Source organism: Gossypium hirsutum, chromosome A03 (genome assembly GCF_007990345.1).
Source record: "Gossypium hirsutum isolate 1008001.06 chromosome A03, Gossypium_hirsutum_v2.1, whole genome shotgun sequence".
Lineage (NCBI taxonomy): Eukaryota > Viridiplantae > Streptophyta > Magnoliopsida > Malvales > Malvaceae > Gossypium > Gossypium hirsutum.
Window position 1 is genome coordinate 3,134,269 of NC_053426.1, and position 72,089 is coordinate 3,206,357.

General features: G+C 30.4%; 4 protein-coding genes, 1 long non-coding RNA gene and 1 pseudogene across 8 annotated transcripts; 5 read left to right on the plus strand and 1 right to left on the minus strand.

Moving 5' to 3' along the window:
• The first annotated feature begins 9,341 nt into the window (after positions 1–9,341).
• Positions 9,342–17,485, plus strand: LOC107887504 (putative disease resistance protein RGA3). The gene is made up of 3 exons (XM_041104113.1): positions 9,342–9,443; positions 12,218–12,271; positions 16,314–17,485. Exons 1-3 carry the CDS (start codon positions 9,342–9,344, stop codon positions 17,481–17,483), a joined length of 1,326 nt encoding a protein of 441 aa, XP_040960047.1. The 3' UTR covers positions 17,484–17,485.
• A 64-nt stretch (positions 17,486–17,549) lies between these two features.
• LOC107887503 (putative disease resistance protein RGA1) lies at positions 17,550–18,571 on the plus strand. The gene is made up of 2 exons (XM_016811763.1): positions 17,550–17,565; positions 17,640–18,571. The coding sequence occupies exons 1-2, from the start codon at positions 17,550–17,552 to the stop codon at positions 18,569–18,571; spliced, it is 948 nt and encodes a 315-aa protein (XP_016667252.1).
• Positions 18,572–29,485: 10,914 nt separating this feature from the next.
• LOC121223678 (uncharacterized) lies at positions 29,486–30,582 on the plus strand. The gene is made up of 2 exons (XR_005920994.1): positions 29,486–29,876; positions 30,248–30,582. It is a non-coding gene; the product is annotated as an uncharacterized lncRNA (long non-coding RNA).
• A 793-nt stretch (positions 30,583–31,375) lies between these two features.
• LOC107963767 (putative disease resistance protein RGA3) lies at positions 31,376–33,920 on the plus strand. Its single transcript, XM_041104131.1, has 2 exons — positions 31,376–32,881; positions 32,973–33,920. Exons 1-2 carry the CDS (start codon positions 31,376–31,378, stop codon positions 33,918–33,920), a joined length of 2,454 nt encoding a protein of 817 aa, XP_040960065.1.
• Positions 33,921–44,897: 10,977 nt separating this feature from the next.
• On the plus strand, positions 44,898–50,646 carry LOC107963766 (putative disease resistance protein RGA3). Of its 4 annotated transcripts, XR_001702035.2 has the most exons (3): positions 44,898–47,684; positions 49,633–49,704; positions 50,379–50,646. XR_001702035.2 is itself a non-coding variant. In XM_016900234.2 (2 exons), the coding sequence occupies exon 1, from the start codon at positions 45,123–45,125 to the stop codon at positions 47,649–47,651; it is 2,529 nt and encodes an 842-aa protein (XP_016755723.2). In that variant the 5' UTR covers positions 44,898–45,122; the 3' UTR covers positions 47,652–47,684; positions 48,113–48,499. The 4 variants fall into 4 exon arrangements, 3 of the variants coding, with proteins under 3 accessions (XP_016755723.2, XP_016755722.2, XP_040961663.1); XM_016900234.2 differs by lacking the exons at positions 49,633–49,704; positions 50,379–50,646 and adding an exon at positions 48,113–48,499; XM_016900233.2 differs by lacking the exon at positions 49,633–49,704 and having other exon boundaries at positions 44,899–47,684.
• Positions 50,647–69,422: 18,776 nt separating this feature from the next.
• On the minus strand, positions 69,423–72,066 carry LOC107916828 (tubulin alpha chain-like; annotated as a pseudogene).
• Positions 72,067–72,089: the final 23 nt, after the last annotated feature.

Consider the following 72,089-nt stretch of genomic DNA (forward strand, 5'->3'; position numbering starts at 1 on the left):
TATCAACTTTCAACTTCTTTCATAAAATCAAAAACTAATGGATTTAACAAGTGGGCCTAGTTGTAAAAGTCATAAAAATACAAAAATTTCAAGAAATAGTCAAGAATTGAACTTACTTGTAATAAAAATATGAAGAACCAGCTTGAAGAAGCCCTTCCATGGTGTTTTAGCTGATGAGAATTCAGAAAAATGAAGAGAAATCTGGATAATTCCACTTGGGTCCTAACTTTATTAAGCAAATTTTGCAATTTTCCAATTTTGCCCTTAATTCTCCTTACTTTCTTGCTGATTTCATGCCTCTGCCGTCCAGCCCAAATAGACCTTGGGTCTATTTGCCTTTAAAGCCCTCTTCCTTTTATCATTTAAGCTATTTAATCATTTCCCAAAATTTTGCATTTGTTACAATTTAGTCCTTTTTGTTCAATTAATTATCGGAACTTTAAAATTTCTTAACGAAACTTTAATACTAACTTTTTAACACTCCATGAATATTTATAAAAATATTTATGGCTCAGTTTAAAATCCCCGAGGTCTTGATACCTCATTTCGATTCTAATTATTTTAATATTTATTTCTAGTGCACTATTCACTATTTCAAAAATTTTCCTAACTTCATATTTAACTTATACTTACTAAATTAATAATATTTTCTACCCATTTGTCGAATTTAGTGATCTCGAATCACCGTTCCGACACCTCTGAAAATTCAAGCCATTACATTTTTTTTTCGTCGGATTTGTGGTCCCGAAACCACTGTTCCGACTAAGCCTAAAATCGGGCTATTACAACTCTCCCCCCTTTAGGGATTTTCGTCCCCGAAAATCTTACCAGATGGTAGGTTAATGATTTACTTCCACAGTATATTTCAAATTCACATATGATTTTGGATTTTCATATCTTTTACAGATAATCACATAGATTCATAAGAAAATCAGGATAGCGATATTTCAGCATCTGAAGCTACACAAAGTATCGAAAAATTACAATCCATATAGAATGATATCCATTTTGATAACCTGAGTAGTTTTCAGAACTATCAAATATTTCTCTCTTTTTATATTGTCCTCATTTTCTAATTCATTCACTTTTCCGACCACATTATTATTCTCCCGTACACGAACTTCTGTAACACTACACTCGTAAGCTTATTCAACCAAAATCTCACAAATTTCATTGTAACATTTTACTAATATGGGGGTGAGTGTAGTAAAGCCTCAAATTTATCTTACACATAAATGCGCATAACACATACCATCACAAATAGCCAATTCATTACTAAGTTCACATTCTCAAAGCATTTAATAAACATTTGCTTTTAATCACTTTTGTTCTCAACACAAAATTCTAACTCAAATCACTAATTCACAATCAAAATTTCTATATAGCATCATAATCCAAATATCATAACTCATATGCTTGTATAATTATAACATTCATCAATAAAAAAAATGTTTTATTCTTTGATCCATACCTTTATGAGTTTCAACTCATAATCAATACATTTTCACTCAAACATTTTAGTATTTATTTCTATACTATTAGAATTAACTCAGTTGAAAAACATATCTGTCTCATCAAGATTATTTTCGTCATAGAACAATACTGATAAGGGGGTGATGGTGAAGTCATAAATCTTTCAACTTGCTCTCATAGATACATATATATATATGATTTTGTATTCATCATCAATGTAATACCATCATAACCACGTAATTCATTCCAAGCAAATTAACACATCTATTTATTACAAATGTTTTCTGTCACTCACAATTTCACACAACGAATTTACTTACTCAAGCTCAACGTTAATATCTAATTAAATTCCAATACTTGGCTTCTATTTTACTTACCGACATTTGCCAAATTAGAGAACGTCTTACGGAATTGAGTACTTCGTTTTCTCGATGCCATAGTCCAACTATGGTCTTACACGTAATCACAAATCACATACCGATGCCATAGCCCAACTATGGTCTTACACGAAATCACATATCACTTACCGATGCCATAGCCCAGCTATGGTCTTACACGGAATCACATATCACACATATCACTTACCGATGCCATAGCCCAGCTATGGTCTTACACGGAATCACATAATCACATGTTCACATGTTGCCATGGTCAAACCATGGTCTTTTCCGTCAATTCATCACATATCACTGAACGAAAGTACTCATTCCTGCGTTCTACTCAATTTGACTTCCAATTCAATTTTTCATACTATTATAATATTCATGGTTTAGACATAAAACAAAATATCTTATTATCTTTAATTTAACAATTAAACATAAGATTCTATCATATGAACATACTAATTTCACTTATTCAAGCAGATGTACATACACACGTTCCATCTATTTAAGTAAATTTGCTTATCATATTCACTTAATCAAATATGTTGAGCACATAGCATTATATAATCACTAACATACTTGGATGAGCTTGTCACAACATAAACCTTTTTTTTTTTAACTTATAGTCATCTCTTTTCATACATGAACACATCCATATCACAAATTTTTATACTTACCTTTCCAAATTCCAACATAACGTGAGCATATTTCATTTATCTCAATATCATTTTTAGCATTATCGAAAATAGCTCGATCGAAAATCATCTCTGTCTTAACAAAGCAATTTCGTTAGAGCCCGGAGATATCACATCATCAAGAGTAATAACGTGGCATGTATAGCTAGGCTCACATATGCTATGTTTGGTCCGAGAACCGACTAAACCGTAGCTCTGATACCACTAAATGTAACACCCCTTACCCGTATCCAACACCGGAATAGGGTACGAGGCATTACCAAAACACATACACTTGTAAACGTATTTAACCGAGTTATAAAATTTCATCAAAATTAAAACTTTCAAAATAATTAACATGTTTCTATAACTTTTCCCAATATATCCTCAAAATATTATAATCATAATAATTAGGGCCCGCGAGACCCGATACATACTCATGCAATTTAATGCTTCATTTCCATTTCATTCAATTCGCAATTTCTCATGCTCATAATTTAAATCATATCACTAGCAATTTCCATTTAATTCACGTGCAATTCAATGACATCAAATTCAAAACTAATACGTATTTACCATTTAACTCAATGTTTATTGATTATACCATTCAATAACACATTTAGGAAATTCTCAATTTAGCAATGAAAATGTCACTTTAGTTTGAATAACAACATCGTCCTGATATAAATACACTACCACTTATCCATTTACTTTAATTCTTTTGGGCCCATTTGTCACTTACCATCCTTAATCAAATTAGGGAACGGTTACGGAAAATTGAGTACTTCACTTTCACTTTGCCATAGTATAACTATGGTCTTACGTATGATCACTTATCACTTGTCCCTGATCAGATAAGTGTAGCCACCTATCACTTTGTTTCTTGATCAGATAAGTGTAGCCACTTATCACTTTGTTTCTTGATCAGATAAGTGTAGCCACCTATCACTTTGTTTCTTGATCAGATAAGTGTAGCCACTTATCACTTTGTTTCTTGATCAGATAAGTGTAGCCACTTATCACTCTGTCTCTTGATCAGATAAGTGTAGCTAAAGCTATCACTTATCACTTTTCACTTGTCACTTGATCAGATAAGTGTAGCCGAAGCTATCACTTATCACTTTGTCACTTGATCAGATAAGTATAGCCGAAGCTATTACTTATCACTTTCCACTTGTCACTTGATCAGATAAGTGTAGCTAAAGCTACCACTTATCACTTTGTCACTTGATCAGATAAGTATAGCCGAAGCTATTACTTATCACTTATCACTTGTCACTTGATCAGATAAGTGTAGCTAAAGCTACCACTTATCACTTTGTCACTTGATCAGATAAGTATAGCCGAAGCTATTACTTATCACTTTCCACTTGTCACTTGATCAGATAAGTATAGCCGAAGCTATTACTTATCACTTTCCACTTGTCACTTGATCAGATAAGTGTAGCTAAAGCTACCACTTATCACTTTGTCACTTGATCAGAAGTACTCAAATCCGGCGTTCCGCTCAATTTGATCATTTATTCATATATCATGCTTACCAACATGTGTTAATTCATAAACCATTCATGGTATTATTTCATGCCAAATCATATACTGAATATACCATACACACATACTATGAAACTTTATTTTCACACATGAGCTTAAACCATGACCAATAATGCACAAAAATAAGCATCATTCATATTTCATCGTTTATGAGTTATAATCAAACATATGACCATTTATACACGAATCATTCATATATTTCCCAATTTTCCTCCTCCTCCTCTCCATTCCACATCCTTAATGTGTATAACACACTTAAACAACATTAACCATAATTTCAATATTCACTAACATGTATATTCAAAGCAGTTTATCCGAGTCAGAGTCACTAAATTATTTTTATCCGGAGCTACAGAGCTCCAAATTAAGATCCGTTAATTTTCCCTGAAACTAGACTCACATATCTTCATACCATAAAATTTTCATAATTTTTGGTTCAGCCAAATAGTACAGTTTATTCTTTAAAGTTTCCCCTGTTTCGCTGTCTGACAGTTCCGACCACTCTTCACTAAAAATTAATTATCTCATTGTACAGAATTCGGATGATGTTTTAGCTTGTTTTTATAAAAATAGACTCATTAAGGATTCTAACCATATAAACTATAACTCATAATCATTTTTGTACAATTTTTAATGATTTTCCAAAGTCAGAACAGGGGAACCCGAATTCATTCTGACCTTGTCTCACAAAATCTATTATATCTCATGATTTACAATTCCATTGCTCACATCATTTCTTTTATAAGAAACTAGACTCAATAAGCTTTAGTTTCATATTTTATTCATCCTCTAATTCAATCTCTACAATTTTTGGTGATTTTTCAAAGTTACACTACTGCTGCTGTCCAAAACTGCTTTAGTGCAACATGTTGATTTCCATTTTGCCCCAAATTTCACAGTTTATACAATTCGGTCCTTTCTCAATTAACCCCTCAATTAATCTAATTTTCTCAATTAGTACTTTACTAGACATTATAAGTTGTTACACAACTATTGAAATTCAGAATTTCCACATATAACTCTATCTTCAAACTCTTTTACTATTAGGTCCCAAACATTCACTTTCTATTCAATTCTTTCAATAAAATCAGCATATGAACAATTTAAAGCTCTAATTTCATGCTAAATCATCATATACTTCCAGCACATATTCATATCAACTTTCAACTTCTTTCATAAAATCAAAAACTAATGGATTTAACAAGTGGGCCTAGTTGTAAAAGTCATAAAAATACAAAAATTTCAAGAAATAGTCAAGAATTGAACTTACTTGTAATAAAAATATGAAGAACCAGCTTGAAGAAGCCCTTCCATGGTGTTTTAGCTGATGAGAATTCAGAAAAATGAAGAGAAATCTGGATAATTCCACTTGGGTCCTAACTTTATTAAGCAAATTTTGCAATTTTCCAATTTTGCCCTTAATTCTCCTTACTTTCTTGCTGATTTCATGCCTCTGCCGTCCAGCCCAAATAGACCTTGGGTCTATTTGCCTTTAAAGCCCTCTTCCTTTTATCATTTAAGCTATTTAATCATTTCCCAAAATTTTGCATTTGTTACAATTTAGTCCTTTTTGTTCAATTAATTATCGGAACTTTAAAATTTCTTAACGAAACTTTAATACTAACTTTTTAACACTCCATGAATATTTATAAAAATATTTATGGCTCAGTTTAAAATCCCCGAGGTCTTGATACCTCATTTCGATTCTAATTATTTTAATATTTATTTCTAGTGCACTATTCACTATTTCAAAAATTTTCCTAACTTCATATTTAACTTATACTTACTAAATTAATAATATTTTCTACCCATTTGTCGAATTTAGTGATCTCGAATCACCGTTCCGACACCTCTGAAAATTCAAGCCATTACATTTTTTTTTCGTCGGATTTGTGGTCCCGAAACCACTGTTCCGACTAAGCCTAAAATCGGGCTATTACAACTTCTCTCCATCACTGGGCGTACTGCCTAAAGCTCTCATTATGCTTCTTCTCCATATTCTGTAAAGTGATTCTATCAGGGGCTATGTCTGCCACATGACCGTACTGCTTCATGAAGGCTTGTGCTAAATCTTTCCATGAACTGATCTGGGCGCGACTCAGCTGGTTGTACCATCTAGAAGCAGCTCCAACCAGACTTTCTTAGAAGCAGTGAATTAATAGTTGGTCATTATTGACATGGCCTGCCATTCGTCTGCAGAACATAGTGATGTGAGCTTCGAGACAGCTAGTCCCGTTGTATTTCTCAAATTCTGGAGTTTTGAACTTGGGAGGGAGTATCAGGTCCGAAACCAAACTTAATTCCTTAGCATCGATTCCACCACGATAGTCGGCGCTTTCCATTTCTTTAAATTTTTCTTCCAACCAGCTACACCTTTCTTCCAGCTCTCTCGGGAGTTCTACCATTGTCTTTTCTGCTTCCGTTACTTCATCGAGATTGAGGACCACAGGGTTGGTTGAGTTGTCCCCTGGATTAGAGCCCGAGCCGGCCTGATAATTCGTTGGTGCCGAAACACCGGCCTAAAATGGTTGGGGCCTAATTGTGACCGATGGCCTTCTTGGGTACACGTCAGGTTGTATTTGAACGTCCGCTGGGGCAAAACCCGGAGGGTAGGTAGGATCTTCATTATCTTCTCCCACATTGATCAAAGGGCTTTTTTCTTTTTCTAATTCCACCAGCCAATAGACGAGTTAATGGGTCCATCATGCTTTTCTGGGACTCCAACATATGGTCCCTCATATCTTGCTGGATTTTGGCAAGCTGTTCTTGCATATGTGTTTGTAATTTGATCCTGCATCTCTTTTTGCATTTGTTCCAATCTTTCTAACATTTGGTCCATTGCTCTTGTTTTTCCCATTGTACCGTAACGATGTTCCAGGGTAACTGCCATGATTTATAGGGTTTCTTGTGAGTTTTAGTGCGTATGATGCAATTCTGATGCATGAACGCAATGAATGCGATGAATGCAAAAAAAGCGTTGATTCCAATTCGATTTCATTAGAGTAACTTTTCTAGAAAACAAGTTTCTTTACATAGAATAGATTACATGTAAGGCTTGGCCCTGATACTTAAGGCCTTGACCTGTCTAAGAAGCCAAGCTAGCTTTTTTCCTCGGTCCGATTCTGACTCGTATTTTAAACTCAGCACATCAGCTTGTACTGCTAATTTTTGCAAGTGATCAGCCACTTCTCGCACTTGAGTCAAAGCTTCGCCCATGACGTAATCCCTGCTCCTGACTTGATCTTGAGATTGATGAAGTTGCTCATTCTATCGCTCGTTATTTACTTCGAGGAGTTCTATCTGAAGTTCACGATTTTGCAGCGCTGTTTTGAGTTCTTCTATATTCTCTTTTAATTCTTCGATTCTGTTCTGACTAGCTTTCAACTCGATTGCAGAGTTACGCGAGCGATACTGATACAATGACCTCTCTAACTCTGATACCCAGATCTTTAACCCTTCTTTCTCATTCTGGCTTTCCACCAAACTTCTTTTCAGAGCACATTCTCGAGCTTGAGCATTGCAAAATTTTTTCTCCCACTGGTTGGCTTTGCTTTGTTCTTCTTTAACTTCATGTCGCCAATTTTCGGATGTTTTTCCTAACCCAGCGGTTCTCATTGATCTGCGCAGCTTCTTACAGTCCGTTTTCAAACTGTCAAAATCCTATTCAGCCTTGTTTTTCCCTTTTCTGAGCTTTTCAGCTTCTAGTTTCTGGACATCGACATCTAACCCTAACTGCATCTTTTCTTTTTCCAACTACTCGATCCTTTTTTCTAGCTCCAGACTCTTTCTCTCGAAATCTTGCCTGATGATTTCTAGCTCAGATGGGATTACTTTCAAGCGCTCTTCTATCGACTGAGGATTCCCTTGATCTGATGTAAGGATGTTGTCGTTAATCCTCTGATTCCACCATCGGTCGTACTCAGGAGTAGTCATGGGATTGGCAGCAAGCTTCTTCATTCTACGAGTCTGGTTCCAAGCATTTGATATCTCGCGAACTTTCTTTTTGTAATTATTTCCTGCGAACACGAACTCGCAATGGGCTAACCCGTATGTTGGTGGTGTAAACTATCTAGATCTGTATTGTCGCAATGCAAGCAGAGGAGCATACCCGACGGCCCCCCATACTCCTAACAAGGGAACCCAATCGAAGTCTCCGCATCGGTATAATATTTCATCAGGAACCATCCACGGGGCTCTCCATTTAACATCTTCTTCTTGCAGATTTTAGAGCACCGTCATCCAATTTTCTTCTGTCACATCATCTCGCCTCGGTGTAGCCACTAACTCTTTCAGCGGAGAGTAATTTTCAGAGAAGATACGATACGTGACCTTTTCCACTTTCCAAAAATGGCTATGGAACCAGGATAGCAAGAGCTGTGCACATCCAATAAATCTCCCTTCACCCGCTCTTCTACAGGCATTTAATGATCTGAAAGTTTCAGCCAAGATTGCGGGTACAGGTGTGGTTCCTTTACCAAGCCTGTCAAAAAGATCAGCAACAGCCTCGTCTACATGCCCCAAAGCTTTGGGGAAGATGACCAGTCCATAAATGCTCAAGGCGAAGACATCTACCCTTTTCTTCAAGTCGGGGTGCGCTAAGACTAGATCCCTCAAGTTCCTCCAAGGAATGCATTTACAATCTCCCTTTTGTTTGATCCGGGCTGTCACCCACTGTTCGCTCATCCCTGTGATGTTCATCAGCTTTTTTGAAAATGCTGGGACGTTAGCAGGTCTGGCATAAATTCTGTCAACCTGAATCTTTGGGCAATGGAGCAAGGTCGTGTATTCTTCTATAGTAGGTACCAAATCTACTTTCTCGAAGGTAAAGCAACTGTAAGCAGAATTCCAATATTGGGCAAGGGCTCGAAACAGGTGTTCATCTATCTTGACATCGAGCAGATAAGGTAAATCACCGTAATGACAATAGAATAGCTGCTTGACCTCATCATCCCACTGACCCCAAATTTCTTTTATCTCTTGGAGATTATTCTGAGTTACGTTGATCCGAGTAAAATTCCATAACTCTAACATGTACCCCTTGGTAAGACTGTCGCCTTTCTCTTGTTGTGTTGTCTCGGCCCATATCCGGACAGCCGCGTTGTCTTCTACTTTATCAAAAACCCCTTTTCCATGATAAGCTATCTATTTAGGAACCGAATGCGAATCAACACATTTTACAATGAAAATGCCATGCAAATACAATCAAAGTAAAACAAAGCAAGTCAGTAATTTATACACAGTTCGAAGTAAACAAAGAATAATGAATATAGCACTTGCTCAGGTGACCACTAGGGTTTCGGAGTGGCTCTACCTAGGGCAGGTTCTTAAGGCTCGCTACATGGGGTTTAATTCTAGAGTAAGGGTACCTGAACCAGCAGATTCATCGATCTTCACCCATTATAGGCTCATACAGACCGAGTTCAGTTCAGGGGAATACATTTCCCTATGACTGCACGGAGATGAAAATCCCACGAAGACATAGGTACGGATGTATCCCGAAAGTGATCCACTATCCTGCACGGAGGTGAAAACCTCACGAAGGATTAGTTTCTCACTCCCACTTAAAAGGGTGGGACCACAGCGGTCATGCAATGCAATATGCAAAACTATTTAAAGACTCGAAACAACGCAGCAGGTATTGTACCACAAAAATAGCTGATGAAATGTAATGAAAGGATCGTATTTCAAAACCAAATTTTCAATTTTCGATAAAAAGACAAAAGTTAATCAACTTGTGTCTTGACTCTCTCATTCGTGTCCCCAGCGGAGTCGCCAAGCTGTCGTAACCATTTTTTTGAAAAAAATGGGAATCGACTTGGATTTTGAAAATGAACAAAAAAAAACGAGAGTCGCCACCGATCCTTTTTGACTAGGTGTGATCGGGTCACCTCGTTACAGTGGTTTTTTTTAATAAATAACTTGATTTATTTAAATAAACAACTTTGGTCTACGCAAATCAAGAAAACAGGTTCGGGAGTCGGTTACGCACGAGGAAGGATTAGCACCCTCGATACGCCCAAAATTGGTACCTAGTTGATTAATTAGTGTCTTAGTGTCGAAGATTGAAAACTTGGAAGACTTTTGAAATATGATCCCTCTTTGTAAAGAAAATGCTTAAATATTAAAGACCTTCTCGTCTCAAAATATGAAATGTCATATCCAGTGAGTTAGGACACAACATCTTGAATCTTCGAGAGCGAGCTTGCCTTTTATAAAATATGTGTATTTTATTAAAAGGGTATTCGATTATTTAGAGTAAACGAGAGAAATCGAAACCCAATAAGTTAGGGCACGTTTTCTCGAATTCCCAAACACCGAATATTGCCTTTATTCCAAAACAAATTCTTATTTCGAGATGACAAAATGTCATACCCGGTAAGTTAGGGCACAACACTTCACATCTTCGAGAATAAGTATTTTTCAAAACTCGTATAGTGATTTAAAAAGAATATATTCCGTTATTTAGGTTAAATGAGAAAAGTCGAAACCCAGTAAGTTAGGGCACGATTATCTCGAATTACCTAATACAGGATATTGCTTTTATGAAAGAATTGTTTGAATATATTGAGTGACAAAATATAACGTGATTTATAAAAGTAAATTTTGGTATTAATAATAATGTATAATAATGAGTGTGACGATATCAAAAATAATAATGTGAGCAATTATATAAAAATGAAATAATAGCAGGCCTAGTAATGTGTAAATAAACAAATGCATGAAGAGAATAAAACCATCGAATACATGAATAAATAAAGATGCATAAAACATGACAAAAGAAAAATGACAATGATGACGAAAACAATAATAATAGCAATAGTATAAAACGATAATAATACATATGGTATTAAAATATATATAATAATAGAGACAAAAAAATATATATGATATAAAAAATATACGAGATATATATGAAATGAGTACATAATAGTTATAAAAATATACATAATAGAATGTACAAACAATATGATATTTACAATATATATGTACATAATATATATGATATGCATGACATAATATTAATATACGTGTGCATAATATGGAGTATTATATAAATATATATTAAAAGGATGCATATATACAAATGCATTAACAAAACAATAATACCAAAAAATAATATATAAATGTAGACGTATATGTATAGGTTAAAGATATATACACATGTAATAATACATACACTAATATTATTATCAAATATAATGGGAGCAAAAATAGATATAACATATCTGTGTTTAGTATTTAAGTGCGTATACATGAAATATACATTGGGAATAATAATAATATATAAAAACTATAAACATATACATAAAATATATATATATAAGTGTTAAATGGAAAATAAAAAGATTACTAAATAATATTATAAACATGCTAATAGTAACAATAAGAATAATAACTAAAATGATAAATAATATTAAAAATAAAAAGAAGAGAAAAATAATAAAAAAATCGTATTAAATATGAAAAAGGGACTGAATTCGAAACAAAACGAAGTTTTGGGGCCGATTTAAAAAATAATAAAGGAGAAATGGACTAATTTGAAAATGCGCACGACTGCGGCGGGCCAAAAGGGAAATTTTCCCGAGTCCTTAAAACGACGTCGCAGAAGGGAGGACTGAATCACAAATGCTATAAATTCCAGGGCCAATTTAAAAGAAATTAAAACCTGATTGCAAAACATATAAAAATCGGAAGGACCGGGCATGCAATTAGCCCTTAAGAGCAAAAACACTCGGATCCCAGGGTAAGACGGGTCGGGCCTTCGGGTCGCGCCTAAACGGCGCCGTTTCTGGTTTTTAAAATGGCCGGGCAAAACGGTGCGTTTTGCATGTTGTTTTAATAAACATAAATAATATGTGCTAATAATGTTCAAAGAAAGAGTAAAAGAAAGGGCAAAATAATAATAAAAAAAATAGTAGATAGACCTTTAGATCGGTCTTCAAAATTCTGTGCTGCAAGTTCGTGTTTGTGTTACAAAGCCTTTTTGATTGTTAATCTCCTTGATATATTTCGAATAGAATGAAAATTAAGAGCCTAAAAATCCAACCCTTACACCCGATCCCCATTGTGGCTTTTATAGCCTATTTTTTCAGATCTTCTTCTCTGCGCATTGCTCTTTCCCTTTTAATGCTGCAGGTACAAGTGGGCGGTGGCACAGTGGCGGTGCTTGCAGGAGATGTGACTGGGGCGGTGGGATGGGACCGATGGCAGAGGCAGCAGCAGTTTGGGGGGCTAGGGTTTATTATTTTTTTGTGTTAAGGTTTTTTTGGGCTGTAATTGTTTTGGGTTGGGCTAGGCTATTTGTTTAGTTTGGGTTTGGGGATTTTGGGCCCAAAATTGGGCTTGTACAGTAAGAAGGTTTAAATAAAAATATAAGTTTAAAAAATAAGTTTGAATAAAAAATTAATGCTCATTTAGAAAATGAGTCAAGCCTCGAGTAAGCTTTTTTTGGCCCGGGTCCAACCTGGCCCTGTCTGAATTTGAAAAAAAAAATTCATGTTGTTTTTTTATTGTTTCATCATTGTTTTGTCATCATTTCGTTATTATATTACTACTATTTTGTTTTTATTATTTGGATATTGTATAATTCTTATTTTATTATTAATATTACTACTATTTTAAATGTATTTGTTTGCGAAGTTGCACTTATCTTAATATTATATAAGTATATTTTTAAACATTTTTCATTTATTGTGAAACATTTATTTTAATGTTTTTAATGAATTATAACTTTAAATTTATTTTTATATAAAAATAATATAACAACTTTTAATACAGGCGAGCCAAGCTCAAATTTTAACATGTTTATATGAGTTTAGCTTAAGTAAAATTATAAGCCCATTTTTCGAATTGGGTTAAACCTGGACATAAAAAATGGGCCCAAATTTTGAACTTACTCTGACCCGATCTATATACAACTCTAATATTAACCTTATTGGTATGAATTCAATTTTTTTTATTATTCTTTTATTTCTTTTTTACAGTTATATTTTAATTATTTTTCATTAAAACCTTCTAAATACTGACAAATAATTACTTTTACATAAATATAATACTAACAAATTTATCTAAATGTTATTATATAACTAAATTAAATATAAATTTAATATACTTCATTACAATTGAAGTCTAAATATAATTTTTTTATAAAATAAGTCAAATATATACTAAATTATGGCAGTAAAACAATTTTGGTAACAAACATATTTATAAAACAATAATGTAAAAACCTTAAATCATAAAATTAAAGTATTAAAGATTATGGTGAAGTTCATATATAATCATATGCTTACATAAAATATAAAAGGTTTAATGTAAATTTTAGGCATTGAAGTATATCGTTCTTCTCACTCTAGTCCTTAAAGTTTTTTTCAGCCCACTTCAGTCCCTAATGTTATCAAACGCACCCGATTCAGTTCCTAATGTTATCAAACGTTCCTAGTTCAGTCCTTTAGATGTTGAATATCCATCAAATTATAAATTGTCACATGACACATGTTGACGTCATGATAGTGTCATCATCTAAAAAAAACCCTAAAATAAATTAAAATATAAATATATAGTTGTTTAAAAAAATTAAAAATATGTTAGAATTTTTTTAAAATTGTAAAAAATAATAATAATATTTAGAAACTATCAAAAAATTATAATTATTATTAGAAGTTGTCAAATATTGTAAAATTTTTATAAGATTTATTAGAAATCACAAAAGATTGTAAAAAAAATTATTAAAAAATAGTAAAAAGATATTGTACCTTGGAATAAAGTACACATTCACTAATCATATTTAAAATATTAAAAATTTGATATAAAATTGTATATTGTAAGACAATCAAATTTTATAAAAAAATTATTTAAAAAATATTGAATAAATTTTTATATCAATTTTTAATATTTTTATCAGAGGCATCGACAATATGTTTATTTGACTCGGCTCTCTATTTAATGTCTGGAGTAAGCTTCTTTCAACCATTATCGTGCACATGCTTTTTTTATTTTGTACCAAAGTTCTTTAGAATTGTCAAACATTCAACAACCGTTCTTTAAGATATTGGTATAAAGACAAATAATTTGTCTTGAAATAGTAAAAAAAATATTTGGAATACTTTAAAATATTATTTAATTGAAATAAAATTATTTTTTTTATTATTTAAATAATTTGAAAAAAAATTATCTAAATTTTTCACTTAAAAATATCTCCTAATTATAAATTCTTATTGATTGAATTATAAAACAATCATCTTAGGTGGTATCCTTCCGAGAGACAAATATTAATGTTTAAACTCTAGTAAATTTGATTTAGAAAATTTTAAAATGTTAAAATTTCTAATATTTTTAAAATTTTTAATAAAATTTATTACTTTTTTATATTTATATATATTTTTATAATTTTATAACTTTTTTAAGTTTTTGATAATTTTAATAAATTTAAAATTTTTAAAGAATTTAAAGTTTTTTTTTCGAATAACGATATCATTGTGACATCATTGTATGACACTTAGCAACGTACAATTGACTGGATATTCTACCCATTAGTTTTTAAGCATATGATAACGTTAGAGATTGAAGTGGGCAAAAAAAAAAATTTAAGGATCAAAGTGGGAAAAACAATATACTTTAGAGATTAAAATGTGCATTAAGCCAATATAAAATGAAAAAAAAAATTCATTGATGCCTGATGGCAAAGCTTTTATTTTATAAAAGAAATGAGTTTTTGGTAATTTCTCAATCAAGTTGAGACCCGATTGATGAATAATAACAACTCAATCAATTTTTAAAATTTTAAATAATAGTATAGATAATTTTGTAGCTATTCAATATGAAACTAAATTTTCCTTATTTTATAATTAAAATTACAGAAATAAAAAAATAAAAAAATACATTGATAAATAATAAAAAAAACATAATTATCTATTTGGTTAGTAAATAATTCTAAACTGTGTTTATAAAATTTTCTTCAAATTTGATGAGGGTAAGTAGATATTGTTCAAATTTAAGTGTACCCACACAAAATTTGAGAGGATAAGTGTTGTTTTACCCTAATACTAATAATGATAAAAGGCCATAATTATACTAAATTAAAGTATAAAAACAAAATTATAAGGATTGAAATCTTAATTTTACCATCAAAATTAAATTCGATGCATTGTCCAAAACAAGAGGTTCGAAGCCCATATCAAAAGGAATCGCAGTTCTCTAACATGAGAGTAAAGTGGCCATAGAAAACGTAGTTTTTGGATCATTAATTTTCAGAAATGAAGCTCAGAGGGATCAAACAAAGAATTCAATCCCAACTTTTTAATTTTTTTTTATTTATCAAGCTATCTATCGGAGCGAGTACAGTAACTAATTATCTGCATTCTGCAGGTTCATTAAGGGATAAATGCTGACCACGAGTTTTAAAGCTGCTCTAATTTTTAGTTGGTGGATTAATGCAACTTAAATATTTTAGGCATAATAATTTATTTGACCCTCCAATCTTATGAAAAAAGTCATTTTAGTTCTTTATTTCAATTTTCGTCTCTTTTGGTCAATAAACTTGCGTTATTTATCAAATCATTTCAAAATAAATAAAAAGGTAATGTTTGTTAACTTTGTTAACGTGGCATACACATGGACTACCAGGTGTATGCCATGTTAATAATTAATTAATTTTTAATACTTTTTATTTTTTTATAATTTTTAATAATTTTTTGAATTTTTTAAAAATAAAAAACATTTAAAAATATTTTTAATATATAATTTTTATATATTTTAAAATAAATTTAATACTTTTCTATTTTTAATATTTTTTTAGATTTTTTAAAATTTAAAAAATTAATTAATTGTTGACGTGACAATCCACATGTATGCCACATTAGTAAAGTTAACCGACGTCAACTTTTTTTATTATCTATTTTATAATAATTTGATAAATAATACAAATTTAAAGGCTAAAGGAGGTGAAAATTTAAAATAGGAAATTAAAATGACTATTTTGTAAATATGAAGAGTTAATAAGTTATTATCCCAAGATTTTATATTTATAGTTATATTTACTCAATTAAAAGCTTAAAGTGTGTTGAACTTGAAGCAGGAAAGCTTGATGAATAAAATCTTATAATTTCATGAAATCAGGGTTTTGTAATATTTAATTTTTGTAATTTTAGGATGCCCCCATCCTCACCAATGAATAAATCCGTTACCCAACCATCACTACAAACCTTATTTTCCACCAAAAGCAAACATTAAGAACATATACTTCACTTCACAAACTTGCAATCTACTCTGCAACACACACAACCCAAATCATTCCTTTTTATCTTCCTATATATACCTTCAACAATGGCCTCATCTCCGCTTTTATTACCTTTTAATCCCAAATTTCCTACCAAAAACAATAGCCCATATTACTTCTATTCCTCCACCTAAACAAAATGGGGAAGATATCCCTGATGGGGAAGCTAAACAGCACCTAGTAAACTACTTAACGGACCCAACTGATGGGGAAGATATCCCTGTCCTTCCCATCGTTAGGATCGGAGGTATTGGGAAAACTACCCTGGCCCAATTGGTGTTTAATGAGGAGAGTGTGAAGTTGCATTTTGAATTGAGAATTTGGGTGTGTGTTACAGAGGATTTCGACATCAATCAACTGATGATAAAAATCATTAAATCTGCCACTGGTATGAAATGCAAGGACATGAATAAGGAGGAATTACGTAAAGATTTACAAGATTGTTTGAATGGTAAACGATTTTTTATGGTATTAGATGATGTCTGGAACGACGACAACAAGAAATGGAGTGAGCTGAAAGATTTGTTGTGTGGGGGAGCCCAAGGGAGTAGAATAATTGTCACAACTCGTATCCGCAATGTGGCTACAATCACAGGCACAATCCTTCCATATGATTTAGAGCATCTTTCTTACGAGAATTGTCTATCATTGTTTCTTAAACTTGCCTTTAAAGAAGGTGAAGAGAAACAACATGACAATCTTGTAAGAATCGGGGAAGGAATTGTTCAAAAATGCAAAGGGGTTGCTTTGGCCGTGAAGACTTTAGGCAGCCTCCTCTGCTCAACTAGGGTACAACATGATTGGGAACTTGTGAGAGATAGTGAACTAGTGAAGTTGAAACAGGAGGAAAATGACATCTTGCCTGCTCTAAAACTAAGTTATGATCATTTGCCCTGGTATTTAAAGCAATGTTTTGCTTTTTGTTCAGTTTTTCCAAAAGATTTTGAATTCAATGCAATCTTTTTGATCCGATTGTGGATGGCAAATGGCTTTTTGCAATCACCATACGAAAATGAAAAGCCAGAAGATATTGGGAACCGGTATGTACAAGAGTTACTATCAAGATCTTTCTTCCAACAATTTGAAGATAAGTTTTTTACTTTCACCTTCAAATGCATGATCTAGTACATGATCTTGCATTATCAGTGGCGCAAAATGAGGTGAATTCATGTAACCATTATTTGACTGGGAATGTTCGACATTTATGGTTTGATCTATCAAAGCAAGGTGCTTCCCAATTGCCAAATAACTTGAGCCGTCTGCAATCACTTATCTTATCAGATGAAAAAGGCAAGGGTGATAGCGAATCTCGTATTGCAGAAGTCATCTCAAGGTCTAAACATTTGAGGGTGTTAGATTTGAATGCCAGCAGTTTTGAGCATTTGCCAAACAATATACGTTATTTGAAGCAGTTGAGATATTTGACCCTAGCCTGCAATGGAAATATTAAAAGACTTCCAGATTCCATTTGCAATTTACAGAGTTTGCAAACACTTGATCTTTATGGATGCAGGGGAATTGTGGAGTTACCAAAAGACATAAGGTACCTGATTAGCCTTAGAGACTTAACGGTAACAACAAAACAGACGCGTTTGCAAGAGAATGGAATATCGTGCCTAACTTCTCTTCGAAGGTTGATGTTTTTTGAATGTGAAAATTTAGAAAAATTGTTTGAAGACATTCAAAACCTAACAGCTCTCCGAGAATTGTACATATATCAATGCCACAACTTGGTTTCATTGCCACAAGGTTTAAAATACCTACCTACATTAGAAAATTTGGGAATTGTAAAATGTGAAATGCTTGATCTCACTATGGAGGAGTTGGAACTTGAGAGGGAAGAAGGTGGTAGCCTTAGAAATTTGGGGATCCGAGAAGTGCCAAAGCTGGAGTCACTACCCCAATGGATTCTTCTAGGATCCATCAAAACTTTGCAGCACTTGTACATCCGCGACTTGAAGAATCTCTCGATGTTACCAATATGGTTCCAACATCTCACATCGCTTCAAAGTGTTGAAATTATAAATTGCCCACAGTTATCGTCTCTGCCAGAAGGGGTGCAACACCTCACTGCACTAAAAAGATTAGAGATTGGAGGGTGTCCAAAATTAAACAAAAGATGCATTGAAGAAACCGGTGAAGACTGGCCTAAGATTGCTCATGTCCCTGACTTTTATTATGATGACTCGAAGATAACAACAAATGATGAATAGATAAGGTAAGTCACCAAACACTACTCTATTTTGTATATATCTTATTATCTTTTAAATTTTAATATTTCTAAATCAAATTAGGCACTAAATATTACTCTATTTCTCACTAACATAATTGAATTTTATCTACTCTGAAGCAAATAAAACTTCACTTGAAAAACAACTAATGGAATAAAAATACTTCAAAAGCTAATCTAATAGGATGCTAAATGTCTTTTTTTAATTATTTAATGGATTAATACTTGATATATTGTCAATATTTTTTATTCCATAAACAGTATTAAAAAATTACCATGTGTATAAGATATTATCCAAAATGTTAATAGATATATATTTCCAATTTACACTTCTTCATTTTATAATGTTATGCAGAGATTTTCTAACAAACTTATTTATTGATTAAAGTGGCAGGTCAAATTTAAGGAGGTTGAAATCATCTTTGGTGTTTTTCCCATATATATATATAAGTGTGAATTATTGGTTGTATGTTTATAATTTGATTTGTACGAAAGACAATAATGTAATAATTTGATTTCTTTGATTTGTAAATGTAATCATCACTTGTTTGCTTCTTATTTTCTTTATTATAATTAAATAAATAAAATATATTTTTTTTCTTTTAAAAAGTGGTTATATGTTTAAGGAACAACGCTAATTTTTTTTATTTATGGTATTTATATTTTTTTAACTTTTAAAGCTCATTCTATTAAAAATTCTATTACATGTGTATTTGTGTGAAAATTATGCATGTAGAGCATAAAATTTTTAGTGGTAAATTTAAGGTTTTGTTAATTCAATTGACATGGGTTCAAATTTTATTTTATGTATATTTTATTATTATTTTTCCTCAAATAATATAAATTATTTTAAATGCGAAGAGACATTAAAGTAATTTTCTTAATTGAGTTGGGATCCGGTTGATGGGTGATACTAACTCAGAAAAGAGCTTTGTAAATCAGAACAAAATAAAATCATGGTTAAGTGGTAAATTTAAGGATTTTTTTTCAATGTAATTTGACATGAGTTTAAATTAATGTAGTTGGTTCCGCATCAATTCCGTTTCACGGTCGGTGCGCACTATTCTAGTAATAAACTGAAACGATCACTTCTTCATTTTTCACACCAGTGTAAATTTCGATCTATATCAGTTGCACCAGCTCATTCCGACCAATTCCAGTTGTACCGGCTAAAACATTACACACCAATCGATGCAGGAATAATGTTAAAAAATAGATAAAATTATTAATTTTTACCAACTTTAATTTTTTTAATAACCAATTTTAAATTTTAAATTTTAGTAAATGAACAACTTTCAAAATTATAGTAGAAAATTAATAATATAAAAGTAAAAAAAAATTTTAGTAAATGAACAACTTTCAAAATTAAGGAACAACTTTTATCTGCATATTTTTATTAAACTTTTATTTTATGTATTTAGCATGAGATGATTTTATTGTAGATTTTTTAAGATAATGTTGTGGATAATTTTATTGTTTAATGTGTAAAATATTTTTTGTTTACTTTAGATTTGTTAAATAATAAAATTTTATTTGTGAAGTTTATTGATGAGTGTTTTATATAATCAATTAATATTTTTATATTTGAAATTATTTAATTTAATTCATTTGATATATTTAAATATTTTATGCATTAAATATTTTTTAAAAACATTGATAAATCTGAAACGATACATCAAAATAGACGAATACCAATACTTACTAGTTTCAATAGAAAAATGGTGTGTCCGCCAGTGTGATACTGACTATCTTGATTCAAATTCCACCATATGAATCTTTTTTTAAAATTTAAAAATATTAAAGTATCATCGAATAATATAACTTATTTTAAATAAGAAATGACATTTCCATAATTTTCCTAATCAAGTTGGTGCCCGACTCACTCGTGACACTAAATCAATTAGGGATTTTATTAATAATATGAATAGGTATACAATTTACGGAGGCAAGAAAGTGTGCATAATAAAATTAAAATGTATAAATAAATTAAAATAAAATTTTGGTTAAGTGGTAAATTTTAAAAAGAAATCAATGTAATTTGGTATGAGTTCAAATCCCACAATATATATTTTTTTCTATTTTTAAAAAAATAAAAGAACTAAAGTACCCTTAAATAATATAACTTATTTTAAATTTGAAAGGATATTTTTGTTATTTCCCCCTAACTGAGTTGGTGCTCGATTGACTCGTGACACCAACTTAATCAGATATTTTGTTAATGGTATAGATACACAAATTTGGCGGAAGAAAACAATTTATATCAAAAGTTATTTTTTCTAAAGTTTACTTAGGAATTATTATTGGTGTCGTGGTAATTTCTCTAACATGTTAATTTTAATTCTTTTATTTTAAAACTATATAAAAGTATGAAAAGACAAAAAAAGGCCATTAAAATAGTAATAATAGACATTTAATAAAAGGGTATATTAATCATTTCCTAATCGAGTCAGCATTTGATTAATCGATAAACTAATTCAATCAAAATTTTATTAATAATATAGATTATTCTAAATATATATATAAAAAGAAAAGTTCCTATGTGGCCAAAAGCATATCATACAAAAATGTAATACAATGGCCCAACACTTTATTTTTCTTGGGATCATGTTATCAATGATGAACATTATTGATGTCAACTGTTTGATAATGGTTAGGCTGATAAGGAACAAAAAAAAGCACACAAAGACTACTAATTTACCCAACAAATTTTAAAAATAATTTATATTGCAATCTTTCAAGCTTGATGCTAATCTATTAAATTAAAATGATCAAATCTTTGATGGAATGATACATCTATTTATCTACTTCTTCAACCACACCCATAATTATTTAACATGGAAAATAATTAAAAAATTAACATAAAATATGAATTGTTATTATATATAAATAGATACATAGCTTGTCAAGTACACTAAAAACTCAATAGGTATCTTGTTTATAAATGGCAATTGGGTAAGTTTTTAATACCCAGAAGAGAAGAAGGGTCAAATAGAATGTGTTGAGAATATGTTGAGGGTGTATTTGGATTATAATAATTAAGATTTTCATATCCACAAAATATCAAACATGTCATAATATATGCATATGAATTGATTTAACAACATTTATTAATTTTTAAGAAATTCTACTATATACATATGTATATGAAACTATAAATTTTAAATATAGACGTATGTTTAAAAATAATAAACAACAAACAAGGAAACGTATGATTTGAAACTAATCAATTATAATAACACATAATATATGTGTAAGGACGAAATTTTAAACATATAAATATATCAGATAAATAATATTAAACAGACTATAATTATTTATCATGGTTTTGTCATCAATTTTGAGTTAGCGTCGAGTTAACTTGTGACACTAACTCAATTAACAACATTATTAATATATATATATATACAAGTAATGGAGATAATAAATTGTGTATATTAAAATCGAAGTGTATAAAATATATCAACATAGAGCTCTAGTTGTGGTAAATTTAAGGTTTTACTAATTTGATTAGTGTGGGGTTAAATCTCGCCATATGCATATTTTTACTGGTTTTTTCTAAAATGAAAAGACTAAAATACCTTCAAATTATTCAACTTATTTTAATTACAGAAAGGCATTTCATAATTTTACCAACTGAGTTGGTGAATCAGTTGAGAGTAACACAAACTCAGTAAAACATTTAATAAACAATATAGATATTTTTTACTGTTAAATTTTTAAAAATAAAACAAATAGTTAGAACACATTTTTAATTGGCTTAAGTGAGATCTACATAAATAGAATATGAAATATAATACTTGGATTGTTAAAATATTAACAATACAAAAAGTCATAAAAGTCATATATAATATTACCTGCGGAAAGAATTGAGTTTTAATCAATATTGTTGAAATTAAAGAGAAATGGATGGTTTAACTCAAGGACGAAGCACAAATTTTTTTGTAGAGGGCTAAAATTAAATTGTAATTTTTACGATAGTTAAAAATATAATTTTATTATTTTAATAGTCTAAATTTTTATAAAATTTAAAGGATTAAATCAAATTTTTATCATTTTTAGAGGGCTGCTAATTTAAAATTTTAAAAATTTTAAAAACTAACCTTGCTTTATAATTTTTAAAAAATTAAATTAAATTTTTATGATTTATAGGAATTACTAACTGTGCTTTATAACAACTACCATAACCACTAGTTCGCGTGCAATTCTATAATGATGTTTTAAAATGCAATTCTCCCATCAATTTTCAAAATAACTCGTGTAAAATGGAATAGGACTTCTAGGAAATTATAGGATAGATCGTAGGCATCAAGGATTAAGAAATAATGCCCTTTAAGTTGTCGCGGGCGTGGCTAATATCCATAACTTTGACGCAGACGCGTTACCATATTGATATGATATTTTCTGTCGATGAAATTATAATTTAGATTAAGAGTTTTATTTGAACGAGCGAAGATTTTAAAGGAAATATTTTTATTCAAATAACTTAAACTCGAAAATATAGGCAAAGATAATAGGTTCATCTATTTTAAATTGGTGGAATTACCCACAACAAAAGAGATCAGACCACTAATGTTCAAACAAACCACTTTGGAAGTCAAGGGCTTTCTTCTATCTTTTGAAGCCCAGTTAAAATAGAAATTTTAACATTTTGGCCTTTAAATTTTTAAAAATTTTAAATTAGTAATAATAAAATTACACTTTATCCCTTTTAATATAAAAAATTGATTTAATCCTTTAAAAATTATAAAGATATAGACAATTTAATTTTGGCCTCCCTAAATTTTTTTTTTGGCTTTGTCCCTAGTGACTAAATAAAAAAAAGTTAATAGTTGGGTGACTAAAATAGAACGAAATACATAGTTGGGTGATCATTTTTATAGTTAACCCATAAAAATAATTTTTGTCATTTTTCATGTCATTATTTAACAGAATAAGTTTCGAATTTAACAGAAAAGTTCCTATCCACCGCTACACACCATGATAAGAGTTTCCTAAAACTTGTACATCCCTACACACTGAATTATAGATAAACCACAAAGTTACAGGTTAATAGACTGCCAGATGGTTGTGAATACACAACATAAATGCATATGAAAGTTGCTAGATGAAGGGTGGGCGAACCACCAGTGTTGCAGGTTAATACGCTGTCGGATGGTTGTGAATACACGACTTCATTGTAGATAAAAGCTACCAGATGATATGTGGATGAACTACCTGAATTGTAGATTACTATTCTGCCAACACTTCCTCCTTCCAAAACATCTCATCTCATGCAATAAAATATAACATGCTTATAATAGAACAAAATGGAAACAAACAACATGCTTATAACAGAATGAGAATGGTAGCATTAAATATATTCTCAATTAATCAATACAATTGTCAAAACCTGAGTTTTTCAAGGATCTAATTTAATAGAATCATATGGCATGTTGTACGGACAATTCACAATTACAAATATAATAGACATGCTTAATCACAGTTCATGCAATCACATAAATATTCTAATAATTTAGTCAATTAAATCATAGAGTTTAGCATTATTCATATTATCATGGGCTCAATTGAATAAAATAAATCACTAAAAACAATTCGTGAATCATTCAGGTATTAATATGCATAAAACATAAAATTCTAGGTAAAACTATAAAATTTGAGAAATAAAGGCCACACGGCCATGTGACCGGACAGTGTGGAAAGCCCTAGACCGTGTGGAGGGGTTACACTGTCGTGTGGCTTGGCCGTATGATAGAATGTGCTTGTGTGGAACATGCAAAATTATCCTATAAGGGAGATACGACCATGTGGCAGGCCGTGTGGAAGTTGAACTAGTTTAGGGTTTTAGAGGCACGTGATCGTGTGGTCCATAAGGGTGGTCTACACGCCTATGTGGTAGACCATGTAGTCCTAAACTTAAGCTTGGTTTGCCCTAATTCGCTTGAAAAAGAACAGACACCTAATACTGGAAGATTGAGCGATGTCCCTCTTGGTTAAATCTGATTTGGGTACCTAAATCGGGTCCTTCAAACGTGATTTACACATGATTCAATAACAAATTTCAATATTAACCAATATCATCAAGAATTTTTACAAAATTCATAAAAGATTCGTATTCAAATTGGAAGATTAGCGAAAAGCAATGCTTTTTCAGAATTTACGGGTTCTACTAATCGAAACGAGAGTACTTATCAAACTTTTGATGAGATTTTGGAGATTGTCGACGATAAATTCAACAATCGATGGAAAGATGAGTTTAACGAAAATTGTTTTTGTTTTGGGTTTGTAAGAGAATAATTTTCAGCAAAAGATGAAAAATTTTATGAAAAGAAAAGTGAGAATAAAGAAAAAGAAGAATTTAAAGAGAGAAGAGAGGAAAATTCTATTTAAGGTTGAAGATGAGATAAAATCCATGTGTAATAGGAAATCTAAATTAAATACCTAGGGGTTTCCGCATCAATTCCAATTTTCCCTAAACTGGTCGGATTTGGAAGAAAAAATAAAAAAAAAGGCATGATTTGAACTTGGGGAAAAGTGGTGTCTTAACCATTAGACTTTAGCCCATTATTGTTTAGTTTTTACTTCAATTTATATATATTCTAGTATGGTTTTGATCATAGGTTGTTAAAAAATAAAAAAAAATAGAAAATTCGAGAAATATGACTTGAACTTTGCATTTCTATGGAATACTAACCACTTAACCAACAGAACTAGTTCATCTCTTAATTATCCTTTTCATCTAACTCTATATATTTTGATATGTTATGGGGAGATTTAAATGATAAAATTAAAGTATTAAACATATTAGAGATTTTACCTAAAGTATTAAAGGCTTAATGCAAATTTTAGGCATTGACTCGTTTTGGTCATTAAAGTTTTTTTTAGCCCATTTCAGTCCTTAATATTATCAAACGCTCCCAATTCAGTTCCTAATGTTATTGGATGGTCTGAGTTCAATCTTTTGAATGCTGGATATCCATCAAATCATAAATTGCCACATGGCACATGTTGATGTCATGATAACGTTATCATCTCGAAAAAAGAAACTTAAAAATCATTAAAAATATAAATATATAATTGTTTAAAAAATTAAAAATATGTTAGAATTTTTTTTTAAATTTTAAAAATTAATAAAATTATTTAGAAACTATAAAAAATTTACAATATTGTAAAAAATTATAAAATTTATTAAAAATCATAAAAGATTATAAAAAATAGTAAAAAAATATTGCATCTTGGAATAAAGTACACATTCACTAATCATATTTAAAATATTAAAAAATTGATATAAAATTGTATATTGTAATACCATCAAATTTTATATAAAAAAACTATTTTAATAAAAATTGAATAAATTTTTATATCAAATTTTAATATTTTAAAATACATCAATTTTTAGTACTTTACCAAGGTTGCTGACAAGATGTTTCTTTGACCCCACTCCCTATTTAATGTTTGGAGTAAGCTTCCTTCATCCATCATTGCACATGCTTTATTTTTATTTTGTACTAAATTTCTTTAGAATGGTCAAATACTCTGACAATCATTCTTAAGATATTAGTGTAAAGCCAAATAATTTATCTTGAAATAGTTAAAAAAATATTTGGAATAAATTAAAATTTTTAATTGAAATAAAATTATTTTACATTATTTAAATAATTTGAAATTTTTTTTTTCCAAATTTATCATGTAAAAATATCTCCTAATTATAAATTCCTATAAATTGAATTATAAAACTATCATATTCGATGGTATCCTTCCAAGAGACAATGATTAATGTTTAAAATTGAATTATAAAACTATCATATTCGATGGTATCCTTCCAAGAGACAATGATTAATGTTCAAACTCTAGTAAATGTAATTTAGAAAATTTTAAAATGTTAAAACTTCTAATATTTTTAATTTTTTAGTAAATTTTTGTATTTTTTTATATTTTATATTGTTTTGATAATTTTATAATTTTTTAGTTTTTAATAATTTTGTAATTTTTAAAGATTTTAAGGGTTTTATTCAAATAATAATGTCATTGTGACATCATTATATGACACTTAGCAGCATATAATTAGCTGGATATCGTACCCATTAGCTTTTAACATCCAAAGGATTAAATTGGGAACATTTGATAACATTAGAGATTGAAGTGGGTAAAAAAAAAATTTTAAGGATCAATACTTTAAGGGCTAAAATGTGCATTAAGCCAATATAAAATGATAAAAAAAAACCCTTGATAGCAATGTTTGGTATTTTATAAAAGAAATGATTTCAATAATTTCTCAATCGAGTTGAGACCCGGATGATAAATGACAACAACTCAACTAGTTCTTTAAATTTTAAATAATAGTATAGATAATTTTATACTTATTCAATATGTAACTAAAATTTCCTTATTTTGTAATTAAAACATAATTTTCTTTTTTATTTAAAATTTGGTTAGTAAATAATTCTAAACTGTGTTTATAAGATTTTCTCCAAATTTGATGAGGGTAAGTGGATATTATCCAAACTTAAGTGTACTCACACTAAATTTGAGAGGGTAAGTGTTGTTTTACCCTAATACGAATAATGATAAAAAAGACATAATTATATTAAATTAAAGTATAAAAACAAAATTATAAGTGTCGTAACCATTTTTTGAAAAAAACGGGAATCGACCTGGATTTTGAAAATGAAAACGAAAAACTGGGAGTCGCCACCAACCCTTTTTGATGAGGTGTGGTCAGGTCACCATAAATTAATCATTTTAATAAAAGTTAAGATTTACTAAAACGATAATTTTTGGTCAACGAAAATTAGAAAATGAGTTCGGGAGTCAGTTACGTACGAGGAAGGATTAGCACCCTCGCAATGCCCAAAATTGGTACCTAGTTGATTAATTAGTGTCTTTGTTGTCGAAAACTTGAAAACTTGAAAGACTTTGAAATACGATCCCTTTTTGCAAAAATTGCTCAAATGTTAAAGACCTCCTTGTCTCGAAGTAATAAAACACCATGTCAAGTAAGTTAGGACACGGCATCTCGAACTTGAGAACAAGCTTGCCTTTATTTAAAAATTTGTGTATTTCGAAAAGATATTCGGTTAGTCAGGGTGAACGAGGAAAATCAAAACCCAGTAAGTTAGGGCACGTCTCCTCGAATTTCCAAACGCCGAATATTGCCTTTACTTGCAAAAATCTTATTTCGAGATAACAAAATGTCATACCCGGTGAGTTAGGGCACAACACCTCGTATCTCCGAGAATAAGTATTTTTCAAAACTCGTATTGCGATTTAAAAGAGTAGTCCGTTATTTAGGTTAAACGAGAAAAACCAAAACCCAGTAAGTTAGGGCACGATTATCTCAAATTACCAAATACGGAATATCATTTTTATGAAAGAATTATTTTAAGGCATTAAGTAAAAACATAATGTAATTTATAGTAATACATAAAAGCAGATTATGATATTAATAATAACGTATAATAATGAGTGATAATAACGAGTAATTATGAAAAGATAACGTAGAAGCAAGGTTAGTAATACGTAAATATAAACAAATGCGTGAGAAAAAAATGAAATGATCGAATACATAAGTAAATTAACGAATAAATGAATATAAAGATGGCGAAATAAAATGATAATGATAGCGGTAATAATAATATAAAAGCGCATACATATACGTATAAAGATACCTATGTAATAATAGAAGTAATAAGAAATATAAAAATATATATACATAACAATAATAGTATGATATTAAAAGACACATATGCATGGTATATAAAAATGTACAAGTAATATAATAAAATTACATAGTATATATATATGTTAGTAATAATAAGGATGATACAAATAATGAATGATTTGAGGTTTGAAAGAATTTACAAAGATATAGATAAACAGATGCTTGAACGATAATAATGTGAGTAATGATATACGTAAGCAAAATAAGTACGCAAAAAATATGTATATTTATATATATCGTTAGTTAGTATAAAAGCAATGGCGTATAGATAATTATATATAAAATGTTAAAAAGTAATGATACAATAGTGATGATGATGGAAGGTGTAATAATAATAGTAGCAATACAGAGATAATGATAAAAATAAAGAAACATTATATGAATATATATTGAATTTAAATATATGATAATATTAAATGTGTATAATGTGTACATGAAATGGGATAAATACATGTAACTGGTAATACTAATGATATATATATAATATATGTAAAGGGAATATACAATACACATATATATTAGAAATAATAATGCAAAAGAGAAAAGAAAAATAATTAATAGTACCATATAATACATTAAAAAATGAAGATAAAAATAAAAATAAGTATATAATAATATTAAAAGCATATACATAATATATATAATATAAAAAACAAAATATACGCATAATATATTAAAATATATACATAATGTACATAAAATATACGTATATACATATTTATATAATACTTAAAAGGAACAAATATATGTAATAATGCTAATACATATATGCGTAGTACAATGTATATACACTAAATGAATAAATATATATGTAACATACAAATACATTAATAAAAAAACAATAATATTAAACTATTAATAATACTACATAATATATATATTTAAATATTAAGCAAGAATGATCATAATGAGATGCCAATAAATAAATATAAATATGATAACAGTAATAAAATATAGTAGTATTAATAATATGAGAATTAAGATAGAATAATGAGAAAAATTAAGAAAAGGGATGAAATTGAATTGAAAATGGGATTTATGAGGTGAATTTAAAAGAAGTAAAAGAAAGGGGGACTGATTTGAACACGCGAGCAAACAGGAGAGCCTAAAGGAGCAAATAATCCAACCTTTCTAAACGACGCCGTTCAAATATTCCTCATTCAAACGGGCAGAAGACTAAATTGAAACAGAATTAAAATTTCAAAGCTAAATTTAAAAACATGAAAAGACCTGATTAAAACAGAAAAAATTGCTGAAGGACCGCATAGGCAATTGTCCCAACTATCAAAACGCGCGGACCCTTCTATGGAGCAAGTCGGTTCCGGGTCGGGTAGGGCGAAACGGCATCGTTTTGGGGCTTATGGATGCCGACCAAAACGACGTCGTTTTGTGTTATCTATATAAGTTAAAATCTTGCTTTTTTTTACCCATTTGTTGTCTGTTTCTAACAAAAATTTAAACTTTTCTTTGCTCTCTCTCTGCAGGTCCAAGCCCGATCAGGTCCCAGCGAGCTACCACCGCCCTCCGCCTAGTCTCCGTCGCTGGTGACCGCCGTGCACGGCGGTCGGAGGTAAAAATTTCTCTCTTTTTTTGTGTTTTAAAATGTATTTACTTTTTTATTTCTTCATATTACATATTCATGCATATACGAATGTGAAATGAATAGATTTGGCCATGAAGTAGAAACAAAAAAGGGAAAGAAGAGTCACCTTGGCCCTTCCGTTTTAATTTCTCGGTTTTTGGGGTTTGATCTGATGCAATATTCTTACTTTTGATCTCTGGAATTGTTGTTTTTTCTCTCAAAAAAAGATTGAAACTTTTTTGTATATATATCAAAGATTGCCGAGAGAGTCACAATGGTTTTCTGCTCGGTCTTTTATATCTATTACATTTTTCTATTTTTGCTTAATATCTGTCTATTCCTTCACTTAATGCTTGCAGGTGCAGAGGCGGTGTAGCAGAGGCCACTTGCTGTTGACGTGACTGGAGGCGGTGGGATAGGGTTTCTTAGTTTAGGTTTTTTTCTTTTTAATTTTGTGTTTGGGCTATGGGTATTTGGGCTGTAACGGACTTGGGTTAATGGGTTTAGTGTGGATATTTAGGGCCCAAAATTGGGCTTGTAGAATAAGGATTGAAATCATAATTTTACCATCAAAATTAAATTCCAACTGGAGGATTCCATTGTCCAAAACAATAGGTTCGAAGCCCATATCAAAAGGAACCGTAGTTCTCTAATATCTGAGTAAGTGGCCATAAAAAAAGTGATTTTTGGATTATTAACTTTGTCTTTTAGCTCTTAAACTTGCATTATTTATTAAATCAGCGCAAAATAAATAAAAAAAGTGAACGTCTGTTAATTTTGTTGATGTGGCATACGCACAAATGTATATTAGGTTAGCAATTAATTAATTTTTTAATATTTTTATAAATTTTAAAAATTTTTAAAAATTAATTAATTATTGACGTGACATTACATGGCAATCTATCATGTATGTCACATTAATAAAATTAAGAAACGTTGATTTTTTTATTCATTTTTAGATGATTTGAAAAATAACATATTAAAAGAGACGAAAATTTAAAATAGAGGGTTAAAATGTCCTTTTCTTTGTAAAGTTAGAATCAAATAAATTATTATACCAAAATTTTAATTCTTAGAGAAATTTTAGCTACAAATTTCTCAAATAAACTTTTATATTTATAGTTACACTTTTTCAATTAAAATCAACTAAGCAGAAAGATTGATGAATAAAATCTTATAATTTCATGAATTCAGGGTTTTGTAATATTTAATTTTGTAATTCTAAGATGCCCCCATTTACTTGCCCATCCTCACCGGTGAATAAATCCTTTACCCAACCAACACTTCAAACCTTAATTTGCACCAAATGGAAACATTAAGAACATATACTTCACGTACTTCACAAACTTGCAACCCAAATCATTCCTTTTTATGTTCCTATATATACCTTCAACAATGGCCCCATGTCCGCTTTTATGACCTTTTAATCCCAAATTTCATACCAAAAACAATAGCCCATATTACTTCTATTCCTCCACCAAAAGAAAATGGCTCAATCCATTGTATTCGGGATTGCCGGAAAAGTATTGGAGAAACTAGGCAATGTTGCCTATGAAGGAATTTGCTCGGTATGGGGTGTTCGAAAGGAGTTCGCAAAGCTTAAGGACACGCTAGCTGCTATCAGAGCTGTGGTCCTGGATGCTGAACAACAACAGGCTCGTACACAGGAGCTCAGTCTTTGGCTACAAAGGTTCAAAGATGCTTGCTACGATGTGGAAGATCTGATAGACGAGTTCGAGATCGAAGCATTTAGGAGGCAAGTCCTGGAACGGGGAAGCACTAAAAGGAAGGTACGCCATTTCTTTTCTGGCTCAAACCCTTTGGCATTTCGCTTTAGGATGGGCTATAAGATCAAAAAGGCAAACGAGATGTTGAATGAGATTGCAGCTAGCATGGCCAAGTTTCGTCTCACTCAAAAACATGAAACTAATGTCATACATTGTGAGAGGGAAACCTACTCTTTTGTTAAGACATCTAGTGTCATCGGTCGAGATGAAGCTAAACAAGACCTAGTAAACATCTTAATGAATCCAACTGATGAGAAAGATATCCCTGTCCTTCCCATAGTTGGGATCGGAGGTATTGGGAAAACAACCCTTGCCCAATTGGTGTTTAATGAGGAGAGTGTGAAGTCGCATTTTGAATTGAGAATCTGGGTGTGTGTTACAGAGGATTTTGACATCAAACAACTGATGATAAAAATCATTAAATCTGCCACTGGTATGAACTGCAAGGACATGAATAAGGAGGAATTACATAAAGTTTTGCAAGATTGTTTGAATGGTAAAAGATTTTTTATGGTATTAGATGATGTCTGGAACGACGATAACAAGAAATGGCGTGAGCTGAAAGATTTGTTGTGTGGGGGAGCCCAAGGGAGTAGAATAATTGTCACAACTCGTAGCCTCGATGTGGCTACAATCACAGGCACAATCCCTCGATATGATTTAGAGCATCTTTCTGATGAGAATTGTCTATCATTGTTTCTTAAACTTGCCTTTATAGAAGGTGAAGAGAAACAACATGACAATCTTGTTAAAATCGGGGAAGGAATTGTTAAAAAATGCAAAGGGGTTGCTTTGGCCGTGAAGACTTTAGGCAGCCTACTCCGTTCAACCAGGGTACAACATGAGTGGGAGGTTGTGAGAGATAGTGAACTAGTGAAGTTGAAACAGAAGGAAAATGACATCTTGCCTGCTTTAAAACTAAGTTATGATCATTTGCCCTGGTATTTAAAGCAATGTTTTGCCTTTTGTTCAGTTTTTCCAAAAGATTTTGAATTCGGTCATCACCGTTTGACCCAATTGTGGTTGGCAAATGGCTTTTTGCAATCACCATACGAAAATGAAGAGCCAGAAGATATTGGGAATCGGTATATACAAGAGTTACTATCAAGATCTTTCTTCCAACAATATGAAGATTACCTTTTATTTACCAAATTTAAAATGCATGATTTAGTACATGATCTTGCATTATCAGTGGCGCAAAATGAGGTGAATTCATGTAACCATTCTTCGACATTTATGGTTTGATCTATCAAAGCAAGATGCTTCCCAGTTACCAAATAACTTGGGTTGTCTGCAGTCACTTTTCTTATTTGATGAAGAAGGCAAGGCTGATAGCGAATCTCTTATTGCAGAAGTCATCTCAAGGTCTAAACATTTGAGGGTGTTAGATTTGGCTAGCTTCAGTTTAGAGCAATTGCCAAACAACATACGTTATTTTAAGCGGTTGAGATATTTGAGCCTAGCCTACGATGGAAATATAAAAAGGCTTCCAAATTCCATTTGCAATTTGCAGAGTTTGGAAACACTTGACCTTGTTGGATGTAGGGGACTTGAAGAATTACCAAAAGACATAAGGTACCTGATTAGCCTTAGATCATTAACGGTAACAACAAAACAGACGCGTTTGCAAGAGAATGGAATATCGTGCCTAACTTCTCTTCGAAGGTTGATCTTTTCTGAATGTGAAAATTTAGAAAAATTGTTTGAAGACATTCAAAACCTAACAGCTCTCCGAGAATTGTACATACATGAATGCCACAACTTGGTTTCATTGCCACAAGGTTTAAAATACCTAACTGCATTAGAACTTTTGGTAATTTGGAATTGTGAAAAGCTTGATCTCACTATGGAGGAGTTGGAACTTGAGAGGGAAGAAGGTGGTAGCCTTAGAAAATTGGCAGTCAGAGGAGTGCCAAAGCTGGAGTCACTACCCCAATGGATTCTTCTAGGATCCATCAAAACTTTGCAGCACTTGTACATCAGCAACTTGAATAATCTCTGGACGTTACCAACATGGTTCCAACATTTCACATCCCTTCAAAATCTTTACATTATAAATTGCCCAAAACTGTCGTGTCTATCAGAAGGGATGCAACACCTCACTGCACTCAAAAGATTAACGATTGGAGGGTGTCCAAAATTAAACAAAAGATGCATTGAAGAAACCGGTGAAGACTGGCCTAAGATTGCTCATGTCCCTGACTTTTATTGTGGTGACTTCGAGACAACAACAAATGACAAATAGATAAGGTCAGTCACTAAACACTACTCTATTTGGTACATATCTTATTAGCTTTTAAATTTTAATATTTCTAAATCAAATTAGGCACTAAATACTACCCTATTTCTCACTAACATAATTGAATTTTATCTACTTTGAAGCAAATAAAATTTCACTTGAAAAACAACAAGTGGAATAAAAATACTACAAAAGCGAATCTAATAGGATGCTAAATGTCTTTTTTTAATTATTTAATGGATTAATATTCGGTATATTATCAGTATTTTTTTTATTTCATAAGCAGTATTAAAAAATTGTCATGTATAAAATATTATCCAAAATGTTAATAGATATATATTTCTAATTTACATTTCTTCATTTTATAAGAGAAAGATGAAAAAAAAATGTATAATGTCTCAATTTAATGTTATGCATAGATTTTTTAACATAAGTTATTTATTGCTTAAAGTGGCAGGTCAAATTTAAGGTGGTTGAAATTATCTTTGGTGCTTTCCCATATATATATATATATAAAAGTGTGAATTATTGGTTTCAATGTATGTATGTTTATAATTTGATTTGTATCAAAGACAATAATGTAATAATTTGATTTCTTTAGTTTGTAAATGTAATCATCACTTGTTTGCTTCTTATTTTCTTTATTATAATTAAATAATAAAAAATATATTTGCACCAAAATAGAATTAACAATCTTCATCATTACATTAACATTAGTATTAGGTTGTTAATCTTTTGAATTTTGTATGTGTAATGATTTTATGTTCAAATAACAAAATGGACCACAAAAGTTTTAGATGTCAATGTTGAAGGTAAAAGAAAATACTGGTCATCCCTATACGATTTATCTTAGTGTGGCAAACAAGGAAGACGGCCAGGCCAACAACCTAAATGTTGTTAAATTTCATTTTAACCCCTTTTGAGCTTTATTTTTCTTTTCCAATTTTATTTTAACTGTATAATCATTATCTTAAAATGTGGTAATTTGTGTATGCCCTCTCAAAATTTTCCAATTTTTTTTAAATTTTGACTTCTTGTATAGAATTTGTAAATTTTAATGATAATTTTGATAATATTTATTGTTTAATTTGGTAAATTCATATAAAGTAGTATTTAGATAAAATCGGCATTGTTGTAACGACATTTTATTATAATAATCAAGTTTGTTGTAGAACTAATTTTTTATGTTTTATTTTTATTATTTATAACAACTTTTCATCTATAATAGTAACAACCATAAAATATGAAGTATACTCTTTATTAAGATAGTTCTTTATAACAACTTCATCATAGGTTTTAGTAAAATTAATTTTATTTCTAAGTTAAATAAAAATAATAAATTTTAGTTGAAATGAAATAAAAATTTTAAAATTTATATAAAATATATTAATAATATTTTATTAAATAAAAATAATATTTAATAAATGAAATTACATTTGTAAATTTTATTAAAGATATGATATTAATCTCACAAATTAATATTATTAATAATATATTATAGTTTTTTAGATTTAAAATTTTAAGATTTTAAAATATGATCCAAAATATTAAATATTGTTATAGGTGTTTCTAATGCTATACTGTTATAAGTGTATAACTACCTCTTTGTAACAACTAAAAAATTTGAACAAACAAATAAAATTATTATAAAGAGGGTCGTCTATATTAATTTAATAAAAAATAAAATTAAGTCATTATCGTATTTAAAATCAAATAATTGCATTATCTAAATATTGATTTAGAAGTCAAGGTCTTACGTTGTCTCTTTCGGGGGCCAGTTGCTACAGTTGGTCGGCCATGAGGACATGGGATTTATATTTAATAATTTGTCCAAGGAAATGAGGAAGTGGTTAAAGAGTGGGAATCCTCAAATTTCTGCATTTGATCAACTTGTACATATAATTTAATAATCTCCATGAATTTTGTGAAATGAAAATGAAGTGATTCATTATATTGATAATCGACCTTTCACTGTTCATTGTAATATTTGAGTGCTAATCCTATGCTTCATGATTAAAGATTGTATGTATTTTCGTACAAAGTAACCCATAATCCGTGTATGTATAAATCAATTAAGTGTCGAGTTTTGATAAATAATAATATTTTGACTAATTGTAATTTGGAAAAAGTTACTGTGATCATTTTGTTGGGATTCTTACTTTTAAACTTTAAAAAGAACAGATATTCAGAATCTACTTTTATTGTTTTATAAGAGAAATATATTTGTTGGCATGGGAGCTTTTGGCGCATGCCATCATGACTTTCGGGTCCCATGATTGACATTATTTTCCAGTGTAAAGCATCAAGAACTGCCCTCCTTGGCATCCGAAAATTATTACTAAAATTCATACAAAAAACAATTACTATGGCTGAATCCTTTGCATTCGAGATCGCCGGAAAAGTATTGGGGAAACGAGGGATTGCTGCCTATGAAACAATTTCTAACAGAACTTGTATATCTATTAAAATGGCAGGTCGAATTTGATCATGTTGAAGATCTTAAAAAGACAACGATATGGTAGAGTTTGAATTGTTGGTTCCAAATGTATATATGTTTGTAATTTGATTTGTATCAAAGAAAATGATGTAATAATTTGATTTTAAATTTTAAACTCCATGTTGTGCGGAAGCGTGTAAAAGAGTAAAATTATTGTACTAAAAAATCACACTAAGTTCAATTCCCAGGAAAAAGAGGTGGATCGCAAGGATCGCTTAAGTACCAGGTCTTTCCTAGCCAGAATATCCCTCAATCGTAATTTAATAGCACAATAAATCACTACAATCACACACACAATTCATGCAGAATAATACAATAAAGAACACAAGAATTTAACGAGGTTCAGCAAATTTTGCCTACTTCCTCGGGCACTACCAAATATATTTCACTCCAAAATACAAGTGAGAATTTACAAAGAGAGAGAGAGAAAACAATGCCTTAAGTAGAGAATGGCAAGTTTGAGATACAGAATGAGAGATGGTTATGCCTATTTATAGTTGAGGTTCAGGGATCAACTTGCAAAGTCACTTTACAATTAGGGACCATATATTGCAAATATCTCAGATTTTATTATGCCAATATCTCGATACCCATATCTTTGACTTTCCAATATTTGATACACATATCTTTGACTTTCTATTATTTGATACCCATATCTTTGATTTTCCATAAATATGGATAATTCCCAATAATCTCCACCTTGAAGATTTGATTCGAGTAATCTTATCTTCACACAATTCTCTCTGCCTTTGTCAACAACACTTGATAGTGCCTTCTTCAACTGTTAAACATGCAGAATATTGATCAAGTTCAAACAATGTTCGAACTTGATTGTTGTTACCACCTTGGTCATCATATCTGCGGGATTATCTGCAGTCTTAATCTTCTGAAGGTGAATTTTCCCCTCATCAATAATTTCCCGCACAAAGTGGAAACGTACATCGATATGCTTTGTACGTGCATGATAGACTTGATTCTTTGCTAAATACACATTAATATGCTCCTGGACCAATCCCAAGGTTTTAACCATACCTTGTAACCAAATAGCTTCCTTTACAGCCTCTGTTACAGCCATGTATTCAGCTTCTGTGGTTGACAACGCAACTGTAGACTGCAGTGTAGACTTCCAACTTATTGGTCCTCCAGCAAGAGTAAACACATAACCAGTGGTTGATCTTCGTTTGTCCAAATCACCGGCATAATCAGAATCAACGTACCCAACAACACCTTTACCAAGTGTAGTATCCTGCTTGAACAGTAATCCAATATCCATGGTCTTATGAATATACCGTAGAATCCATTTCACAGCTTGCCAATGTCCTTTTCCAGGATTATGCATATACCTGCTCACTATACTAACTGCCTGTGAAATGTCGGGTCTTGTACACACCATTGCATACATCAAGCTACCTACTGCACTAGAATACGGAACTTGTAACATGTATTCTTGTTCCGTATTTGTCGAAGGAGATAGTTGTGCAGAAAGCTTGAAATGAGAAGCCAACGGGGTACTTACAGCTTTAGTCTGCTCGTTCATGCCAAACTTCTGTAGTATCTTCTTTAAATATTTCTTCTGAGATAAACTAACTCTGCCATGAGCTCTATCCCTACATATTTCCATGCCAAGGATCTTCTTAGCTTCACCTAGATCTTTCATCTCAAACTCAAGGTTGAGTTGAGTCTTCAATCTCTCAATTTCAACTTTACTCTTAGATGCTATCAACATATCATCAACATATAAGAGCAAGTATACGAAAAATCTTTCTTGTAGCTTCTGAAAATACACGCAATGATCAAATTTACTTCTTGTATACCTTTGCCCTTTCATGAACTGATCAAATCGCTTGTACCACTGCTTTGGAGATTGTTTCAATCCATAAAGCGACTTTGTCAGTTTGCAAACCCAATTTTCTTTATCTGCAACCTTGAACCCAACTGGCTGAATCATATAGATTTCCTCTTCCAAATCACCGTGTAAAAATGCGGTCTTCACATCGAGCTGAACTAGTTCAAGATCATATTGCGCAACCAAGGCTAGCAAAATCCGAATAGACGAATGCTTCACAACTGGAGAAAATACTTCATTGTAGTCTATTCCTTCTTTCTGAGCGTAACCCTTTGCTACCAATCTAGCCTTGTATCGAACTTCATTTTTATCAGGAAATCCTTCCTTCTTTGCATATACCCATTTGCATCCAATTGCCTTCTTTCCTTTAGGTAGTGTCACCAATTCCCAAGTCCTATTTTTATGAAGAGACTGCATTTCTTCATTCATAGCTTGCTTCCACTTTACACTATCAGAGTTACTTCTTGCTTCTGTGTAAGTAGAAGGAACATCATCATCTGCAATTGGAAGTGCATAGGCCACCATATCATCAAAGCGAGCAGGCATACGAATCTCTTTTCTTGGCCTTCTATATGCAATTGAATCATGTTGTTGTAGAAGTTCTTGGGTCGAAACTTCTTCATCATTTGTTCCTTCAATATTAGCTGGATCATCATTAACCTTTTCAAGCTCCACCTGTTGCAAAGTGCCACTGGTTGTGTTATCCTTTTGTGAATCATTGTTCTTCATCATGGTTGATTCATCAAAAGTCACATCTCTACTGAAAATTATTTTCCTTGTATCAGGACACCAGAGACGGTATCCTTTTACTCCACCAGTTATACCCATGAATAATGCTTTCTTTGCTCTTGGGTCTAACTTAGATTCTTTTACATGATAATATGCAGTGGAACCAAAAATATGTAAAGAATCATAATCAATAGCAGGTTTACCAGTCCACATCTCCATAGGAGTTTTTCTATTTATTGCAGCTGATGGCAAACGGTTCATTAGATGGCACGCATATGTAACTGCCTCAGCCCAAAATTCTTTGCCCAATCCAGCATTGGACAACATACATCAAACTTTCTCCAGTATAGTTCGATTCATTCGTTCTGCCACCCCATTTTGCTGTGGTGTATCCCGAACAGTGAAGTGTCGCACAATGCCCTCATCTTGGCATACTTGTAGAAATGGATCGTTTTTGTACTCAGTACCATTATCTGATCGAAGTCGTTTGACCTTTCGACCAGTCTGAGTCTCCACCATCTTCTTCCATTTCAGAAATGCATCCAAAACTTCACTTTTTCTTTTCATTAGATACACCCATACTTTTCTTGAATAATCATCAACAAAAGTAACAAAATAGTGCATACCTCCCAAAGAAGCTACTTTGGTAGGTCCCCACACATCACTATGAACGTAGTCCAGAATTCCTTTCGTATTGTGAATTGCTGGACCAAATTTTACCCTCTTCTGCTTGCCCAAAACACAATGTTCACAGAATTCCATTTTGCAAGAATTTGCACCTTTCAATAAGCCTTGCTTCACCAATGTCTGCAAAGCTTTTTCACCAGCATGTTCCAATCGCATATGCCATAATCTGGTAGCCTCTGAATCTACATCTTTTGTAGAAACTGTTGATGTTGATCCAATAACTGTACTTCCATTTAAAAAATACAAGTTATTTCTTCTTGTGCCTTTCATCACCGTCAGTTGCCCAGCTACTACTTTTAGTAATCCATCTCTCAAAGTGATTGTGAGCCCTTTAGATTCTAGGGCACCTAATGAGATGAGATTTTTTTTCAGGCTAGGTACGTAACGAACATCTATCAAGACTTGGATTGAGCCGTCGTGATTCTTCAATTGGACTATACCCACTCCCATTGTCTTACAAGCACTATCATTTCCCATAAGAACAATTCCACCTTCTAGCTCTTTAAGACTAGAAAACCAGTCCTTATTAGGACACATATGGTAAGTACATCCTGAATCCAAAATCCACTCATCCGTTTGACATGCCATTGCCATGCCAACCAAGCTAAAGTCTGACTCGTCATCATGCTCTGCTACACATGCATTAGAAATAGCCTTGCCCTTTTGTAGCTTAGGACAATTCTTTTTCCAATGCCCTTTTTCACGGCAAAAGGCACATTCATCTTTGGCGGGTCTCCCTTTGGACTTTCCCCTTCTACCAGATTTGCTGCTGTGTGAACGACCTCTTACTGTTAAGACTTCTGCGGTTGTATCTCTGTGATCTCTTTTATCTTTCTTTCGAGTCTCAGATCTATACAACGCACTACAGACTGCATCAAATGTGATTGTATCCTTCCCATGAAGCAATGTGGTGGTAAGATAATCATATTCATCAGGAAGAGAATTCAACAACAGTAATGCCTTGTCTTCATCTTCAAATTTCTCATCCAAACTTAGCAAGTCTGCTAAAATTTTGTTGAATGAGTTCACATGGTCATTCATCGACATACCGGGTGCATACGTGAATCGATAAAGTTTCTTTTTCATATAAAGCCTATTTTCAAGACTTTTTGTTAGAAACTTTTCTTCCAGTGTATCCCACAACTTCTTCGCTGATGTCTCCCTCATGACAGAGTACTTCTGCTCTTTGGCCAAACATAGGCGAATTGTTCCACATGCCTGTCTATTGATCTTGGCCCACTCCTTGTCATCCATCTTGTCAGGTTTTTCTTCAAGGGCTATATCCAGCTCTTGCTGACATAAGACATCCAGGATCTCACATTGCCACATACCAAAATTATTGGTACCATCAAATTTCTCTACTTCAAATTTCGCATTGGTCACAGTAGTCTTTGACGATGACTTTTCCATTTTTTTTCTCCTCAATCCCAACTACAGTACGTGAACAGTGCCGTGAACGATCGTATTCCCCAAGTACGAATCTAGCTCTGATACCAATTGTTGTGCGGAAGCGTGTAAAAGAGTAAAATTATTGTACTAAAAAATCACACTAAGTTCAATTCCCAGGAAAGAGAGGTGGATTGCAAGGATCGCTTAAGTACCAGGTCTTTCCTAGCCAGAATATCCCTCAATCGTAATTTAATAGCACAATAAATCACTACAATCACACACACAATTCATGCAGAATAATAAAATAAAGAACACAAGAATTTAACGAGGTTCAGCAAATTTTGCCTACGTCCTCGGGCACTACCAAATATATTTCACTCCAAAATACAAGTGAGAATTTACAAAGAGAGAGAGAGAAAACAATGCCTTAAGTAGAGAATGGCAAGTTTGAGATACAGAATGAGAGATGGTTATGCCTATTTATAGTTGAGGTTCAGGGATCAACTTGCAAAGTCACTTTACAATTAGGGACCATATATTGCAAATATCTCAGATTTTATTATGCCAATATCTCGATACCCATATCTTTGACTTTCCAATATTTGATACCCATATCTTTGACTTTTCAATATTTGATACCCATATCTTTGACTTTCTATTATTTGATACCCATATCTTTGATTTTCCATAAATATGGAAAATTCCCAATACTCCAGTAAATGAACAGCTTTTAAAATTATAAAATTAATAATAAAAAGGTAAAAATTCTGTACTAGAGGGAAAATTTTCCAAAATGATTGAATTGTATACTATTATTAAAAATTATAAATAAATTCTAATTTAAAATGATATTTAAAATTTAATTCTGAAAAGATACTCATTTTAAATATAATTAAAAAAAGAAATATTTTGGAATTAACTCAATATTTTCATATGCTTCGTATAATATATATATCTACTCGACCCTAAGTAGATGAGATAAATAGAATAACAGAAGAAAAACAGACCCAAGGGTTGGAAACTTTACCTGGTGCAACATCTTGTTTGATTGGATGAATCATAATCAACAAGTCTTGCTGTGTCAAAATCCGAGACAAAAGCCTCTAGATTTGGGTTTAATAAAATGTTATTCCTTGATGTCTGGATGAACTATTGGTGGAAGACAGTCAAGATTGTATCTTTGATTATTTTTACTCATTTGATCCGATCCAGCTCCAATGCTTCATTATCATCCGCGAAGACGCAAAATAAGCTCCATTGGGTCGGTCATGTATTCGTAAATAAAAAATATGCAACTATCATGGGACAAAATCCATGAAGTTTCACCATGTCCTTGTGTTGTATTTCTGATAATATTTTTACCTCATTCCTGAAACTCCTGTCAGAAGCCGAGACCTCTGCTTCTGTCCGGTGAAGTTTTTTTTAAGGCAGCAATCTTTCCACATGGTAACTAACTGTGCTTTATAAATACTACCATAACCACCAGTTCCAATACAATATCGGATGTTAAAGTCTTCTGTCGCCTCGATGATGTCTTAAAATGCAATTCTTCCATCAATGTTCAAAATAACTCATGTAAAATTGAATAGGGCCTCTCTAGGGAATCATAGAATAGATCGACCTTTTCCGTAGGCATCAAGGATTTAGAAATAATGCCCCTTAGGTTGTTTTGGCTAATATCCATAGCTTTGATGTAGACCGTGTTGCCATATTGATGTGGTATTTCTCTGACAATTAAGGTATGATTTATATCAATAATATTATTTGAACAAGTGAAAACTTCAAAAAAAATACTTTCGTTCAAATAATTCAAACTCGAAAATATAGGCAAAGATAATAGGTTCAACTATTTTAAATTGGTCAAATTATCCACAGCATAAGAGATATGACCACTAATGTTCAAACAAACCATTTTCAGACTCATCAAAATATTCAAGTTTCCCCAGTCTCTTAGTCTTGATCTAGTTTAAACAGGTTTATTGCTTTTGAAGTCAAGGTCTTCCTTCTATCTTTTGGAGCCCAGTCGTTATGGTTTATCGGCCATGAGAGGACACTGACCCACGCCGAAACCGTTACTATCTTCATCTGGAATTTCTCCATTAAGATCATTCCACGAAACACCCTAAAAAAAAGGTTGTGGGTCAGATTAAATTCCAAAGGTGCATGTATTTCTTTAACTTTTCTAGGCTTTTGCATTGGAGTTGCAATTGACTGTTGTTTATATCAACAAAAATCATAGGATATATTATTTTAATAAATTTTATGAAATGTAATTGAAATAATCTTTTATTATTAATGTATAAAATTTTAAATTTTAAATTAAAATATGAATAAATATAACAAAAAGGATTAAATCATAACATTAATAGAAAATAACCTGGCTGGATGCGGAGGGGGTTTGAGGGATATGCTGTGTGATGTCTTTGGTCTCCTTGGCATGATGGAGTCGAACGAAGCGGAAGTTCTTGCTATTAAAAGAGTGTTGGAGGTTTTCGAGAGATGTGGCGAGTTTCATCAAAGTGGGTAAAGATAAAAATGAATTGATGAGAAATTAATCAAATGTTTTAAGGCATATAATTATATAATTTTCTCTAACATTGTGTTTGCTTTTACCTATAAAAGGTAAAAAATGATTTTTTTAAGAAAAGATATTTTTCTCAATTTTTAAAGTTAGGACTAAATTGATAGATTTTGTAAATGTTGAGGACTAAGTTTATTAATTTTTTTTAGAATTAGAACTAAAATAATAAATTTTATAAACATTGAGCGCTAAATTTATTAAACATTTTATATTTAGGAACAAAATAGAATGTATAAACACTATAACTAATTTTATTATTAGACCAATAAGAAAAGCCCACATCAGCTTGGGGTGACTAAAATATTTAATTTTGAAAAGTTTAGTGACTAAATCAAAAAAATAAATAGTTGGGTAACTAAAATAGAACGAAAGGTATAGTCAAGTGACCATTTCTATAATTAACACATAAAAAATAATTTTTAGTATGTTCCGTCATTATCTAACAGAAAAATTTAATGGAGGGGCTAAATTGCATGTTTTGAAATATATAAAAATTAATTTATCTATTTTTCAGTAAAAAGACAGAAGTACAATCTACCCCTAAATACAAGGACTTCTTGATACTTTTACTATCCATTCAATATAAATTATTGAAGATATATCTGTGATATATTTTTTATTTATTGTAATTATTAAGAATTTTTATTCAAATTCAGTTTAACAATTATGGAGTTTATTAAATATTATTTTTTATTCAATATAACTAATGTTAATTTTTTAAGAAGAATTATTATCAATTGAGTCTTAATCTTATATTGTTATATTGAAAACCGTGTGGGAAGATAATTGTGGGTAATTTGTCCAAAAAATAATAATAATAAGGAATTACTTAAAACAGTGGGAATCTCCAAATTTGTGCATTTGATGAACTTGTACATATAATTGAATGGCCATGACTTTTGTGAGAAGATTGTGAATTTAAAATGAAAGAGTGGGAATTATGAACTCATTCATTATTTTGATAATCCACCTCTCCTGTTCAACACCTTTTTATTTTTCATTTAAATATTAGAAACACTAAAGTAATCCTGTTTACCTGTTGTGTTTGTTTTTCTTTTATTGTTTAGTGGGAGTAGTTATGATTCTTCTTTAATTTTATTCTTATATTTGAGTGCTAATCCGATGGTTCACGATTAAAGATAGTATATAGTTTCGTATAAAGTAGACCATAATCAGTATATATATAAACATATAAATCAATTAAGTGTCGGGTTTTGATAAATTATCATTTTGTTGGTATTCTAACATTTAAGCCTTAAAAAGAATCTACTTTCATTGTTTTATAAGAGGAATATATGTGTTGGCATGGAAGCTTTTGGCGCATGCCAATCTTGACAATTTGGATTTGTTGGCTTCCAATTTCAAGCACCCATAATTTATATTATTTTTCTGTGTAAAGCTTCAAGAACTGCCCTCCTCGGCATCTAATACCTTGGAATCCGAAAATTATTACTACAATTCATACAACAAACAATTACCATGGCTGAATCCTTTGCATTCGAGATCGCCGCAAAAGTATTGGAGAAACTAGGGAGTGCTGCCTATGAAAGAATTAGCTTGGCATGGGGTGTTCGAGAGGAGTTTGAAAAGCTTAAGCTGACCCTAGCTGTTATCGGAGCTGTGGTCCTGGATGCTGAACAACAACAGGCTTGTAGCCAGGAGCTCAGTCTTTGGCTACAAAGGTTCAAAGATGCTTGCTACGACGTGGAAGATTTGATAGACGAGTTCGAGATCCAAGAGTTGAGGAGGCAAGTCCTGGAACGGAGCACTGGAAGTAAGGTACGCCATTTCTTTTTTGGCTCTAACCCTTTGGCATTTCGCTTTATGATGGGCAATAAGATCAAAAAGGCAAACGAGATGTTGGATGAGATTGCAGCTAACAAGGCCAAGTTTCATCTCACTCCAAAACATGAAACTAATGTCATCCATCGTGAGAGGGAAACCTACTCCTTTGTTAAGACATCTAGTGTCATCGGTCGAGATGAAGCTAAACAACACCTGGTCAACTTCTTAATGGATCCAACTGATGGGGAAGATATCCCTGTCCTTCCCATAGTTGGGATCGGAGGTATTGGGAAAACTACCCTGGCCCAATTGGTGTTTAATGAGGAGAGTGTGAAGTCGCATTTTGAATTGAGAATCTGGGTGTGTGTTACAGAGGATTTTGACGTCAAACAACTGATGATAAAAATCATTAAATCTGCCAATGGCAGAGAGAGCAAGGACATGAATAAGGAGGAATTACATAAAGCTTTACAAGATTGTTTGAATGGTAAAAGATTTTTTATGGTACTAGATGATGTTTGGAACGAGGACAAGAAAAAATGGAGTGAGCTGAAAGATTTGTTGGGTGGGGGAGCCCAAGGGAGTAGAATCATTGTCACAACTCGTAGCCGCAAAGTGGCTACAATCACAGGCACAATCCCTCCATACGATTTAGAGCATCTTTCTTATGAGAATTGTCTATCATTGTTTCTTAAACTTGCCTTTAAAGAAGGTGAAGAGAAACAACATGACAATCTTGTAAGAATCGGGGAAGGAATTGTTCAAAAATGCAAAGGGGTTGCTTTGGCCGTGAAGACTTTAGGCAGCCTACTCTGTTCAACTAGGGTACAACATGATTGGGAACTTGTGAGAGATAGTGAACTATGGAAGTTGAAACAGGAGGAAAATGACATCTTGCCTGCTCTAAAACTAAGTTATGATCATTTGCCCTGGTATTTAAAGCAATGTTTTGCTTTTTGTTCAGTTTTTCCAAAAGATTTTGAATTAAATCCTCTCTATTTGATCTCCCTTTGGACGGCAAATGGCTTTTTGCAATCACCATACGAAAATGAAGAGCCAAAAGATATTGGGAATCGGTATATACAAGAGTTACTATCAAGATCTTTCTTCCAACAAGTTGAAGATAAGATTTTTACTTTCACCTTCAAAATGCATGATTTAGTACATGATCTCGCATTATCAGTGGCGCAAAATGAGGTGAATCCATGTAATCATTATTCGACTGGGAATGTTCGACATTTAAGGTTTGATCTATCAAAGCAAGATGCTTCCCAGTTGGCAAATAACTTGAATCGTCTGCAATCACTTTTCTTATCAGATAAAGAAGGAAAGGCTGATAGCGAATCTCTTATTGCAGAAGTCATCTCAAGGTCTAAACATTTGAGGGTGTTAGGTATGTCTAAGTGTAGTTTTGAACAATTGCCAAACAACATACGTTATTTAAAGCAGTTGAGATATTTGAGCCTAGTCGATAATGGAAATATAAAAAGACTTCCAAATTCCATTTGCAATTTGCAGAGCTTGCAAACACTTGATCTTGGTGGATGCAGGGGAATTGAAGAGTTACCAAAAGACATAAGGTACCTAATTAGCCTTAGAGAATTAAGGGTAACAACAAAACAGACGCGTTTGCAAGAGAATGGAATATCGTGCCTAACTTCTCTTCGGATTTTGTCCTTTTTTGAATGTGAAAATTTAGAAAATTTGTTTGAAGACATTCAAAACCTAACAGCTCTCCGAGAATTGTACATATATGAATGCCACAACTTGGTTTCATTGCCACAAGGTTTAAAATACCTACCTACATTTGAAAATTTGTCAATTTTAAATTGTGAAAAGCTTGATCTCACTATGGAGGAGTTGGAACTTGAAAAGGAAGAAGGTGGTAGCCTTAGAAAATTGAGGATCGGAGGAGTGCCAAAGCTGGAGTCACTACCCCGATGGATTCTTCTAGGATCCACCCAAACTTTGCAGCACTTGTGTATCAGAAAATTGGAGAATCTCTGCACGTTACCAACGTGGTTCCAACATTTCACATCCCTTCAAAATCTTTACATTATAAATTGCCCAAAACTGTCGTGTCTATCAGAAGGGATGCAACACCTCACTGCACTCAAAAGATTAAGGATTGGAGGGTGTCCAAAATTAAACAAAAGATGCATTGAAGAAACTGGTGAAGACTGGCCTAAGATTGCTCATGTCCCTGACTTTTTATTGTGGTGACTTCGAGATAACAACAAATGACAAATAGATAAGGTAAGTCACCAAACACGACTCCATTTGGTACATATCTTATTAGCTTTCAAATTTTAATATTTCTAAATCAAATTAGGTACTAAATACTACCCTATTTCTCACTAACATAATTGAATTTTATCTACTCTAAAACAAATAAAACTTCACTTGAAAAACTAGTGAAATAAAAATACTTCAAAAGCGAATCTAATAGGATGCTAAATATCTTTTTTAATTATTTAATGGATTAATATTTAATATATTGTTAGTATTTTTTTAATTCCATAAACAATATTAAAAAATTGTCATATATATAAGATATTATCCAAATATATATTTCCAATTTACATTTCTTCATTTTATAAGAGGAAGATGAAAAAAGAAATTTATAATGTCTCAATTTAATGTTATGGAGAGATTTTCTAACACAACTTATTTATTGATTAAAGTGGCAGGTCAAATTTAAAGAGGTTGAAGTTATCTTTGGTGCTTTCCCATGTATTTATACATATAAAGTGTGAATTATTATTGGTTTCAATGTATATATGTTTAGACCATTCATTTCTTATTTTATCTATAAAAATGAGCCATTTTAAATTTTATTTATTAAAATGGGTTAAAAAATCCAAAACGCGCCTACATGGAAGCTTTTAAGAGGAAATTTCATAAAAACGCGTTGACGGGGATCTGTTTTTGCCCGTTCTCATACTAAATTTTCAACTTTAGTAAATGAACAACTTTCAAAATTATAGTAGAAAATTGATAATAAAAAAGAAAAAAATTATATATATAGACTAAAGGAAGAAAAAAAGACAATTTCTAAAAATTTCACCAACACAACTAAATGTTCATGTTTTTATTAAACTTTTATTTTATGTATTTAGCATGAGATAATTTTATTGTATATTTTTAAAAATAATGTTGTGGATAATTTTGTTATTTAATGTGTAAAATATTTTTTTCTTGTTTACTTTAGATTTGTTAAATAATAAAATTTTATTTGTGAAGTTTATTAATGAGTGTTTTATATAATCAATTAAAATTTTTATATTTGAAATTATTTAATTTAATTAATGTAATGAACCAACAGCTACGGGTATCAGAAATTGAGTTTTCAGGTCATTGTTTTCGTAAATTGAATTCGTAAATATTTATTAGAAATATTTATGAATGTTAGTTGAGTGATTAATTAAGATTTGATTTAGTGAATTAGTTTGAATTTAGAGTAATTTGAAGAAAGGATTAGATTGCATAAAGAATAAAAATTTAATTATAGACTAAAGAAAAATGAAGGGACTAAATTAGCAAATAGACCCTAAGTGACAAGTGTGTGGTAATAGTGAATTACATGTGGAATAGTTATAAAACATATATTGGTAATTATTAGTATTTACTTATAAAATAAGTAAATGATATTATATTATTATTAAGAAAGTAGAACGAAACAGAGAAGGGAAGGAAAGAAAGAAAAGAGAAAGAAAAAAGAAAGGAAAAATAGGGTTTTAAGGTTCAAAGCTTACGTGATAAGTCAATTTGATCCATTTTTTTGTAATTTTGATGTTTATGGAATCCTAGAGATAAGTACTATTTAAATTATGTGGAAATTTTGAAAGTTAGTTGATTATTAGATGTAAATTATGTTGACCAAATGGAAGAATTAAGAGTTAAAGTGATAGAAATTCAAGTTAGAAGTGGGAGAAGGATTGAATTGTAAAAAGAGGTGCAAGTTTTGGTAGAGTAGGGATCAAATTGAAAGAATTTCAGAATTAATGTTTTATGGTGAAATTTGAGGGGTGAAAATTGTTTAAAGTGTGAATTGAATGATAATAAAAGATTTGTTTTGAAGAAAAAGAATTAGCTATGGTTTAGGGACTAAATTGGAATTTAGGCAAAAGTTGTATAGAGATTTAAATGTATAATGTGAAATGGTATATTGATCATTTTTTAAATAGCTTAATTTTTTCTATAGCTAACGTAGTACTTGAGGCATCAACAAAGAAAAGAAAAGAGAAGGCGGACGAAGAGTAATTTGAGAATTTCGGTCTGTATTTCTATAAACCATACTTAATAATTAATTGTTGCTTTTATTACTTAACATATGTGGTAAATGAATTAGAGGTAAGTATTGTTGTTTTTTAAAAATGTATTGAATTGATATTGATTGAAATTGTATATTGATTGGAAATTGAATTATGAATTGAAATACCCTATTAACAATGTCGGGATAAGTCAGATATAGTTGGCATGACATAGGATTGGAAGTGTTCAGGGATATTCGACCTTGAGTCGATAAGGCACTACAAGTGTCATATTACTGTTACTGTTCCGGATAATTTCGATGAAGTACTGAGTACCATACTGTTACTGTTACTGTTTACTTCGGCTTGGCCGATGAGGCACTATATGCCATACTGGTGTGTTGGTTGGATCCGTGTATCCGTCCAGGTCCAAGTTATGTTAGTAGGGGGTAAACTACTGTACTGCATAATTGAACGATACTGTCTGATTTTGAATAACTACTGAGACTGTATATTTCACCTAAAATAGCCATAAAGATTGATGTTATTATGAAATGAAGTGTATGATTGAATTACTATGATTTGCTAAATTATAATTTCATAGTCCAAATGTATAAAAGCTATTGTTTGATTTAAGTATTGTTTATAGAAATACCACTGAGTGTATACTCAGCATACGGTTTGTTTCCGTGCGCAGGTTAGGTACAAAAGTGATTAACGACTCGGCATCCAATCTACTCCCAAACTCAAAGTGGTGAAGTACTCTCCTTTTTGATAATTGGCATGTACCTAGGAAGTCAAAATGGTCATTTTGGAATGTTATTGTAAATGTCATTGTGAATGCTAATGGTTGAGCATATAATTTGCTAAAGTTAGTGTGGAATATGCATATTTTGGGTATGATTATAAACAAGCTTGGTTAGCATAGTATTGTATAGTTTTGTTGATACAAATTGCGGTACCAATGAGGGTATATCGGTTGGACGTTTTAGTTGGTCAACTGACTATGCTTGAGATGTGTTTAATCGAAGTTTGATTAAGTTAAAAGTTTAGGAATTAAATTGCTTGTGGATCAAGATTTGCAGGGTTGGTAAACTTGAGTTATAAGGCTCAATTTGAGTCTACACGGCCTGGCACACAGGCGTGTGACCAGACCGTGTGAGACACGCGACTTGCACACGGGCATGTTGTTAGGCCGTGTGTCCCCTGCACCTAAATTTTGTAAAACAGAATGTCCAGGTTTTACCACACTGGCAGAGACACAGGCGTGTGTTTTAGCCGTGTGTGGAACACGGCCAAAGCACAGGGGCATGTGCCCTGGCCGTGTGAAAACTGCACTAGATTTGAATTGAAAATAAATACACAAGGGCTAAGCACACGGGCGTGTGAGTTGGCCATGCGAAACCAGTTTGTCAAGAGTAATAAGTCAGAGAGCTACACGGCTAGAGAACACAGGCGTTTTTATACCGTGTGAGCCACACGGTATGCTAACACAGGCATGTCATGAAGACACACGTGCTTGTCTCCTAGACCACACGGGCGTGTGTGTACTATTCATAGGTAAAATTTTGAAATTTTACGGAAAACTTTAAGAGTTTCCGATTAAGTCCCAATTTGTTTCTATCTTTTATTTTAGGCCTCAAGAGCCCATAAAATGGATAATAAGATATATTTACTAAACTGTATAATATTTATTTCTATATTATTTGTAATTGAACTATATTGACTAGTAATACTCCGTAATCCTATTCTGGTGACGGAAAAGGGTTAGGAGGTGTTACAATTAATTTGATATATTTAAATATTTTATGCATTAAATGTTTTTCAAAAACACTAATAAATCCGAAATGATAAATCAAAATAGACTAATACTAGAACTTACTAGTTTCAATAGAAAAATGGTACGTCCACTGGTGTTGTACAAGCCCATTGTTGCCCGGGCCCGTAAAACAACAAACCAACAAACCCAAAGCCCAATATACCCAATTCAAACCCAAACCCAACAACCTAACCTAACCCTAGCCCAAATAAAAAATCAGAAAAAAACCCTAGCCCCCCTTAATTCGGCGTCGAGCCTAGGCCACCTATGCCGCTCCTAGCCTACTGCCACCACCTGCTCCCGTTCCATCACCTGTAAAAGAGAGACGAACACGTAACAAAGACAACAGAGCAGAGAAATAGGACAAAAAGAGTAGATATATTGTAATATTAGGCTACAAGAGCCTCAAAAAAACCAGTGTATTCAGGGGAGATTTTTGAATACAAAAAAAAAACATTGTATTTTCACACGCATAGGAGAAATAAAAAATAAAAGAGAAACTTTAGAAGGTTGATTTCAATCTTTTCTTTTGGATCTAAGTTTTCTTGTTTATTTCAGTTTTGTTTTATTTCATCTTCTTTTTATTTCTATTTTTTTTCTTACTTTAAAATATGAAAAAGGGCGAATAAAAAAGAGGAGAAAGGGAAACTTACCCGGATCTTCGCGGTCCTGACCACCGTCGACGGTGGAAGCCACGGCTGCTTCAAGGAGGCATGAAGGCGATGGCCCAAAAGTGGGCTTCTTTTGAAACCCTAGCAGAGAGTTGAGAAAAGGGGGGGTTCTTTGAATATTTTTTAGGAAAACTCAAAAATGAAATTTAAAAAAAAATGGTTTAAATAACAAAGGTGAAACGGCGCCGTTTTGATGTTTGGGTTCAGAGGCCAAAAGGACGCCATTTTGACTTCTGACTCGCGACCCGACCCATTTCCCTTGAGGATCCGCGTGTTTTTGCGGTGAATGGGGTAATTCCGCGCGCAGTCCCTCTGGTTTTGCGACGCCTTGCAATGTGGCCTTTGTTCGCTTCTTTTATTTTTTTTATTTTTGCCGCATATTTCTGCATTCGCTTCAGATCAATCCACCTTGAAACACAGCACATGAGGGCAAGGGATATTTCCCAGTCAGTCCCTCATTGTTTCAGCGCAGTTCATCTCGGTCCTTGATGGCCAATTTTTTGTTATTTACAATTTACACCCTAATTTTTAATTCAATTTCAGCCTAGTCCTGATCTATTTAATTTACTTATTTATTTATTATTTTAGTTTTTTAGGGAACTATTTTTATTATTTATTTATTTTAAGCTTGTTTTTCTTATATTACTTATTCTGAATCGTGTTATTATCATGTATTCTAAGTTTTACATATTTTAAACTATTATTCATTTTAAGTTTCATATACATTATTTGTTTAAATTATTATGCATGTTATTTATTTTTTTAGATACCTTTTATTTTAAACTATTTTATATATTATTTATTTAAAATTTTTATATGTTATTTAGATATATTATTCTATATGTTAATCGCTTTAAGTTCCTTTTTATTATTTTTATTTTGAACTTTCCATATATTATTTATTTTTAAATATTTTTATATACTCTTTATTTTAAACTACTTTATGTATTATTATCTATTTAAAATTTTCATATATAGTATTTAGTTTAAATTGTTTTATATGTTCCTCATTTTAAAACTTTTATATTATTTATTTTAAGCTCTTTTATATATTTTCAAAGGGTCTTATTCTATTATTACTTTGTGTATTATTTCTTTTAATTTATTACATATATTACGTGCTTGAAATTGTTTTATACATTATTTTATTCCAAATTGTTTTATATTTATGTCAAATCTTTTTTGCATATTGTTTATTCTGAATCATTTCATATATTATTTATTTTAAATTTTTTTATATATTATTTTTTTTAAACTTTACATATCTTTTTACTTTAATTGGTTTCAGCTAGTAGTTATTTTAAACCTTGTTATATTATTTATTTTTATATTATTTTAATTCATTTGTCTTTGATTATTTATGTTGATATTTAAATGATGTATGTTATATATGTTTTTTTTTCATATTATTTCATATAATTATTTCATATTGTCCATTAGTCTTTTGTGTTGCTACCTTAATTTTATTTGACTATGTTTGACAACTTATTATAGTTTTATTCTAATTTGTTTCTTTAATTAGCTGTATTTTTAGTTTTCATTATTTCGATTATTATTGTTTAGATGTGAGCTCATTGCTATTGTGTGTATGTTAACTTGTTTTTTTTATGCTATTTTCATTTATTAATAGAGTTCGTTATTCATGTATATTTTTCCATGTTTATTCGCCTTCCATTCGCAATTGTCGCATTGTAGTTTTCAACTTATTAATCCAAAATCAATGATTCCTGTTTTATTTCAAGTCAAATTAATAAATTTTGAACCGACCTTAAAACGAAGGCAATGTTTGATGTTTGGAAATTCAGAAAATCGTGCCCTATCGTGCTGGGTTTCGATTTCCCGTTTGTTCAAAATAATCAAATATTCCTTTAGAATTTCACTCGTGTTTTCTAAATTCTAAGACAATGCAATGTTAAATGTTTGGAAATTCTAGGAATCGTGCCTTACCGTGCTGGGTTTCGATTTTTTTGTTGGACTAAATAATTGGACATCCTTTTGTAATTTTTAACATACAAATTTTGCGGAAGTAAAAAATTTGTCGTGTTTTCGAAGGTATAAAGGATCGCGTCCTATCGTGCTGGATGTGATGCTGTATTCCTTTGAAACAAGAGAGTTTTGACGACCAACTTGAGCTATTCAAGTGTTTTTAGAAGGAACAATATTTTAAAAATAGTTTTAAATCTTAGACATAAGGACATCACTTAATTAATCTAGTACCAATTTTTGGGCGTAGTGAGGGTGCTAACCTTTCCTCATACGTAACCGGCTCCCGAACCCATTTTTAAGTTGGCGTAGACCAAAATTGATTTAAATGTAAGAAAATGTTTTATCAGGTGATCCAATCACACCTAAACAAAAAGATTGGTGGCGACTCCACACTTTGTTTTAAAAGTCGATCACCGTTTTTTACAAAAATAAAAAAATGGTTTCGACAGGTGTGATACTTATTTTAAATAAGAAATGATATTTTCATAATTTCCTTAATCAAGTTGGTGCTCAACTCACTCGTGACACCAATTCAGTTAGCGATTTTATTAATAGTGTGTATAGATATACAATTTACGGAAGTAAGAAAGTGTGCATAATAAAATTAAAATGTATAAATAAATTAAATTAAAGTTTTGGTTAAGTGGTAAATTTAAAAAAAATTCAATGTAATTTGGTATGAGTTCAAATCCCACAATATGCATTTTTTTCTATTTTTAAAAAAATAAAAGGACTAAAGTACCCTTAAATAATATAACTTATTTTAAATTTGAAAGGATATTTTTGTTATTTCCCCCTAACTGAGTTGGTGCTCGATTGACTCGTGACACCAACTTAATCAGAGATTTTGTTAATGGTATAGATACACAAATTTGGCAGAAGAAAACAATTTATATCAAAAGTTATTTTTTCTAAAGTTTACTTAGGAATTATTATTGGTGTCGTGGTAATTTCTCTAACATGTTAATTTTAATTCTTTTATTTTAAAACTATATAAAAGTATGAAAAGACAAAAAAAAGGCCATTAAAATAGTAATAATAGACATTTAATAAAAGGGTATATTAATCATTTCCTAATCGAGTCAGCATTTGATTAATCGATAAACTAATTCAATCAAAATTTTATTAATAATATAGATTATTCTAAATATATATATAAAAAGAAAAGTTCCTATGTGACCAAAAGCATATCATACAAAAATGTAATACAATGGCCCAACACTTTATTTTTCTTGGGATCATGTTATCAATGATGAACATTATTGATGTCAACTGTTTGATAATGGTTAGGCTGATAAGGAACAAAAAAAAGCACACAAAGACTACTAATTTACCCAACAAATTTTAAAAATAATTTATATTGCAATCTTTCAAGCTTGATGCTAATCTATTAAATTAAAATGATCAAATCTTTGATGGAATGATACATCTATTTATCTACTTCTTCAACTACACCCACAATTATTTAACATGGAAAATAATTAAAAAAAAATCAACATAAAATATGAATTGTTATTATATATATCTAAATAGATACATAACTTGTCAAGTACACTAAAAACTCAATAGGTATCTTGTTTATAAATGGCAATTGGGTAAGTTTTTTAATACCCATAAGAGAAGAAGGGTCAAATAGAATGTGTTGAGAATATGTTGAGGGTGTATTTGGATTATAATAATTAAGATTTTCATATCCACAAAATATCAAACATTTCATAATCTATGCATATCAATTGGTTTAACAATATTTATTAATTTTTTAGAAATTCTACTATACACGTATGTATATGAAACCATAAATTTTAAATGTATATGTGTGTTTAAAAATAATAAACAATAAACAATGAAATGTATGGATTGAAACTAATCAATTATAATAACACATAAAATATGTGTAAGACGAAAATTTAAACACATAAATACATCAGATAAATAATACTAAATGCACTATAATTATTTATTATGGTTTTGTCATCAATTTTGAGTTAGTGTCGAGTTAACTTGTGACACAAACTCAATTAACAACATTATTAATATATATACAAGGGAGATAATAAATTGTGTATATTGAAATAGAAATGTATAAAATATATCAAAATAAAGCTTTAGTTGTGGTAAATTTAAGGTTTCACTGATTTGATTGGTGTGGGGTTAAATCCCACCATATGCATATTTTTATTAGTTTTTGTTAAAATGAAAAGAGTAAAATACCCTTGAATAGTTCAACTTATTTTAATTATAAAAATGCATTTCCATAATTTTACCAATTGAGTTGGTGACTCAGTTGAGGGTAATACTATTATATTTTATATTTTTAATTGGCTTAAACGAGATTGACATGAATAAAATATGAAATATAATAGTTGGATTGTTAAAATATTAACAATACAAAAAGTCATGAAAGTGACACTAGTACAAGTGGATTTCTCCCCCCCCCCCACACATATATATATAATATTACATGTGGAAAGAATTGAGTTTTAATCAGTGTTGTTGAAATTCAAGAGAAATGGATGGTTTAACTCAAGGACGAAGCCATAAAATTTGTTTAGGGGCTAAAATTAAATTATAATTTTTACGATAATAAAATGTAATTTCATCATTTTAATAGCCTATATTTTTATAATTTTTAAATGATTAAATCAAATTTTTATCATTTTAAGGGGCTAAGTGTAATTTTACTTTTACTAATTTAAAATTTTAAAACACCTAATAGAAAATTTTCCATTGTAAAGAGAACCGGGGCTCTATCAGCCCCCTAGCTATGCTCCTGGATGAAGGAAAATGGGCTACACAATGACCTTGGCCTCCCCTCTCAAATGATAGATTTGCCATTTAACTCTTTAAATTTTATAAAATTACATACTAATATAATGGTAAATTTGTATTTTTCCTCTTCTCAAAAAAAATTATGATTCATTTCTGACTCCCTTAAAGTAATATACTAACTTTACCCCTAATTTAAATAAAAATCAATGATCTAGTCAATTTAACCAATAATATATAATTAAAAATAAAACAAACAATTGTGAACTAGTAAAATAAATTGAAAATCAACATAAAAATTAGATTGTTCAACATATTCAAGCAATCATGAATTTTATGAAACTATTTTTCAACTAAAAATTCAATAATTAATTAAATTAAAAAATCGATAATTTAACCTATTCAATTATCGATATAATTCTTACGAACATTAGTTTTAATTAGTAAGTAAAAACAAAGAAGCCCAAAAGACTGTAATAATGAAGACTTAAACAGGGAATAGGCCCAAACCAAGTATGATCCAATGGATAAAAATGGTTAAAAGGCAATAAGATGACTTTTAGGTCCTTGAGAATGGTCACGTCTTTACAATTTAATCCAAGCGAAGAAATGAAGATTGAAGAATATCATTTAACATCACATGAATAATATATATATAAGAACATGGATGTTGATTGTTCTTCAAGGCTCCATAACTTAAGGATATATAAATAAAAACAAAAGCAAAAGCAACTATGGTCATGTTTCCTAGGCCATGAATTTTGGGTTTCTCGCACGTCACCAATGACTATATCACACCACCATGCCTTGCTTTGCTCAATGGTTTCATTTGTTTATTCAATTTGTAAATAATTGTATCAATTTTTTATTTAATTAATAAAAAATAATATTTTCATTTTAATGATTGGTGGATGATTGTCGGTTTTATATCGATATTGGTTATATTAAACGTATTGATCGGTACATATCATTCTGGTCATACGCTATTTTCATTTTGGTGAATGTTTCAAGTTGTTTCTCTTGTTTCAATATGTTCCAGTTCATTTCAATCAATACTAGTTTGCACGGGCATAATGTTAACTTGTACTTATTGATACAAAATTTTGATATTTTTAATCAATTTTAAATATATATTTTGTGTATTAACTATTTTTATTTTAAAAAAATTACATTAAAAATATAATTATTGAATTTATTATTGAACCTAATTATTAATATTATATTTTGTATTTAGATATAAATATATTTGTACGTGTGTAGTTCAGATATATTTATATATAATATTTTATTTAAAAATAAAAATAAATATTTAAAATGAAATAAACTTTAAACTATACACTAAAATACCTACAACCAATACTATTAATATCAAAAAATAATAAAATTATTATATTATAAATCTTAAAAAATATTATAAAATAATTTATGTATTTTATAAAGTTGTAACCTAAAATTGTATTATTTAAATCCTAAAATCTTTCTAAAGTTAAGGTTAGAAAGTTTATTATAAAAAATAATTTACATGTTATAAAAGTGTTATAATATATTTACTTATAAAAAATTATAGTCAAGAAGTATGGACATAACTTATTTATGTGTTCATACTATGTATTATAAAAATAGTATACTTATTCAAAAAAATAATAATAAATTTTTTATCGTAACTTATTTATAAAACTATTAGGTTTTTATATTATTATTTTGAAATAAAATATAAATAAATTACTAAAATTTACATTCAGAATTATCCTAGACAAAAAAAAAATTAAGTTGATCTAAATCTAGACAATCAATATGTGGTATATATTTTTTTATAACTTTATTTATTTAATTTTAAGTATTTTTTTTATTTTAATATTAATACTTGCCGTGTGTAATAATATGAGATTGCCATGTGTTGTATTATTGGCAGCTAGTGTCACGTTATCATATTTTAACGCATTACAACTAAGGTATCAAAGTGTGTAATACATTCCAAATTTACGATATTAAGTCTAAAAAAAATTGAAATGAACTACGTATAAATGGTTAAGTTTAAAGGATATGATTTTTATTATATTACAACACACTGCATAGGTATTTTTATTATTTTTAAGTTATGAAGATTGAAAAAACTTATTAAAACTAATTTTATATTTCACATCCATGTTAAATTACAATTTTATTATGATTTAAATTATGAATTAAAAAAAATTATTAAAACTAATATTATATTTCTTGATCTAAACAATATAGATTAAGGGATTCGAATCTTACCGAGGGCGAAACATTTACGTCGCTTCTTAGTGGGTGGTCATACATCCACATATGGTCAATGTGCCCTCGTTCATGAATCATACACGGTTCTTTGTGGATGGGGGACAAAACTCTTTCTGATGGACAATACCTTTTGTTATTGAAAGGTTGGGCCAGCGTCCTCGAAGACAACACTTCAAAGACTTCTCTTAGAAAAATCAGTCTCCCTCAACGTAAACCTTTTTTTATCATTATATCACTAATTTTTTCATTTAATTTTTTTATTATTAATCACTTTAAAATAATTAGTAATCTATTGTTATAATATTTAAATTATTAAAACAATTATATACTATAATTACGCTTATTAATTATTATTACAAATAATAATACTTCATATTAATTATATTTAAATAATTTACATAATATTCCTAGTAAAGTATGTGATATTAAAAATTAATAATTAATATCAAAACTATATATGAATTTTGAGTCAACGTACAATGTTATATATGAACTTTGACTTTATGGGATTTTATATATATAAAATTTTGATTCTATTCAACTTTTTACAAATCACTAACAACATTATCGAATTAACATCATTTTACATTTATATATTGCATACACAAATAATTATATTAATTCCGATATGAAAATAAATGTATGTATTCATTTCTTTAAATGTGTACAATTAAATCAAAATTAAAGTTTTGTGTATGCATATCAACCATAATTCAAATTTCATGTATGTAATTACACCAATTCAAAGTTCATGTATTAAAATTTGTATATGGAACCAAAATTCATGTCTAAATTAAATATTTATCTCAAAATATTAATAAAATAAATATATTCTTTGCATGGCACATGTAATTAAATCTTGATTGTCGAACTGTAAAAAAAAAAAAAGGAAAAAATGGTTTGTCGTATAACTTATACGTACATAGACGTGGCAGCCTTTAATCTTCTCATTAACTATTTATTTATACATAAATTATGGTTGTAAGGTAAGTTCAGTGGTAGATTAGTTGAAGGTCAAAGTCAAACCTTGTAACCCAAGGCATCCATATAATTACGAAATTCTTATATATAAATGATTAAAATTTCGAGAAAGTTACACATACGATGAAATATAGGGTCAAAGAGCAAAGCTTGAGTCAGTGATGGTAGCCTTTTGACCAAAAGAAAAGGCTAGTTAGAATAAAACATGAGAATTATAAAGTGTAAATTGGTCATAATATAGGGCAAACCAGGTGCTTAAACAATGATTAATTAGACTCATTCATGATCCTCCCCCGAAGTTCCGTTAAAAGGGAAGAGGGATCTCTTAATTTAATTATTATGACTTAGTGAGGTAGATTTTTTACTATAAAAGCAATCAATTTAGTCTTTACGCATTATTTTTTAAGGATATATATAATATTATAATTTGTGGTGTAATTGAAAGTCAAAAAAATGTTGACTTATCGTGTAATTTGTGGTGTAATCTAAATTGTCCATAGTCTATAAAATCATATTGAAAAAATTATTCATTTAAGGAATTATTATGTTATCTATAAGTTTGATTGGTGAAATAATGTCTTTGCTATCAAAGCTAGTTTAATTCCTAGAAATAGAAATATAAATGTGATTATTCAGATTGACAATGCATCAAGACATGACCCAAGTTAAATTTATCTTAGATTAGTTTATGAATTTATTCACTTGTGAAGTTTATGATGTGACTTAACTTAATCTTGAGTACGTGAATGACCATGTGTTTATAAGTCATATACTTTGATATAATGGAAATTGTGCTCTCACGGTGGTAAAACGAGAGTTGGTTTGTTGGGTATATAACTTATGCATGACATGGTTTCGCTCACAATAATGGAATTATAGCTTGATTGGAAGATTAAATGGTTTCTTATCATAGGCATTGTATGAATTATGAAAACAGAACATGGACATGAGTCGTTCGTCTAAGATGAATGACTAATCATTACTGTTTGTAAGTAATGATCATTTTCTTAGCGGAAGATACAATGGTGACCATGATATAAAATGGATCAAATTAGGTGAATAGTTTAGCCTAAAGGGACCATGGATATCCTATAAATGTAACACATATGACAAGGTCATTAAACAAAAGCTTAGTATATGTAGCTTCCATAATGGTATACAATACTTTTAGTGGATTGACTCTATGACTAAATAACTATATAATTAATAAACGAAGAGTTAGAACTTAATTACAAATAATTAAAACCCTAATTATATATGTTCCATTAGTCCATCTTTTACCTTAATTACGGATTGCATAATAAGAATCATTGAATGTATGGATGAAAATGACGTATGATAAATAGATTGCATGTATTACTATCTACAGTAATTGCATTTTCTCTAGAAGGTAAAAAATGAGTTAGAATTAATTTCTTTAGATTATAATTTATTTGGATTAGTGAATTAAATAATTGAGTTTAAAGTAAAAATTAAATTAAATAGTCATCGTAATTATATTCTATTCGGACAATTAAGTCAATTTAAACATAGATTCTAATATGGTAAAGTGACATGATTTTAATAGAATTATAATTGAATTGTATAAATTATTTGACAACCATTTATTAAGATTTATTTGATAGATTTCGTAACTATATATAATTATAATCAAGAATTTAGTCTCCGGTTTTTAATTGTATGACACCAAAACTAATAATCAAGAATTTGAGAGTTTTGCATGGAGAAGATGTTTGCCACTATGAGGGTAATTGAAGATACATTGAAGAACTTTATATATTTCTACTTTAATAAAATAGGTGATTCTACCTTATTGCAACTTAGCAAGCCTTTTTTAACTCTTTATATACAAAGCTTGTTTAGGTTAGTTAGTGCCTTTTTTTAGAGAGCACTTCATTTGTTTATAGAGTAACTCTTTTTTTTGAGTGCAAAACTTTGTAATTAAAATCGAATTAATCAGTTTACATACGAACATTTAAAGAGAGTCCTAGAAAGAGAGTTATCTAGTTTGAGCATGGTGGACTAATTCTCTAGGAAAGCCCCTATAGATAGAGGAAGCTTCCAAATCGCGTAGACAAACTTTCGGTGTCCTTCTCTAGTTTTGCCTACATTAGTGACTTAGTCCAATTACAACTTAATGTGTAGTTGACGAGAAAAAATCAATAATCTTTTAGAGTTTTTATCGATGAACGGAATTTCAACGCTACACCTAAGTCAGTTGTGAAAGTATCTAAGTTGATACAATGCTAAGAACTACTCATACATCCTAACCCTTAAATAGGAGGATAAATGTGTTTCTTCACACTCGAACTCACATTATTCTGCACTAGCAATAATATCAATACCAACCAAACTAAGACTCAATTGACTAATTATGTGTATATGTAAATGTATAAATTGTGATTGAATGATGTAGAAAAACCGTTTAAACTAAAAGGATTATAAGTAGTCCCATTTGGGAATAAAAAAAATCAATGTACCCCGTTTTGGAAAAGAAAAAACACTCCATACATACATGCATGTCATCTAAGCTAATGCTATAGTTAAATATTAAAGTCATTATCCTTTTAAGTAGTGGGTCTGTTTCCTAATCCAAAACCAATGTTTATTTGGAAGTTAGTAACCTATAATTTGGAGAAAGTAAATGAGACAAATTAAGACATTGATTTTGTTTTATAATGAAACATACATTGAACCATAAAGTCAGAATACAAACTTGGGTCATCTTTTTCCAACTGTCTTCACTATTTAAAACTTTGCCTTAATTGTTTCATTCAAAAATAACAATTTTGCATGGCGTTTGAATCTCCAAGAGCGACGGTGTGAGGGGTACAAATCATCATCAGCTACCCTATCACCTATTCCTTTAATGGTTAGCATCATTGTTTCATTGTCTTAATTAAGGGAGACTTATGGTCAAACTTTAACTCTTCAATAAAACAACTTCTAGGGACCCCCTACAAAATTAATAACAATCCCTCAATCATCATATAATTATCATTTATTCACTATCCACACGTATTCAATTTATATTAAAATAACCATATATATAAATATATATATCTTCCAATAGTAAAGAGATATATATCATGCAACTACAAAAGTCTTAGTTTGATTAGACTTATTGTTGTTACAATTAAAGGATGTTATGGATTCAGTATATTTAAGTGAGTAATATTATAGTTGATTGAGTTTTAGTTTGATTGATATTGATATTATTGTTAGTGCAGTAGGATGTGAGTTCGAATGAGCTGAAAGTATTATCCTTCTGTTTAATGATAGTTCTAGGCATTTATTAAAAAGATATTATATGTCACTTATTGAATCAATTTAATAGACAAATTCAATTTGATTCAAAAAGTTTATGATTGAAATTAAAAATCCAGTTTTCCCCTTAATTTAAGACAAAAAGGTTTTCTCAATATTTGAAAATAGAATAATAATGATAAGACTAAAACAGTTGGTGTTCCTTCATATACATTTCCCTGTGTGTAAAGGCACAGACAATAACAACTACTTTCTCCCCAATTCTCTCCTCCTCCTCCTTGGATAACTCAAAACCTCCTCTTTATATTTATTTATATACACACTATTTCAACTTTGAATTTCTCTGTAGTCCATTACCCATCCCTCTTCATTTCTTTACTATTTCTCTATTCATTACTCCATTTTATTTTATCAATATTTTTTCATCACTACTTGGATTTTAAAAGAATTCTATTTGAATCTAAATTTTCTTTTTTTTTTCTTTTCAATCATTTTAAAGATGTATTCAATGGGAATAAAATACATTTCGCGGTCAATTATTTATCTTTTCAAAAAATACTCACAGCAAGAAAATTAATTCCTGCTGCTAATGGCGAATACTTTGATTTCGATAAAAAATGTATTTCATCATTAAAAATTATATAATTCACAAAATATAAGTATAATAAAGAATAAGGATGATTTAGAAACCAGATTTGAAATTAATATCAATTGAAGACTTTTATATGAGTCATTTGCTAATAAAGTATCACGGCAGTTTTTGTATTAAGAGTCGGATTGCTTTTTTTCCTTTCTACTAAAAAAAGGCAAGTTAATCCTTGTATGTCAGATCAAATAGCAAACTGGTCATTCTATTAAAATTCCATTCATTTCTACTATTAAAAGTTGGTCTCCATGCCAAGTGTAATTTGTTGGATATGTCGTCAGTCATGTCAATTTTTATCAGAATAATCGGTTTGTTATTTGATCTATCGTACAATTATTAATTTACCTATTTTTTAGTGAAAGGGGTGAAATTCAATCTAACTCTTTTATCGTCATTTATGGTTTAGTCGATATTTTTTTTAATTCGATAGAATTATATAATAACTAAAAAAAGAAAAATAAATGAGAAGGAAGTTTATAAAGAGAAAACCCAGCTGTGTTTAGAGGCATCATATCATACCATACAATATCACCGTCCTTATAGACTAAATGAAGCGCCCACAGGAAAAGAGAAAGAAGAATAAACAACTAATCAAAGATATCTTTGAAGTCAGCTTGATCGATAATTATAACCGTCCAATTATACGACCTAAAAACATTATAATAAAAATGAGTTGCTAAGCTGCTGTTATTTTAATTCTACATATCTTATGGAATTTTCAAAATACACCCAAGAGAAAGATCTTCTTTATTTATTTATTTATTAAATTCATTTGTGTAAAAAACCCTAATTTGCATGCAGGTTCCTACCAACAAGATTTTGTATCACTTTGAATAATTTTATTATAGGTTTTAATAATGAGCTTTAATGCACTCGAATCCATATTTTTCTGCATTGACAACAATATCTATATCAATAGAACTGATACTCAATCAGCGGATGGAGTACAAATTCTAAATCATTGGCTAATTAATATATAGAACAATTCTTTTAAATATATCATTAAAAAATTACATTTTTAAGTGAATATTGGATAAGGATCCTATATGGACCTTAATATCAACATGAGGACTAATTCCTTCAAATATTTTTAAAACAAAAATTAAAATTAAAAATTATTTTTTGAACAATCTCAGTTTTGATCATTTTTGTTTTTTTGACACATTACTTAGAACTATCTATATCTCTTCCCTAATTCATAAATAGAAAGATAAAAGAGTTTGCTATGGATAATAATGCAATTAATAAAATAATGTTTCAATTTCTTTTACTTACAAATTTAATACATATGTCAATCAAGTTATAAGTATCAAACCTTCGAATTTATCATTTAAAAATTAAAAAAATCTAAAAATTGAAAATAATTAGTAGAATAAAAATTTTCTTTTTCTTTATATATATATATTGAGGTAGGGGATAGAAGTCACATGATTTGAACATATGTCTATTATATAAAATAATTAAAATAATATTTTTAAATTTATTTCTATATGAATTACGTATTGATAATGATATTGCGAATTGCTATGTAAACCAAGCTATTAATAAATATTATATAAAAAAGTAAAAAAAACTAAAATTAAAAATCTAAAATAAAATAAAAAAAGCACTAGAACTAAAAACTTAATAATTTAGAAAAGAAAAAAAACTCCCCATGTATACGTTTTAGAAATAAAAAAAATTAAAATTAAAAATCTAAAAAAAAACTAAAAATTAGTAATTTAGGAAGAAAAACTTTATATAGGTCTACAAAGAGTTGGACATATGTTATTATTTTGTGAAGTTGGACATTTTTTTTCATATTTAAGAAAGATAAAGAAAATGTCAAAATTTATATGCTATATCACATGTCTAAAAAATAATTTAATAAAATTATTCGATAAATTAATGAAAAATTAAATTAAATTTAGGATTGAAAATATATATTTCGAAAAGTAGAAAGATTAAAAATAATCACATTTTATCGTTTAACTTTAATTATGTTAGTATTGTTACTTTGTAGTAATAAAGAAACTCTAAGTTCGAAGACACATTTAAATACATTTTTCTTTCTATTTAAGGGTTATAAAGCGATTGTAGAATCAAAATATTTCAATGAGGTTTTGGCAAATAACTTTTTTTAATAATCTAATATAGCATATGTTGAGAAAGAAAATAAAATAAAACCCATATCCGAAGACAAAAATATAACAAGGCACCAATTTGTTGAAAAGACAATCTCGTAAGGAATGAAAAATCCAACATGAGGATGAACAGAGAAATTGAGTTCAGTCACAGCAAGTAATAGCAAAGCACACACATCACTGGGTTTTTTTTTTTTTTTCTTTTTGGCAGCAATATTTTTTAATATAATTAGAGAATCAAGTGTTTGGGTGTTTATAATTTTATAATTAAAGCAAGGAGCTGTCATTTTGTGCACCTCCATGGCCTTTTGTTGCTATCTTACTGTACAAAATTTGCAATAGTAGAGACCCTTTCCAAGCTCATTCTCAGCAGTTACGCAATCTTTGTCATCCCCATTCAACAAGTTTTGAACTTTTCTGCATCAGAAACCACACTACACTTTACAAATGAAAAAAATAATCACCGCAAAAAAATAGCTTTAGAGGTGTCTATGGTGTAAGTACAGAGAATTTGATGAGGATGTATAGATAGAGATATCCATGAATATCATCCATCTATTCCTTTGCCTATATGGGTTGTAAATCAAAGCTACTCCACGTCCCTTTACATCTATTAAAATAATAAATAATGGGTGAAGTGATAAGTCATGCTGCACTATCAAAAATAGAATATGAGTTTTGAATCCTAAAAATATAAATTTTACTTCGATTTTTAAATTTCACAATTAAATTCATTTTAGTAATTATATATTATTATTTGGTTGGCAATTAAATCCATTTTAATTCCTAAATTTGAATCCTGTCAAGATTAATGATGTAATCAATGTCACTAGAACAGGACCAACAACATGAATAAAAAGATTGAATCGATTTACTTTAAAACTACTTGAAATTGATAAAAATAAAAAATCGATACAGTTTGATAGTTGAATGCTTTGAATTGGTTTAATAAAAAATTATTATTTATTATTTTATAGATTTTTATGAATTTTTAATTAATTAATTAATTATTATTGGTCCAACGGTCCAATGATCCACTAATCTGACTATTAAAATATTGAATGTAACACTTTAAGATTATATTACATCATCACATGAAAATTTATATATATATATATTAATTTTCAAGTGATGATGTGGTATAATCTCAGAGTGTTACATCACCAAATTTTTATAGTTTTCAAGTTCGGAACCAAAATAAACCTAATTATTAAATTTAAGTACTAAATTTGATTAAAAAATATAAATATTAAATTAAACTTAGTTACTAAGTTTGAGAATAAAAAATTATATTATCCTTAAAATAAATAAATGTAAAATTTAAAGATTTTTATAATAGTTGAATCTATACATTTTATTTATGATTATCAAATCAATAATAATATATAAATTTATTTTTTAATAAAAATTAAAAGCATAAATCAAACATCAAAAAGTTGAATCTTAAGCCGGAACAAGATTAATAGCGGAGGAACTAAAAAGTGAATAAAAAATACATATACGGAGGAGAAGGGAAAAACCGCGTGTGCACGTGCAAGTTTAGAACTGGCATTGGACTTTACAGCTTTAAAACTGTTTCTGGTTTTCAATTAATGTCCACAATAAAATACAAAATCTATTTATCATTAAATATTTATTTAAATCAACATGACTAATTTTGTGTTTCTAGATGGGGTGGAATTGGGTAATGGTTAGGATTTATATATAATAATCAACTCTAAATCAGTTTGATTTAATTTTAATTTTGAATTTTATTCGGTTTAAAATTTTTTATTTTAGAGTTAGATTATATTTTATTCTATTTATTTTAAAAAATAAATAAATTATCTTTGTACTTAAGATTAAAGAATAAATTAGTTATTTTATTAATTTTTTTATTTATATGGTTAAAAACTATTCCTAGTACTTCAACATGAAGTATATTTGGCATGTTACGCATAACTGTCTAGTTATTTCATCAACTATTTCAATTTTTAACAGTACAGATGGGTAGAATTTTTAATAAAAAAATTTAAATTATTCTTTGATCTAATATATAATTACTAATTTAATCATTTTCAGTAGAAAAAATAAAATACAATTGGACTATTAATACAGGGATCTTCATGATACTTTTACCATCGTATTTATAATTGGTTAACGTGGACCTTATGATATTACTTCTTTTTTCGTTTAAAACAATAGTTTTATTGATTATGTAAGAGTTACAATAATAGATACGAGGTGTATTGGATTAGAGGTGTATTGGGATTAGAGGTGTATTGGATTAGAGGTGTAATAGCAAATCAACTGTTTGGTTGAATGTAATAGAATAGAGGCGTAATAGTAATCTTGTGTTTGGTTGAATGGAATAGAGGTGTAATAGCATAATGGAAAAAACTAAAATGACTAGAATACCCTTAGCATAAATTTGTTTTGGTAAATGATTATTGTTATTGTTATTTAAATTTTAATAAGATTATTATTATCAATAATAAATAATTTAATCATATTTAAACATAATTTTTATTAAATATATTTTAATTAAAATATATAATTTAATAAAATTCTTAATAATTAGCAGAAATTTGTTTTGGTAAATTATTATTAACAATAAATAATTTAAAAGATAATTTAACATAATATTATTAAATATAATTTAATAAAAATATATAATTTAATAAAATTCTTAATATTAAATATTCTTATATGAATTTAATAAAATTATAATATATAATACTATAAAATATAATTTAAAATAATTATTATTAAATATAATTTAATAGAAATATATAATTTAATAAAATTCTTAATATTTAAATATTCTTAAATGAATTTACTAAAATCATAATATATAATACTATAAAATATAATTTAAAATAATTATTATTAAATATAATTTAACAAAAATATATAATTTAATAAAATTCTTAATATTAAATATTCTTAAATGAATTTACTAAAATCATAATATATAATACTATAAAATATAATTTAAAATAATTATTATTAAAAATATAATTTAGTAAAAATATATAATTTAATCAAATCATTATATTCCAATATAAATATCTTAGTCAAAATATGACTAATTTTCCGAAGCATGGGAAGAGGATTTATCTAGTAATTTTAAAATTTATCTCAAAAATGCTTAAATTAATAAATTGCAAAAAGAAATTACTATAAGTTAGAGCATATGAAATTACTTTTTGAAGCATATGAAATTACTATAAGTTAGAGCATATGAAATTAAGCAAAGATCCATTAAAATATGTTTTGAAGTTTGATACAATAGAGAAGGCAAACAAAATAACCCATTTTTATTAGCTGACCAATAAGTCCATTGGCAGATTTTACTCTATATTCTAGCCTAGTACTCATCCCCTTCATCTTCATCTCCTTCACCAGATTCCAAGCCCACTTCTTCATAATCTTTCTCAAGAGCAGCCAAGTCTTCTCTAGCTTCAGAAAACTCACCTTCCTCCATACCTTTACCGACATACCAATGCACAAATGTACGCTTTGCATACATCAGATCAAACTTATGATCAATCCTTGAGAACACTTTAGCAACACTAGTAGAATTTGAAATCATGCAAACTGCCCTTTGAACCTTGGCCAAATCCCCACCAGGTACCACAGTTGGAGGCTGGTAGTTGATGCCACACTTGAACCCTGTGGGACACCAATTAACAAACTGGATGGTCATTTTGGTCTTGATTGTTGCCAGTGCAGCATTCACATCTTTAGGCACCACATCTCCTCTGTACATCAAGCAACAAGCCATGTATTTCCCATGGCGTGGATCACATTTGGCCATCATTGAAGCTGGTTCAAATGCACTGCTTGTGATTTCTGCTACTGATAGTTGCTCATGGTAAGCCTTTTCCGCGGAAATCACTGGTGCATATGAAGACAACATGAAATGGATTCTAGGGTATGGGACTAAATTGGTCTGAAACTCATTCACATCCACATTCAAAGCACCATCAAATCTCAAAGATGCAGTCAAGGAAGAAATAACCTGTAAACGATCCAAACATCATAAGTATACACATACAATGCAAACAATCAAATTAAAGCTATCATTTATTGTACCTGAGAGACCAGCCTATTGAGATTAGTGTAATTTCATCTGAAGTTAATTTCATCTGATGCCCTGGAGTTAATTTCATCTGAAGACCACAAGAAGCAAGTAAGAAAACGAAATTCTAAATTCCACAAAAGAAACCAACTACTGCAAAACTTGAGAGCATCAGGAATAACCATTCTCTTGTCTTGTCATATGGTGCAAGAATCCCCTCATAAGCCTTCAATTCACACCAGCGAAAGCTGCCACCCCATGCTTAGTCTTTGCAAGGAATCATCCTGCAATCAAAGAAAATATCAATTACCATAAGGACAGTCAAAATGAAGCCCAGTTATATACTCCATATATGCTGAAGCCAAACACATTGCCTTTGCACCATAAGATTCATAGACCTTGTCAGCTATTAGTTTTCTCTCAATCCAACAATAATAACCTGAAGTACACTCATTCTACTCTCTTTCAATTCGTCCCTACATTTTACCTATAACCAACTATAACAAACACACAGATCTCTAACAAGAATAACCAATAGCAAACTCTCATTATTAAACATAAAGCCAAATTGATTAGGAAACTACTTTGGAGGAAGATTGGCAGTAAGTTGCTCAAGTCAAGACTGGGAAACAGATCTCTAGATTCAATTTTGTAACACATGCAAGTTTACCAAGTCTACCACTCATTTCACTACACAAAGACACCCTGAAAATATTGCATTCGATGGTTTAAAGTAGCTACCGTACCTTTCTGACCATTTCTTGAGGCTCAAATAGATATGCTTCGACCCAACTGTATCTGCCCGGAACATGATACCACCACTGCAACCAAAGCTATTGTTTTATAAGACATGGTGAAAATAAGAGATCATGTAACTAACTATAACATAGATAATGCAAGAAACCAAATTCATTTTCTTATAGAAAATAGTGACTGAATTTGGCAGGCAATCTATTAGCAAATACTGATTCTTAATAGTAGATCTTATAGTAGTTAACAAGGGAACCATTAAATTCTCCAAACTTTAGAGACTATTCTTGAGTTCAAGTTGCAGAGACAAAAATTGGTGGCGAAGTAGTTACCAGTAGGATGGGAAGCTCATTCCGAGTACAGATGCAACATCAAGGGCTGATGCTCGAGCAACGACACCCTCATCCAAAACACGACATGCCTCGTTAATCGTTGGAAACAATACCATCTCGGTAATTTTTTCATCTGTAACTGATATAGGCTATTGAATGAGACCCAACAAAAATAAATCAGAAAAACAACGAAAGATATAGAGTGTTTTTTTGTTCTTAAGGCATTGGCACACAGAATGCTTCCAGCAGAAAAAAACATTGTTAATATACCTTTGAAATTCAAAGGTAGAAGACGTTTGTAGCTTCGCTCTAACCTCTGATTCTGGAAATGGGTGGATTCGTGAAGGACCGGAGGTGGATCGGTGGAGGTGGATTGGTGCCGGAGGTGAAGGTTGATTTTTGAATTGAGAAAAAAAGGGAGGAGGGCAGTCGGGCACGGGGTTAGGGATTTTGATTTGGGGAAGAGGGGAAACGGGAAATGGGGAAATGGGTGTTAAATACATGTTCAGAGAGGGAGCTGAAAAGAAGAAGACTGAGAGGGTAAAACAGGGAGGGTAAACTGAAGCAGCATCTAAACTGAGCAAAACGGAAGGATTAGAAATTGGTGGATTTCACCGATTAGGTGAGTAATGGTTTAGCCCCGTAATCGCAATACATTGAACCAAACAACGGATTAGAGGCGTAATAAGTGGGGCCCACCGATTAGGGGTGTATTGGCATAGCCAATACACCCAACCAAACATGG

Excerpts from the sequence above, each read along its gene's own strand:
- LOC107963766 (XM_016900234.2), top strand. The coding sequence starts at position 45,123 with ATGGCTGAATCCTTTGCATTCGAGATCGCCGCAAAAGTATTGGAGAAA.
- LOC107887504 (XM_041104113.1), top strand. The coding sequence starts at position 9,342 with ATGAATATAGCACTTGCTCAGGTGACCACTAGGGTTTCGGAGTGGCTC. Across the intron at positions 9,444-12,217 it reads GGTTTAATTCTAGAGTAAGG|GTACAAGTGGGCGGTGGCAC; the intron begins GTACCTGAACCA and ends TTAATGCTGCAG. Across the intron at positions 12,272-16,313 it reads CAGGAGATGTGACTGGGGCG|AACATATACTTCACTTCACA; the intron begins GTGGGATGGGAC and ends GCAAACATTAAG.
- LOC107963767 (XM_041104131.1), top strand. The coding sequence starts at position 31,376 with ATGGCTCAATCCATTGTATTCGGGATTGCCGGAAAAGTATTGGAGAAA. Across the intron at positions 32,882-32,972 it reads TATCAGTGGCGCAAAATGAG|TCACTTTTCTTATTTGATGA; the intron begins GTGAATTCATGT and ends GGTTGTCTGCAG.